The sequence below is a fragment of the Euprymna scolopes genome, chromosome 37 (assembly GCF_053919585.1).
Source record: "Euprymna scolopes isolate OS-2025 chromosome 37, ASM5391958v1, whole genome shotgun sequence".
Lineage (NCBI taxonomy): Eukaryota > Metazoa > Mollusca > Cephalopoda > Sepiida > Sepiolidae > Euprymna > Euprymna scolopes.
The window spans coordinates 16566858-16638946 of NC_136518.1; the positions used below are offsets into that span (position 1 = coordinate 16566858).

The 72089-nt window shown below is 33.8% G+C and overlaps 1 protein-coding gene across 1 annotated transcript; it reads left to right on the forward strand.

Moving 5' to 3' along the window:
• Positions 1-11940: 11940 nt before the first annotated feature.
• On the forward strand, positions 11941-50681 carry LOC145261105 (succinate dehydrogenase [ubiquinone] iron-sulfur subunit, mitochondrial-like). The gene is made up of 9 exons (XM_080119322.1): positions 11941-12092; positions 21664-21744; positions 27104-27162; positions 31408-31551; positions 34598-34676; positions 37279-37401; positions 42300-42409; positions 47708-47822; positions 50344-50681. The coding sequence occupies exons 1-9, from the start codon at positions 12027-12029 to the stop codon at positions 50431-50433; spliced, it is 867 nt and encodes a 288-aa protein (XP_079975448.1). The 5' UTR covers positions 11941-12026; the 3' UTR covers positions 50434-50681.
• The last annotated feature ends 21408 nt before the right edge of the window (positions 50682-72089 follow it).

Consider the following 72089-nt stretch of genomic DNA (forward strand, 5'->3'; position numbering starts at 1 on the left):
TGCCGCCATCTTTGTTACTAGGAATTACTTAACACTCGAGCTTGGGACTGCATTGATTCTTTGCCGCCATCTTTGTTACTAGGAATTACTTAACACTCGAGCTTGGGACTGCATTGATTCTTTGCCGCCATCTTTGTTACTAGGAATTACTTAACACTCGAGCTTGGGACTGCATTGATTCTTTGCCGCCATCTTTGTTACTAGGAATTACTTAATACTCGAGCTTGGGACTGCATTGATTCTTTGCCGCCATCTTTGTTACTAGGAATTACTTAATACTCGAGCTTGGGACTGCATTGATTCTTTGCCGCCATCTTTGTTACTAGGAATTACTTAACACTCGAGCTTGGGACTGCATTGATTCTTTGCCGCCATCTTTGTTACTAGGAATTACTTAACACTCGAGCTTGGGACTGCATTGATTCTTTGCCGCCATCTTTGTTACTAGGAATTACTTAACACTCGAGCTTGGGACTGCATTGATTCTTTGCCGCCATCTTTGTTACTAGGAATTACTTAACACTCGAGCTTGGGACTGCATTGATTCTTTGCCGCCATCTTTGTAACTAGGAATTACTTAACACTCGAGCTTGGGACTGCATTGATTCTTCGCCGCCATCTTTGTTACTAGGAATTACTTAATACTCGAGCTTGGGACTGCATTGATTCTTTGCCGCCATCTTTGTTACTAGGAATTACTTAACACTCGAGCTTGGGACTGCATTGATTCTTTGCCGCCATCTTTGTTACTAGGAATTACTTAACACTCGAGCTTGGGACTGCATTGATTCTTTGCCGCCATCTTTGTTACTAGGAATTACTTAACACTCGAGCTTGGGACTGCATTGATTCTTTGCCGCCATCTTTGTTACTAGGAATTACTTAACACTCGAGCTTGGGACTGCATTGATTCTTTGCCGCCATCTTTGTTACTAGGAATTACTTAATACTCGAGCTTGGGACTGCATTGATTCTTTGCCGCCATCTTTGTTACTAGGAATTACTTAACACTCGAGCTTGGGACTGCATTGATTCTTTGCCGCCATCTTTGTTACTAGGAATTACTTAACACTCGAGCTTGGGACTGCATTGATTCTTTGCCGCCATCTTTGTTACTAGGAATTACTTAACACTCGAGCTTGGGACTGCATTGATTCTTTGCCGCCATCTTTGTTACTAGGAATTACTTAACACTCGAGCTTGGGACTGCATTGATTCTTTGCCGCCATCTTTGTTACTAGGAATTACTTAACACTCGAGCTTGGGACTGCATTGATTCTTTGCCGCCATCTTTGTTACTAGGAATTACTTAACACTCGAGCTTGGGACTGCATTGATTCTTTGCCGCCATCTTTGTTACTAGGAATTACTTAATACTCGAGCTTGGGACTGCATTGATTCTTTGCCGCCATCTTTGTTACTAGGAATTACTTAACACTCGAGCTTGGGACTGCATTGATTCTTTGCCGCCATCTTTGTTACTAGGAATTACTTAATACTCGAGCTTGGGACTGCATTGATTCTTTGCCGCCATCTTTGTTACTAGGAATTACTTAATACTCGAGCTTGGGACTGCATTGATTCTTTGCCGCCATCTTTGTTACTAGGAATTACTTAACACTCGAGCTTGGGACTGCATTGATTCTTTGCCGCCATCTTTGTTACTAGGAATTACTTAATACTCGAGCTTGGGACTGCATTGATTCTTTGCCGCCATCTTTGTTACTAGGAATTACTTAACACTCGAGCTTGGGACTGCATTGATTCTTTGCCGCCATCTTTGTTACTAGGAATTACTTAACACTCGAGCTTGGGACTGCATTGATTCTTTGCCGCCATCTTTGTAACTAGGAATTACTTAATACTCGAGCTTGGGACTGCATTGATTCTTTGCCGCCATCTTTGTTACTAGGAATTACTTAACACTCGAGCTTGGGACTGCATTGATTCTTTGCCGCCATCTTTGTTACTAGGAATTACTTAATACTCGAGCTTGGGACTGCATTGATTCTTTGCCGCCATCTTTGTTACTAGGAATTACTTAACACTCGAGCTTGGGACTGCATTGATTCTTTGCCGCCATCTTTGTTACTAGGAATTACTTAATACTCGAGCTTGGGACTGCATTGATTCTTTGCCGCCATCTTTGTTACTAGGAATTACTTAACACTCGAGCTTGGGACTGCATTGATTCTTTGCCGCCATCTTTGTTACTAGGAATTACTTAACACTCGAGCTTGGGACTGCATTGATTCTTTGCCGCCATCTTTGTAACTAGGAATTACTTAATACTCGAGCTTGGGACTGCATTGATTCTTTGCCGCCATCTTTGTTACTAGGAATTACTTAACACTCGAGCTTGGGACTGCATTGATTCTTTGCCGCCATCTTTGTTACTAGGAATTACTTAATACTCGAGCTTGGGACTGCATTGATTCTTTGCCGCCATCTTTGTTACTAGGAATTACTTAATACTCGAGCTTGGGACTGCATTGATTCTTTGCCGCCATCTTTGTTACTAGGAATTACTTAACACTCGAGCTTGGGACTGCATTGATTCTTTGCCGCCATCTTTGTTACTAGGAATTACTTAATACTCGAGCTTGGGACTGCATTGATTCTTTGCCGCCATCTTTGTTACTAGGAATTACTTAATACTCGAGCTTGGGACTGCATTGATTCTTTGCCGCCATCTTTGTTACTAGGAATTACTTAACACTCGAGCTTGGGACTGCATTGATTCTTTGCCGCCATCTTTGTTACTAGGAATTACTTAACACTCGAGCTTGGGACTGCATTGATTCTTTGCCGCCATCTTTGTTACTAGGAATTACTTAACACTCGAGCTTGGGACTGCATTGATTCTTTGCCGCCATCTTTGTTACTAGGAATTACTTAATACTCGAGCTTGGGACTGCATTGATTCTTTGCCGCCATCTTTGTTACTAGGAATTACTTAATACTCGAGCTTGGGACTGCATTGATTCTTTGCCGCCATCTTTGTTACTAGGAATTACTTAACACTCGAGCTTGGGACTGCATTGATTCTTTGCCGCCATCTTTGTTACTAGGAATTACTTAACACTCGAGCTTGGGACTGCATTGATTCTTTGCCGCCATCTTTGTTACTAGGAATTACTTAATACTCGAGCTTGGGACTGCATTGATTCTTTGCCGCCATCTTTGTTACTAGGAATTACTTAATACTCGAGCTTGGGACTGCATTGATTCTTTGCCGCCATCTTTGTTACTAGGAATTACTTAACACTCGAGCTTGGGACTGCATTGATTCTTTGCCGCCATCTTTGTTACTAGGAATTACTTAATACTCGAGCTTGGGACTGCATTGATTCTTTGCCGCCATCTTTGTTACTAGGAATTACTTAATACTCGAGCTTGGGACTGCATTGATTCTTTGCCGCCATCTTTGTTACTAGGAATTACTTAACACTCGAGCTTGGGACTGCATTGATTCTTTGCCGCCATCTTTGTTACTAGGAATTACTTAACACTCGAGCTTGGGACTGCATTGATTCTTTGCCGCCATCTTTGTTACTAGGAATTACTTAACACTCGAGCTTGGGACTGCATTGATTCTTTGCCGCCATCTTTGTTACTAGGAATTACTTAATACTCGAGCTTGGGACTGCATTGATTCTTTGCCGCCATCTTTGTTACTAGGAATTACTTAACACTCGAGCTTGGGACTGCATTGATTCTTTGCCGCCATCTTTGTTACTAGGAATTACTTAATACTCGAGCTTGGGACTGCATTGATTCTTTGCCGCCATCTTTGTTACTAGGAATTACTTAATACTCGAGCTTGGGACTGCATTGATTCTTTGCCGCCATCTTTGTTACTAGGAATTACTTAACACTCGAGCTTGGGACTGCATTGATTCTTTGCCGCCATCTTTGTTACTAGGAATTACTTAACACTCGAGCTTGGGACTGCATTGATTCTTTGCCGCCATCTTTGTAACTAGGAATTACTTAATACTCGAGCTTGGGACTGCATTGATTCTTTGCCGCCATCTTTGTTACTAGGAATTACTTAACACTCGAGCTTGGGACTGCATTGATTCTTTGCCGCCATCTTTGTTACTAGGAATTACTTAACACTCGAGCTTGGGACTGCATTGATTCTTTGCCGCCATCTTTGTTACTAGGAATTACTTAATACTCGAGCTTGGGACTGCATTGATTCTTTGCCGCCATCTTTGTTACTAGGAATTACTTAACACTCGAGCTTGGGACTGCATTGATTCTTTGCCGCCATCTTTGTTACTAGGAATTACTTAATACTCGAGCTTGGGACTGCATTGTTTCTTTGCCGCCATCTTTGTTACTAGGAATTACTTAATACTCGAGCTTGGGACTGCATTGATTCTTTGCCGCCATCTTTGTTACTAGGAATTACTTAACACTCGAGCTTGGGACTGCATTGATTCTTTGCCGCCATCTTTGTTACTAGGAATTACTTAACACTCGAGCTTGGGACTGCATTGATTCTTTGCCGCCATCTTTGTTACTAGGAATTACTTAACACTCGAGCTTGGGACTGCATTGATTCTTTGCCGCCATCTTTGTTACTAGGAATTACTTAACACTCGAGCTTGGGACTGCATTGATTCTTTGCCGCCATCTTTGTTACTAGGAATTACTTAATACTCGAGCTTGGGACTGCATTGATTCTTTGCCGCCATCTTTGTTACTAGGAATTACTTAATACTCGAGCTTGGGACTGCATTGATTCTTTGCCGCCATCTTTGTTACTAGGAATTACTTAACACTCGAGCTTGGGACTGCATTGATTCTTCGCCGCCATCTTTGTTACTAGGAATTACTTAATACTCGAGCTTGGGACTGCATTGATTCTTTGCCGCCATCTTTGTTACTAGGAATTACTTAACACTCGAGCTTGGGACTGCATTGATTCTTTGCCGCCATCTTTGTTACTAGGAATTACTTAACACTCGAGCTTGGGACTGCATTGATTCTTTGCCGCCATCTTTGTAACTAGGAATTACTTAATACTCGAGCTTGGGACTGCATTGATTCTTTGCCGCCATCTTTGTTACTAGGAATTACTTAACACTCGAGCTTGGGACTGCATTGATTCTTTGCCGCCATCTTTGTTACTAGGAATTACTTAACACTCGAGCTTGGGACTGCATTGATTCTTTGCCGCCATCTTTGTTACTAGGAATTACTTAATACTCGAGCTTGGGACTGCATTGATTCTTTGCCGCCATCTTTGTTACTAGGAATTACTTAACACTCGAGCTTGGGACTGCATTGATTCTTTGCCGCCATCTTTGTTACTAGGAATTACTTAACACTCGAGCTTGGGACTGCATTGATTCTTTGCCGCCATCTTTGTTACTAGGAATTACTTAATACTCGAGCTTGGGACTGCATTGATTCTTTGCCGCCATCTTTGTTACTAGGAATTACTTAATACTCGAGCTTGGGACTGCATTGATTCTTTGCCGCCATCTTTGTTACTAGGAATTACTTAATACTCGAGCTTGGGACTGCATTGATTCTTTGCCGCCATCTTTGTTACTAGGAATTACTTAACACTCGAGCTTGGGACTGCATTGATTCTTTGCCGCCATCTTTGTTACTAGGAATTACTTAACACTCGAGCTTGGGACTGCATTGATTCTTTGCCGCCATCTTTGTTACTAGGAATTACTTAATACTCGAGCTTGGGACTGCATTGATTCTTTGCCGCCATCTTTGTTACTAGGAATTACTTAATACTCGAGCTTGGGACTGCATTGATTCTTTGCCGCCATCTTTGTTACTAGGAATTACTTAATACTCGAGCTTGGGACTGCATTGATTCTTTGCTGCCATCTTTGTTACTAGGAATTACTTAATACTCGAGCTTGGGACTGCATTGATTCTTTGCCGCCATCTTTGTTACTAGGAATTACTTAATACTCGAGCTTGGGACTGCATTGATTCTTTGCCGCCATCTTTGTTACTAGGAATTACTTAATACTCGAGCTTGGGACTGCATTGATTCTTTGCCGCCATCTTTGTTACTAGGAATTACTTAATACTCGAGCTTGGGACTGCATTGATTCTTTGCTGCCATCTTTGTTACTAGGAATTACTTAATACTCGAGCTTGGGACTGCATTGATTCTTTGCCGCCATCTTTGTTACTAGGAATTACTTAATACTCGAGCTTGGGACTGCATTGATTCTTTGCTGCCATCTTTGTTACTAGGAATTACTTAATACTCGAGCTTGGGACTGCATTGATTCTTTGCCGCCATCTTTGTTACTAGGAATTACTTAATACTCGAGCTTGGGACTGCATTGATTCTTTGCCGCCATCTTTGTTACTAGGAATTACTTAACACTCGAGCTTGGGACTGCATTGATTCTTCGCCGCCATCTTTGTTACTAGGAATTACTTAATACTCGAGCTTGGGACTGCATTGATTCTTTGCCGCCATCTTTGTTACTAGGAATTACTTAACACTCGAGCTTGGGACTGCATTGATTCTTTGCCGCCATCTTTGTTACTAGGAATTACTTAACACTCGAGCTTGGGACTGCATTGATTCTTTGCCGCCATCTTTGTAACTAGGAATTACTTAATACTCGAGCTTGGGACTGCATTGATTCTTTGCCGCCATCTTTGTTACTAGGAATTACTTAACACTCGAGCTTGGGACTGCATTGATTCTTTGCCGCCATCTTTGTTACTAGGAATTACTTAACACTCGAGCTTGGGACTGCATTGATTCTTTGCCGCCATCTTTGTTACTAGGAATTACTTAATACTCGAGCTTGGGACTGCATTGATTCTTTGCCGCCATCTTTGTTACTAGGAATTACTTAACACTCGAGCTTGGGACTGCATTGATTCTTTGCCGCCATCTTTGTTACTAGGAATTACTTAACACTCGAGCTTGGGACTGCATTGATTCTTTGCCGCCATCTTTGTTACTAGGAATTACTTAATACTCGAGCTTGGGACTGCATTGATTCTTTGCCGCCATCTTTGTTACTAGGAATTACTTAATACTCGAGCTTGGGACTGCATTGATTCTTTGCCGCCATCTTTGTTACTAGGAATTACTTAATACTCGAGCTTGGGACTGCATTGATTCTTTGCCGCCATCTTTGTTACTAGGAATTACTTAACACTCGAGCTTGGGACTGCATTGATTCTTTGCCGCCATCTTTGTTACTAGGAATTACTTAACACTCGAGCTTGGGACTGCATTGATTCTTTGCCGCCATCTTTGTTACTAGGAATTACTTAATACTCGAGCTTGGGACTGCATTGATTCTTTGCCGCCATCTTTGTTACTAGGAATTACTTAATACTCGAGCTTGGGACTGCATTGATTCTTTGCTGCCATCTTTGTTACTAGGAATTACTTAATACTCGAGCTTGGGACTGCATTGATTCTTTGCCGCCATCTTTGTTACTAGGAATTACTTAATACTCGAGCTTGGGACTGCATTGATTCTTTGCCGCCATCTTTGTTACTAGGAATTACTTAATACTCGAGCTTGGGACTGCATTGATTCTTTGCCGCCATCTTTGTTACTAGGAATTACTTAACACTCGAGCTTGGGACTGCATTGATTCTTTGCCGCCATCTTTGTTACTAGGAATTACTTAATACTCGAGCTTGGGACTGCATTGATTCTTTGCCGCCATCTTTGTTACTAGGAATTACTTAATACTCGAGCTTGGGACTGCATTGATTCTTTGCCGCCATCTTTGTTACTAGGAATTACTTAACACTCGAGCTTGGGACTGCATTGATTCTTTGCCGCCATCTTTGTTACTAGGAATTACTTAATACTCGAGCTTGGGACTGCATTGATTCTTTGCCGCCATCTTTGTTACTAGGAATTACTTAATACTCGAGCTTGGGACTGCATTGATTCTTTGCCGCCATCTTTGTTACTAGGAATTACTTAACACTCGAGCTTGGGACTGCATTGATTCTTTGCCGCCATCTTTGTTACTAGGAATTACTTAATACTCGAGCTTGGGACTGCATTGATTCTTTGCCGCCATCTTTGTTACTAGGAATTACTTAATACTCGAGCTTGGGACTGCATTGATTCTTTGCCGCCATCTTTGTTACTAGGAATTACTTAATACTCGAGCTTGGGACTGCATTGATTCTTTGCCGCCATCTTTGTTACTAGGAATTACTTAATACTCGAGCTTGGGACTGCATTGATTCTTTGCCGCCATCTTTGTTACTAGGAATTACTTAATACTCGAGCTTGGGACTGCATTGATTCTTTGCCGCCATCTTTGTTACTAGGAATTACTTAATACTCGAGCTTGGGACTGCATTGATTCTTTGCCGCCATCTTTGTTACTAGGAATTACTTAATACTCGAGCTTGGGACTGCATTGATTCTTTGCCGCCATCTTTGTTACTAGGAATTACTTAATACTCGAGCTTGGGACTGCATTGATTCTTTGCCGCCATCTTTGTTACTAGGAATTACTTAATACTCGAGCTTGGGACTGCATTGATTCTTTGCCGCCATCTTTGTTACTAGGAATTACTTAATACTCGAGCTTGGGACTGCATTGATTCTTTGCCGCCATCTTTGTTACTAGGAATTACTTAATACTCGAGCTTGGGACTGCATTGATTCTTTGCCGCCATCTTTGTTACTAGGAATTACTTAACACTCGAGCTTGGGACTGCATTGATTCTTTGCCGCCATCTTTGTTACTAGGAATTACTTAATACTCGAGCTTGGGACTGCATTGATTCTTTGCCGCCATCTTTGTAACTAGGAATTACTTAACACTCGAGCTTGGGACTGCATTGATTCTTTGCCGCCATCTTTGTTACTAGGAATTACTTAATATTCGAGCTTGGGACTGCATTGATTCTTTGCCGCCATCTTTGTTACTAGGAATTACTTAATATTCGAGCTTGGGACTGCATTGATTCTTTGCCGCCATCTTTGTTACTAGGAATTACTTAATACTCGAGCTTGGGACTGCATTGATTCTTTGCCGCCATCTTTGTTACTAGGAATTACTTAACACTCGAGCTTGGGACTGCATTGATTCTTTGCCGCCATATTTGTTACTAGGAATTACTTAACACTCGAGCTTGGGACTGCATTGATTCTTTGCCGCCATCTTTGTTACTAGGAATTACTTAACACTCGAGCTTGGGACTGCATTGATTCTTTGCCGCCATATTTGTTACTAGGAATTACTTAACACTCGAGCTTGGGACTGCATTGATTCTTTGCCGCCATCTTTGTTACTAGGAATTACTTAACACTCGAGCTTGGGACTGCATTGATTCTTTGCCGCCATCTTTGTTACTAGGAATTACTTAACACTCGAGCTTGGGACTGCATTGATTCTTTGCCGCCATCTTTGTTACTAGGAATTACTTAATACTCGAGCTTGGGACTGCATTGATTCTTTGCCGCCATCTTTGTTACTAGGAATTACTTAATATTCGAGCTTGGGACTGCATTGATTCTTTGCCGCCATCTTTGTTACTAGGAATTACTTAATACTCGAGCTTGGGACTGCATTGATTCTTTGCCGCCATCTTTGTTACTAGGAATTACTTAACACTCGAGCTTGGGACTGCATTGATTCTTTGCCGCCATCTTTGTTACTAGGAATTACTTAACACTCGAGCTTGGGACTGCATTGATTCTTTGCCGCCATCTTTGTTACTAGGAATTACTTAATACTCGAGCTTGGGACTGCATTGATTCTTTGCCGCCATCTTTGTTACTAGGAATTACTTAATACTCGAGCTTGGGACTGCATTGATTCTTTGCCGCCATCTTTGTAACTAGGAATTACTTAATACTCGAGCTTGGGACTGCATTGATTCTTTGCCGCCATCTTTGTTACTAGGAATTACTTAACACTCGAGCTTGGGACTGCATTGATTCTTTGCCGCCATCTTTGTTACTAGGAATTACTTAACACTCGAGCTTGGGACTGCATTGATTCTTTGCCGCCATCTTTGTTACTAGGAATTACTTAACACTCGAGCTTGGGACTGCATTGATTCTTTGCCGCCATCTTTGTTACTAGGAATTACTTAATACTCGAGCTTGGGACTGCATTGATTCTTTGCCGCCATCTTTGTAACTAGGAATTACTTAATACTCGAGCTTGGGACTGCATTGATTCTTTGCCGCCATCTTTGTAACTAGGAATTACTTAATACTCGAGCTTGGGACTGCATTGATTCTTTGCCGCCATCTTTGTTACTAGGAATTACTTAACACTCGAGCTTGGGACTGCATTGATTCTTTGCCGCCATCTTTGTTACTAGGAATTACTTAATACTCGAGCTTGGGACTGCATTGATTCTTTGCCGCCATCTTTGTTACTAGGAATTACTTAACACTCGAGCTTGGGACTGCATTGATTCTTTGCCGCCATCTTTGTTACTAGGAATTACTTAACACTCGAGCTTGGGACTGCATTGATTCTTTGCCGCCATCTTTGTTACTAGGAATTACTTAATACTCGAGCTTGGGACTGCATTGATTCTTTGCCGCCATCTTTGTTACTAGGAATTACTTAACACTCGAGCTTGGGACTGCATTGATTCTTTGCCGCCATCTTTGTTACTAGGAATTACTTAACACTCGAGCTTGGGACTGCATTGATTCTTTGCCGCCATCTTTGTTACTAGGAATTACTTAACACTCGAGCTTGGGACTGCATTGATTCTTTGCCGCCATCTTTGTTACTAGGAATTACTTAATACTCGAGCTTGGGACTGCATTGATTCTTTGCCGCCATCTTTGTTACTAGGAATTACTTAATACTCGAGCTTGGGACTGCATTGATTCTTTGCCGCCATCTTTGTTACTAGGAATTACTTAACACTCGAGCTTGGGACTGCATTGATTCTTTGCCGCCATCTTTGTTACTAGGAATTACTTAACACTCGAGCTTGGGACTGCATTGATTCTTTGCCGCCATCTTTGTTACTAGGAATTACTTAATACTCGAGCTTGGAACTGCATTGATTCTTTGCCGCCATCTTTGTTACTAGGAATTACTCAACACTCCAGATGATGACTACATTGATTCTTTGCCAATTTGATTTACTGCCGCCATCTTTGTTCAATGTAATGTCTCAACACTTAACACCTTCCTCAGCGCAGTGGCATCTGACTCGCCTGTTTGCACCTATCCATTGTCCTTACATTATTTGCATAGCTGCAGTCAAATAACGTAACTCTTTATACCATAGAACCGTTGATCTGCTAGAGATTCATCATCCTCCATGGCCATCCAACGTCCTGCTGCCAACGTCATCAGAGTTACCTTCTCCTAAATGCATTTCTTAACTAAGACTAGGGATGCATCTCTCCCAGAGAATTAATGCACCTTCAGAAATCAACCTGGAAATTTCTTATAACTCTGTGCAGAATCCCATTGCAGTAAAACTAAAATTTAAAGATCGTAATAACAAACTTAGGTAATAGCACTGAAAATAAACGACCAGGTAAAAGTAGGGTACTTATGCATTTATGTTACCGTGCTAAAATAATAACGTTATTATTAAGAAAACCATTCTAAACATGAGGAAGGGTGGGTATTTTGTAACTGCAGTAAAACCCCGGGATACGGTGCTTCTAGGATACGTATTTTTTTCAGGTTACGATGTGGAATAAAATGTTTTTCTGGCTCCTCGTTATTTGCCTCGCCTTACAATGTTATTAGGTAATTTTTAATGCAGTATCCCGGCGTTCTACTGTATTCTGTACTTAATTAAATAAAAAAAGATATTGTAAAACTTCATTTTAACTTGAAAATAAAAAATAGCACGGTAACATAAGTGCATAAGCACCAAAAACAGTTCTAATTAAACTGAGCATATTTTCCCCCATTCTCCCTTTTAGTTTGTACCGCGTTTGTTTTGTATTGTCCATTGCAACTAAATATTCGGACCATTATTTCGCGGTGTCACATTTTCACATTACACCGTTTCGATTTTTGAATTCCAGATAAACATGGCTGCAGTCGGTGCGATCGCTCGTGTCAGGCCAATTTCAAAGGCGATTTGGCCGATTTTTCAGGTAAATAATTTATTTACTTCACATAAAGGGAACGAAGGAATAATTGACTTCTTTAATTTTGTTTATTTGATTTGATTTGAAAAGGATTCATTTTTATTTAACTTTTCTGGAAGGAGATTTCAATTTGACCTTGTTTGTTGTTTTTCAATGTTTTTCTTTTTGAAGCAGTAAAAAAAAGTGGAAATATGTTTTATTATTTATAGATTTCATATTAAATATTTATTTTAAACATTTAGTTTATATTTCTAAACATATTTTTTAAAAATACGTTTATTTGCAAAGAAAAATAATAGCAAGTAAAAAAAAAACAAACAAACCTTGGGTTTTTTTTTTCAATGACTTCTTTTTTGCGAACTCAAAACTGTGCAATTTTAATATTTTCTAAGAAAATTATTGAATTTATTAAAAAATAATTTCATGAACAGTGATTTAATGACCCCTCCCAATTTTTAATTAAATATTTTGATTTACATTTAAGCAAAATTAACATGATTTTTTTCTCTCTCCTGAAGTTCTTACGTAACAACGTTGAGGTTTTACGTAACAAAGAAGGTTATCGTCTCGTAATTAAATTATTTATATTACATAATTTTTTGATTCATAATTTTGAGTTCATGTATCCTAAATCTCCCTCCCGCACCCGTATTATTTTTGGTACTCGTACAGTTTACGGAACGTGCTGAAATGATAACGTTATTTTAAAAGGCAGTGATTATTAAGATAGAGTCGAAAAAAAAGGCACTTGTCCATGTCCAGTTTGATCAAGACATTAAAAAATGAAAATATAAAAAAAAAAAAAAAAAAAAAGGTTATATTGTACGTATCCGTTTTGGACTGAAGATCTCCGAAAAAAATTCACTTAATTTAATCTAATAGTTTTTTTTTTTTTTTTTTTTTTTTTTTTTTTTTTTACAATCGAAAAACACGTTTTTATGACAGCGCGTTGAAGCACGGCCACCGAGAGTAAGAAGGCCTGTTAACTGAAAAATGTCTGCAGGCAATGTAGGTAAGATTTGTCAGACTGTCAGTACTATATGAGGGCCATTTGAAAAAGAGTAATAAAACATTTTTAAAAAGAAAAAGGAACACAGTTCGATTACTACTTAAACTGAACTTTATTCAATATAAAATATAAACATTATCTAAGTAAAATTAAGTAATTTTAAAGCAATATACATTTTAATACTGATAAAACTGAATTATGAATTTAGGGGACAAACAATTAAAGAAACATTAAATAAATATTTTTTGGCCTTCGGAACAAGATCAGTGTAGTATCTGTTTTGATGCTACACTTTACCTTTTCTGTCTTCGGTCGGTGGAAGAGAAATCTTTCATGACTGAGATTATTTTTGTTCCTATCCAGAATGCCTCTTATTGGGAAGCTGGATTTTCTCCACAAGATTATATGTTGAAATATTTAAATAACAATTACTTTAAATACAGAAATTATATTTAAAGTTTTGGTTTTCTGTTCTTCTATGTCAATTTTCCCCCATGTTTTTCATCAAAATGTGTAGCGTATTAGTGGTCTCACAAGCCATTATCAGTGATTGCTCACTGGCAGTAACCTGTGGTGTTCCCTGGAGACCAAGTGACAAGTCTCCTCAGATTTTCAGTGTTCTCCACGTTTTGACCACTTGTGCAGATGATTGCATATTATCGCAACAGCCGTTGTCACTGATTTCTTGTTGGCATCAGCCATTGGTGTTTCCTGGAGTTTGGGTGACAAAATGCCTCCTCAAGGTACCAGATTGAACTGCACACTTCCAGTGGAGATTTGGTCAGTACTCTCTCACCTCGGTCTTTCCATCCTCCCTGACCCTTCACAACTAGTTGGTGTGGCGCCAATTGATGTCATCTACACCAGTTTTTATTATTATTATTATTATTATTATTATTATAATAATAAGGGTGCTTGTGCAGTGTATGCACATGTATTTTAAATATTATTTTCAAGTTAAATTGAATTTTAGGTTTGTATTACTGTACACATAGATTCGAAAAAGTTGTCAACAAACAAATATATCACAAATAAATGTTATCAAATGCAAGATAAGTTACTCTTCTACCTATCTGGGAAGGTTTTTAGTGGTTTTACTCACTTTAAAACGTGTAATTGCTTCGACAATCATACAATGTTTATCAATATATTTTAAAAATAAAAATGGGGGCATGTTTGTAACTTATTTTGCCTTTGATAACATTTATTTGTTATATATTTGTTTTTTGACAACTTTTTCGAATCTATGTGTACAGTAAAACAAACTCGTTATGTAAATTATTTACAGTTAAAATGTTATAAAAAACAAAAAATTGAAGTTTTAAATATATTTCAAAGAAATGAATTACGCCCTGTGCTAAAATATTGATAATTCACCAATCGTAAAAAAAAAAAAAAAACACTGCCGTGAAAAATGCTTACTTTAAAATATTTGAAAATACTCAGTGAAAAGTTTTATTTATTATTAAAAGAATGGACTGAAAATATTATATAAAAATTGGGGGTTGTATTACTGTACACATAAATTCGAAAAAGTTGTCAAAAAACAAATATATAACAAATAAATGTTATCAAAGGCAAGATAAGTTACTTTTCTACCTAACTGAATATGTTTTCATTGTTTTTATTTAATGTAACATGTTTATTCATCTCGAAAAACATACTGTGTTTACCGATGTATTTGAAAATTCAAAATGGCGCCCGATTCTCTCTTTAACACGGTAAGTTTGGGAAAAGGTGCTATAAATATAAAACTAGGCAAAATACTGTTAGAAACTCGCTCAATATATATTACCGTGACATAGGTTGACATATATTCGGTGGTTTTTAATAGTATTTTGTCTAGTTTATTATTTATAACACCTTTTCCCGAACTTACCGAGTTAAAGAGAGAGTCGGGCGCCATTTTGAATTTTCCAATACATCGGTAAACAATGTATGTTTTTCGAGCTGAATAAACATGTTACATTGAATAAAAACACGAAAAATATACCCAGTAACTTACCTTGCTTTTGATTAGGCACCGCCAAAACTGGGGGGGGGGCAGGTAAGTACTTTTTGATGGACCGACTTTTTAGAAATCTACCAAAAATCGGGTAATTATCCAATCAATACGAAATTTTCAGCGATTATTAAAGAGAAAAATGAACTTTATAACAGTGTACTTATTTTTCATAAACAATATTTTATATATATATTTTTTTTTGCTTACAAAACCCCCCTCGTTTTGAGGGGGTTCCATATATGCTTAAAATAATCATCTAAGACTGAACAAAACATTATGTTGTTGTAAGGGACGGGATTATAGATTAAAAAAAAAAAAATAAAAACTTGTTTGCATACCTTATTTTGATGTCTGAATATCAAAACTTCGATTGTGTTTAATTATCCCGCTTTTGAGTTTTGAAGTGTGAAATTTGGTGAATATGTTAAGTAAAATAATTAATTTAATTTTTAATATTTATACGAAAAAGCCATTTTAAAATCTTTGATAAATAAATTAACAATTTTTTTTTTAGCGACCCGAATAATGCATGACCATTATTAAACAGGGCATGCTTTGAAGAATCGATACAAAAAAAAAAGATTTGATAAATATTGTGCCCTTTGTGTTAAAAATAGCATCATTTTTTCGATCCCGTTTGAAAACGTTTGCCGCCTTTCGACTACGGTGGAGCAAACGCGCTGAAATATTTTTTTTCATTCTGCTTTAAATTGCCCCCCACCATTTTGGGGAGCCTGGCCCACACACACATACACATTAAAAACCAAACTCATACAAATGGTCACCCATCTGGTACTGGCCAGCCTCAGCGTTAATAATACATTGAAATTTTCGTCACTGAAAAATAAGTTTTTTCTTTTTTGGCCTGTTTGGTCTTCCATAGTTTGCTTTTTACCAAGTACAAACGTAAATATTGTCTAGATCGACGCGAAGTAACTGGTTGCCTATATGAATAAGTGGAATTATTTGAAATCCAGGTACTTATATTATAATATTTTTGCATATTCTCATAGAAAATCACCCTAAATCTTAGTTAGACAACAAACAAATAAATAAATAAATTATTTCAAAAACCTTTTTTCAAAAATATTTATGTACGTTTTTTGTGCGAGACAAAAAATGTCAATTGTTAACTTTTTGGGAAAATTTAACATTTAAAATTTAATTAAAAATAGTAGAAAAAGTTTTACATTATTCTGTTTTCTATATGATAAAATTCAGGTTTTATCTTTCTGGAAAAAAAAAGTTATTCAGAAATAATGGATTTTAATAAATGTAATTTCGTTTTAAAAAACAACAACAACTTGATTTTTTGGCCATTTTTGGCGATGCCTACTTTTGATAACATTTATTTGTTATATATTTGTTTTTTGACAACTTTTTCGAATCTGTGTACAGTAATACAAACCCAGAAATTGTTTGTTTTGCGGTAAAAAAAAAAAAAATAAATAAAATGAAATATCCGACTTTCTTCGATAAAAATAAAAGTCCAAACACGAATTCACTTACGATATTTTGATTAAAATTATCCCAAATGTGCAATTATAATAATTATTTTCCGAATGGAGAATTGTTCTTTTTCTTTAGAACATACATGGACAATCGGTAACACATATTGGTAGCCATATTTTTTTTATGCCTGTTAGCATGACCACGTAGTTGAATACCGGAAGCTGTCTTTACCTACAACTTAATTAGGAAGTGACGTTACGCTGTCATATGCATCGGCCTTCCTTCTCGGTAGCCATGGTTGAAGGTAGTCATCTTTGAATTTTTTTGAAGACGCCACAGGGAGATAACTCAATTTAAAGCGCCGACACTTCCTCCCCATTATTAGCTTTTCTTCCTAAAAATCGAACTTTTTGCTCGGTATCGTAACAAATTGTTTTTTCGCTGTAAAAAAACAAAAAAAAAAAAAAAAAAAAAAAAAACACACACACACAAAAAAACTACTTGATGAAATTAAGTGAAATTTTTTTCGGAGAACTTCATTATATATAAAGGATACGTACAATTTAAACTTTTTTCAATATTTTCATTTTTTTGATGCCATGATTAAACTGTACAAGTACAAAAAAAAATATGCCGTTTTAAGCAAAAATGATATTACGTAATTGTCATGTCGAAAGTAGTAATATATCCAAAAATTACGAAAATTCATTGCGTAGAAAGTTATTTATAGTTCAAAGTAATTTTTTATGGAAAATTGGGTAAAATTGCATTTTTCTTAGATTTTATAAAGTAGACTGTGAAGAGTTCATACACACAGGACAAAACACGGAATGCAAAATTTAGATCACACCGATATTTATAGCCTATAATGATAAACTTTTTTTTTTTTACTAAAATCATATTAGTAGTTATTCCACTTGATGAATTTTCATAATTTTTGGATATATTACTATTTTCGACATAACACTTTAGTTTTATGCTTAATATTGTTTTTGCTTAAAATGACATATTTTAAAAAAATCGATCTGTCGACTCTATTTCAAAAGAAAAGAAAGCCATTCTTAATATGGTGGGGGGGGGGCTCTTTTGTTAACTGTTCTGTACTTTCACTTAACAATTCAATGAAACTGAAATTCCAGCAAAAACTCAACAGCCAGCCATGGTTCACCCTAGAATGTACCGCTGACATTGGGAAATCACTATTTTCATTGCTTCCAATGTAATAGATGTTGTGAAACTGAAGCCACTTTTAGGACTGCCAGCAACCATCGTAAAGAGTAATAAAGGATGCAAATCTGTTGCTAAGGTCGCTGGAAAAATGGTAGGATCCTTCTACTGCTCCAGTAGCTATCTCACTGCTGATGCAATTCTCTATCTGCATAAAAGCCAAGTCTGTCCAAGGATGGAGTACTGCTGCCATATCTGGGCAGGAGCTGCTAAAAACAGCCTATCCTGCCTTAACAGAGTACAAAATAGACTTTGTAGCCTAGTGGGGGATGCCCTTTTCTCTTCCCTGCAACCTCTCTCCCACAGAAGGAACATCGCGAGCCTGTCTTTGTGTTATCGTTATTTCCATGGGAAGTGCTCGTCTGAGCTCTAATCTCTGGTCCCCCCTTGCCAATCTTTTAAGAAAAACACTCGTCTAGCTAAAACCACTGTCAGTAATTTTCCCCACTCTTTATCTGTGCCTAAACCAAAACGTAGATTCCATGAACAAAGCTTCTTTTTTAGAAGTTCACGCCTGTTGAACTCTCTTCCGTTTGCCTGTTTCCTACTTGACTACAACTTGGATGTCTTCAAGTCCAACATAAACAAATTCCTGATGAATTATCCCCTTAAGTAAGACACTTTATCAGATCTCCATTACTAACGATTACTAGGATATTATCTCATTGACTACTGTACACGTAATAATCCTTATCCCCGAGTGGCGTCCGGGCCTTGATAAGTGGTGACTTCCTTGTAAAAAAGAAAAAAAGGGAGATTTGTATGCTCAGTACATCAAAAGTAGCTGAGCAGCGGTTTGGTTCCCACCTGTTTTGGCGAATAACAAACAAGGTCCTGAACAGAAGCATGTTTTTTATCCCTCTCATCATCAATGAACCTGAGGTAAATTCTGTCAGCATCTGACAAAGCAAAACTCTTTGCCAAGAACTTGGCAGAAAATTCTACCCTTTGCAATCAGACCCCTCCAGTATTTCCTCCTGTGACTGAAAACACTATGCGATATACAAATATCTGTATGTGATATTGCCAAGCTTATCGAAAACCTCGATTCCAATAAAACAAACTGACCCCAACGGCATTCCAATCATAGTATTCAAAAAGCTTCGACCAAAACTACCTTGTATACTTACAAAGCTGTTTAAAATTATCTTAAGGAAAAATGCTTCCCAACACCCTGGAAAACTTCATCAGTCTACTCCGTATTTACAAATTCCAAGAGATCGATCATAATCTACTTGGTGACATGCAATATGGTTTCTGTTCTGTGAGATCTACAGCTGATGTACTGTCATGTTACACAGTGTCAGTGAATCTCTCGATTCGTTTCTAGAACAATAGCTCTTGACTCCAATCTGAACTCTAATCTCTGGTCCCCCCTCGCCAATCTTTCACGAAAAACACCCGTCTAGCCGAATCCACTGTGAAAAATTTCCCCCACTCTTTATCTCTGGCTAGATCAAAACGTGGATTCCATGAACAAAGCTTCTTTCTTAGAACTGCACGCCTGTGGAACTCTGTTCCGTCTTCCTGCTTCCCACCGGACTACAACTTGGATGTGTTCGTCCAATGTTAACAAATTCCTAATGAACCGCCCCCTTAAGTAAACACTTCATCAAATCTCCACACTAACGTAATGTACTTGCAATAACTCTTATCCCTGAGTGGCTTCCGGGCCTTGATAAGTGGTGATCACTGTGTAAAAAAAAACAAAAAACATTAAAGGCTTTTGATAAAGTATGGCATAACAGTCTACGTCATAAGATTGCCAGTTATTGAATAGTTGGTAATGTGCTCTCATTTATTAAAGCTTTTCTCTCTGATCCATCTATACTCCTATAAATCTTTTTTTTTGTTTCTTTTTTGTGTAATGATATTCATATTAAAAACCCTTTATTTCTATTTATTTAAAAGAAAATACAACTTTATTATATATGAGTCATTGAATTGCATTTATCAGCAAAAGATCTAGCTAATTTGCATATTCTTTTAAACATCCATTTTAATTAATTCCCTATTAATTCTTTCGTTTTTTTATGGGATTATCATCTTCCGTTAACTATTACGTGTAATTATAATTCTATATGATTTATACTTACGTAATAATTGCATAAAAAGGTTATAATAAACACAAACCTCTTTATATTTATGCATGCGTATATATTTTTGTTTAAAAAATGTTGCCTACCAAACTCCTCTGTCAGTTTTTTTATCTACAAACATGAAAGTTAATATATAGGGTATTCGAACCCATGTGAAACTTTATATTTGGGTGTTAGCCAGGGAAAATCAGTGTAAAAGTATGAAAATTAAAAAAAAATGAAATTTGCCAGGCGAAGGTCAAACAGCATTATGAATATTGCTTTTTTTTTAAAGACTGAAGTATTTTTTTTGTGTGTAAGTCCAGAATTCAACCCAAGTAAAAAACAAACAAAAGTACAGAAAAATGTTTATGATGTATGTACTTGTCCTGGAATGAAAATGTCATATTCCAAAAATCATGTAAATTGATTAATTATTTTTTTAATTAAGAAAATCAAATTATATTAGGAAACAAAACATTGTCTTGACTTGCCATGTAAAATTAATCACTAGTTACTTCCCCCTGAACAACCTCTTCAGAAAGAAGAGATCCAAATCAACCCTGTAATGGTTGCCATATATTATTAATCAGTAAAAATTGTATAATTTGATATTCTTAATTAAAAAATACTACTTGATTAATTTATATGATTTTTGGAGTATGAAATTTTCCTTCTGTACCATACATCATAAAGATTTTTCTGTAGTTTTTTTTTTTTTTTTTTTTTTTTTTTTAATTGAACTGTAGACAGGCACCTTTTTAAGTAGTTTTTTTTTTTTTTTTAAAGCTTCTTTACATAAAGAGCCTTCATGTTTTGTCTGGAGCGATTTACAGAGAAAAAAATATATGGTTGTGATTAATGAAAAATCTTTTACGTTTAATCAGTTAGATACAATGTTTCTACTCTTCAAGTCTTGCTGACTTGAATCCGTACTAATTCCATACCCATTTTTAGGAGACCTCTGAAGATAGCCTCTATTAAGTGTTGAAACATAATATTGAACAAAGATAGCGGTAGTAAATCAAATCGGCAAAGAATCAGTGCAATCACGATCTCGAGTGTTGAGTAATTCTTAGTAACAAAGATGACGCGAACAATCAATGTAGTCACGATTCGGTTGTTTCAAGACAGAGGTTGACAACAAACTGAATTGAATCCAAAATTCGATATTTTTTATAATAAATTTAAGGGCTTCTTATTGGTTGATTGTCTTAACTGTAAGTTATAAGTAAGATGTCGGAATCATTGGGGTCACACCCACATTTGCAATCAAAAACATTTTACCCCCCCCCCTTTTTTGATATAATGAAAAGTCGTTTCTGACTCAATTTGGTTTGATTTGATAAAAAATAAATAAATAAAATAACATTTTTTTTGTTTTATTTATTTTTAGAATTTGTCTTTATTCTTATTGGTTCAAAAAAAAAATCAATATATTAGTATAATGTGTGCAAAAAAGAAGGCATTTTTAATCACATTGTTTAAGGTTTTTATTTTATTTTTATTTTTTTTGTTTGATACATAAAAAAATACAGTGTTACATACTTTTCAAATATATATATATATATATATATATATATATATATATATATATATATATATATATATATATCAACAAATACATACAGATATACATATTTTTCAAATATTTATATACACATACAAATACAAATATACATACTTTTCTCAAAAATATACATTTAAATACAGATAAACACCTTTATTTTTTGTTAAACAAAAACTCTGACTATACTAATAAATGAGAATTACTTGATCAGAAACTAAAATGTATTTTCTTCTTAGTTCCAGCAGGTCCGATGTGTTCAGGCAGCTGCTGCCCCCAAGGCCCAGCAGCGGTTGAAGAAATTCACCATTTACAGATGGGTAAGTTTTTATTTATTTATTTATTTATTTATTTTTTTTTTACATGGTGGTCACCACTTATCAAGGCCGGGAAGCCACTCAGGGATAAGGGTTATTGCAAGTACAGTACGTTAGTGTGGAGATTTGATGAAGTGTTTACTTAAGGGGGCGGTTCATTAGGAATTTGTTAACGTTGAACTTGAAGACATCCAAGTTGTAGTCAGGTGGGAAGCAGGCAGACGGAACAGAGTTCCACAGGCGTGCAGTTCTAAGAAAGAAGCTTTGTTCATGGAATCCACGTTTTGATTTAAGCACAGATAAGGAGTGGGGGAAATTTTTCACAGTGGATTCAGCTAGACGGGTGTTTTTCGTGAAAGATTGGCGAGGGGGGACCAGAGATTGGATCAGACGAGAACCTGCCATGGAAATAACGATAAAACAAGGATAGGCTCGCAACGTCTCTTCTGTGGGAGAGAGGTTGCAGGGTAGAGAAAAGGACATCCCCCACTAAGCCACAAAGTCTATTTTGTACTCTGTCAAGGCAGGATAGGCTGTTTTTAGCAGCTCCTGCCCAGATATGGCAGCAGTATTCCATCCTTGGACGTACTTGGCTTTTATATAGATAGAGAATTGTATCAGTAGTGAGATATCTTCTGGAACGGTAGAAGGATCCCACCATCTTTCCAGTGACCTTGGCAACAGACTTGATGTACATGTTCCATTTCAGATCAGGAGTAAAGGACAAACCCAGACGCTTGTCAAAACACGGGGCTTCTCCCAGATGAGAGCCATCCATTTCAATTGATGCCAGATGGGTATCAGAGCGTTGATGATGTAAAGATACGAGTTTGGTTTTAGATGCATTAAAGGTAACCAGCCACAACTTCCCCCACTGAACCACGCGCTTGAGATCAGAGGAGAGAATCAGAGAGAACTTTGTCATTTACAGTCTTTGATGTGTTTAAGTAAATAAATTATGGAAAAAAACTAATCAGAACAATCTCTAAATTTGGAAATCTACGAAGATGGTAGTTTTTATTTTTTGGTCTCCTGACAAAAGGAGGGCAGACTTGTAAATTCACCCTTGTCTGTTCGTCTGTCTGCACTTTTCTCAATAACTATGCATTGGATTTTTTAAAAAATTTTGCACAAACATTAAACATGATATGAGTAAAAAAAAGTAACAGAACGGATTTTCCAGGAAAACTTTGGTTGTTTTCCCTAGGAGTGTCATTTAGGTTTAAATGGCTAAAGTTGACACTTTTGTGCTTATTAAAAAAAAATTGATGCCTTGGATTTTTATAAAACTTTCTAACAAGTTGTAACTAACCGATTTCTATATAATTTTGTTTGTCTAGACTTCGTGACAACTCTTGGGCGTGCCTCAAGGGCTCTTTTCGGGCTAATAAAAACACTCCATTTTTGGGACTATTTTACCATATTTGTCCAAAATTTTCTGTTTATGTCTATTTAGCAGTTTTGCATGGTGCTGAACTCAAATTTAAATATGTTAAGGCCTTGGGGACTTTTATGGTTAAATGGGAGGGGGGGACAAATGATGGACTTAGTTATTTTTTTTTTGCATGGTGCGGAACTCAAATTTACATAAGTTAAGGCCTAAAACTGCACCGTTGTTCATTTCCACCAGGATTTGACGTCCTCTAGAGAGTTTTGAGGCTAAATGGGGAAGGGGCAAATGCTGAACTGTAATTTTTGTTATGCTCGTTCACTGTGCACTCACGGGGGACCATGCATGCTTCACTTGTTTCTTATGGAAATCGCTTCGGACAAGACATGAAGCCACTTGATGTAAAAAGCTAACAAGAATGAAAGATGATTATTTCAAAGACTAGAGATGCCTATTGTTCTTAATCTTGAAAAGACCAAGGCTATAGGTAGGAGGAAACAGTCAGCAGGAAGAGAGTTTCACAAGCTTCTTGGAAAGAAGCTACTGGAATAGGAAGCTATAGTACAAAGTAATGAATTGATGGAAATCACTAGACTGTATTATACTGTAATCAAACGAGCTGGAAGAAAGGAATTAGGGAAAAGATCAGAAAATTTGGTTGTTGGTTGGTTGTTTTACAGCATATCAACCCTTTTCAGGTTATTTAATGCTGAAGAAAATTTGGAAGAACACGTATCATAATAGTATTTATAGAAAAAACTGGGACTAGCAACATCACATCTGTGTGAGAGAGAATACAGAGAAGAAGAGGGAGTCAATCAAATTACACACACTGTTTAACCTCTTCTATTTTATTTATTCTTTGTATGGCCCGGGGCAATGTCGGGTCATCCTGCTAGTACAAACATATCTCCTATATAATAAAATGATTGCAGAAATTCCTCTCTGGATCAACAGATGCCACATACAAATTTATTATGCCTGCACTATTAGCCGCTATCTGATGTACCTTTTGAACGCCATTTTACATACATTTATTCGTTATAGTAAAATCCTACATTACATCCTAGGAGAAACATCATCACAGTCGCAACCATCTATAGTGAAAGTAATTGCTATTTTTCTATCTATATAAAAAGTACTCTTACTGCTCTCAGTCAACACCGAGAGGCATTCTGCATTTTGAACAGATATGGTATTGCACCCTTATTATCTGGATTATATACTTATAGACATACCATAATCTTTTGTTTCCTTATTCCAAAAATAATGATTTCTCCCTTCCCACATTCCGCCAAATCTCATTGGCTGAGAACTGACTATTCGTTTGTTTCAGAATGGAAATTTTCCTACAATAATGAACGCTCCAGAGATTTACAAACATGGCTTAACTCTATACAAGAGGCAATCGTTTAAAATAAAATACCCCAAATAGAAACATATTAGCACATCGAAACATGTTCATAAGCCAGGACTGCTTTTATTTTTACATTAAATATACCGTACATATTAACTTTCCTTATACAGCTATGCTACCATGCTACAGCTTCTGTGGTATATATTTGTGGATATATTGTTTTTATTTTTGAAATCGCAACTATTTATAATATAAAAATCAATATAACATTAACTCTATAATGATATGTACGAAATCTGCAATGATTAAAATATCATATGTAAGCATATTTTACGACTGGGCTTTTTTTTTTTTTTTACATAGGCATCACCACTTATCAAGGCCAAGAGGCCACTCAAGGATAAGGGTTAAAGAGTGTACAGTAGACATTGGACAATATAGTAATCATTAGTAATGAAAATTTGGTAAATTTGATAACTTATATAGAACGGCTCATCAAGAACTTATTTACGTTAGACTTGAACACAACCATATTGTAGTCAGCCGGAAAGCAGGAAAACGGAAGACAATTCCACAGGCGTGCAGTTCTAAGAAAGAAGCTTTTTTCATGGAATCTACGTTTAGGTTTAGGCACAGATAAAGAGTTGGGGGAATTATTGATAGTGTGTACAGCTAGACGAGTGTTTCTTGTGAAAGTTTGGCGAGGGGAGACCATAGATTGAAGCTCAGTTGAACACCTTCCATGAAAATAACGATACATCAGAGAAAAACTCTCAACATCTCTTCTGTGAGATAGAGGTTGCAAGGAAGAGAAAAGGACATCTCCTACGAGGCTACGAAGTCTATTTTGAACTCTATCAAGGCAGGACAAGTCCTTTCTAGCAGCTCCTGCCCAGATGTGGCAACAATATTCCATCCTTGGACATACCTGGCTCTTATATAGATAGAGAATAGCATCAGCAGTGAGATATTTACCGGATCGATAGAAAGATCCCACCATTTTTCCAGCGGCCTTGGCAACAGATTTGATGTACGTGTTCCATTTAAGATCAGGAGTAATGGTCAAGCCCAGAAGCTTGTCAAAACTTGAGGCCTCCTGAAGATGAGAGCCATTCATTTCAAATGATGCCAGATGTGGATCAGAATGTTGATGATGTAAAGAGAGAAGCTTGGTTTTAGATGCATTAAAAGTAACCAGCCACTTCATTGTACTACATGCTCAAGATCAGAGGAGAGAGAATTGGAGAGAACTTGGTCGTTTACTGTCTTAGATGTGCTACTATAAATGGTAGTGTCATCAGCATAAATGTCTACAAATGATGTAAGGATGTGATTTGGAAGATCATTAATGTAGATCAGGAAAAGAGTTGGCCCCAGTGCCGGGCGTTTGTGCTAGCTTAGATAAATGCTTTTACAGTTTTAACAAAAAAGCTACAATAATATCAGCGTCTCCATTTACACTGAACATCTACAGAATGCCAACATCAATAGATTAGATATGAATGAGTCCCCCTGTGGAATTTCCACAGGTCCCGCTAGTTTATTAATTAATGTTAAAGAGCCAATTCTCTATTGATTATTATATTGTACCCAATATATAGTAGTAGGTCCCCTGGCATGGCCCGGTTGTAAAATATGCCTAGATATGATATTTTAATTCATGCAGATTTCGTATTAATTATTATAGAGCCAGTTCTTGATTATTATATTATACCAAATATATGGCAGTGATTTTAAAAGTTAAAAAATAAATAATGTATGATTTGGGTGCCATCAGCTAGAATCGAAACCAAAACATTTAGCTCTCCAGCTTTATTTGTTACCCTCTGAGTCACCTCTACACATATAAAAAGTTAAAAAAAACATTGTTTATCTATAAATGTATATGGGATGATTTCAATATTGTTCTTGATTCCAATACAATTACTGATTCTGTTGTATATTCTCGATTCTGACACAATTACCGATTCTGATTCTAAAATCACCCTAAAATGTAGAATTTTATTGGGAGGGAAGAAGGGTTAGTAGAAAGTCCTCGTCTACTTTTAAAAGTAGGTATAATTTTCTTCTTAATTTGTCAAGCTTCTTAATGTTTCCTTTTAAGTCATCATGTACAACATTTTGACGAACCCGTGAGATTTTCAATTATATCTTTTTACACTTGAGCCAGCAACAGAAAATTAAGTTTCAAACAAAAATAAACTTTATTTTAAATAAGAAAATGAATTGGAAATTTGAAATCGGAAATTAGGCTCAAATATTTCCTATATTGATTCCAATACCACATAAAGTTCTGATTTTTCTGATTCTTATTAATCAATTTACATAAACAGAGCATCCTATCCTCAACATATTAATCGTCCCAACATTACTATGTATGCATGTTGCTGTGAGGATACTCTTGATAAATGAATATGAATGGTTTGATGTTTATTATTTATAAATTTAAAGAACAATCTGGTGCAGAGGTGGGAACAGGAAATTCTTGCCTCCTTCAATTTTCCCATACAACACCGGTGCTTCGGCTCTGCTTGTATGTCGTATAACGATACTGTGATTATATTCTCGTGTATATAAAATATCATTTAATACATTTTTTAAACTTTTTCTTTCAGGATCCAGACACGCCTGGTGATAAACCTCACATGGTAACTTACGATGTTGATTTGAATGCGTAAGTAATTTTTTTGTCCATTTTTCTTTATTCATCTGAGCTGGAAGCTTTCAGATCAACAATTAGATTTAACATTATTTTACCATATATATATATATTACAATAGAAAAATGCGAGCGTGAAAAGTAATATGGTTAAGCTTAAACATGGAAAAGTAAATGACTAGTTGTTAAAACTGGAAAAGAAAAGGACAAGATATTCGAGTTAAAAATATAGTAAATTTATAACTTCAAATATCGCAGCCTTACAAATTGATTATGTAATGTTATGAATTGAATTTAAAAAAAGATTCTTAATGCTGCAATATTTCAAGGTATAAATTTATTATATTTTTTGCTAGAATATCTTGTCTTTACTTTTCCATGTTTAAGCTGAACCATATTATTTTTCACGCTTGCATTTTTTTTATTGTAATCCATGATTTTTCCAGGCTTCCAGTAAATTCACTTGTTCTTTGTTTAATTTATTTTTTGCTCCCATAAACACATATGTAATAACAATGTATGGCACTCGTCTGCTGTCAATAAAATCCCTCTCCCTTTCATTCTTTCTGTTTCACTTGTTACTTCTCTTTTCGCGACAGCAGTGAATTAGTAGCAACAGTAGTCGCTGAAGGAATGTGGTTGCTATGGAAACCAGTCATAAAAAGCATCGATCATCTTCCTACATATTTTTATGATTTTTGAACATCAGAAAATCCATCATAACTTTTGTTTTAGCGAACGAAAATTGAACATTTTTTTCACAAGATAGCTGAAAAGGTGATCTATAAACTTTAATTTGGTCAAAAAATGAGTGAGCGATGAAGCTTTAAAGCAGTTCTTGATGACTAAAATTGCCGCTTAATCATATATTCAATCATGGTAGTGTTTGAATGATATGTATATATGTAGAGAGAGAGAGAGAGAGAGAGAGTTTGACGATTTTCAACTTTTTTCAAATAAAGAGTATACGCAAAGGTATTATAGTTTTTTTTACACATGTTTCAACTAATTTCAGGGGATTTTTATCCTCGGCCCACAAAATCAAAAGATTAGACCATTCCTGTAATGATTCGGTTCCTGTTGATTTTGTGGTGGGAGTAAAGTTCTGTGCAGTTCTAGGAGGTCCACCCTCCCAGGCTTTTGTCTTCTTTCTTTGAGAGGAGGTTAGTTCATTGCTAATCACCTGAGTCACCCTCACCAGGCACTTTTTGCAGGTCAGAGTGCCTCTTCTCGAGGGTGCTGACTTCTCAATCTCACTTTCCGACCCTAGTGTCTAAGTTGTTGCAGTGGGAGAGAACTAAATACAATGCATTATAAAATTATAAATGTTGACTCTCTTCTCTTTTTAAATCAGAATTTTATTTTCATAAGTGCATTATAGGATTTTCTATATGATTGCAATTAAGATTGTGTGTACATATATATATATATATATATATATATATATATGTGCATATATATATATATATATATATATATATATATATATATATATATATATTTGGACTTTGATGATGTTTGAAACGGAGGTATCATCTTTGCTGGATTTATTTGAAAAAAAAAAATACATATATATGTGTATGTATGTATGTATGTGTATATATATATATATATATATATATATATGACATAATTAGGTCGACATAGTGGTTCTCATTAGATCACTGAAGTTAAAAAACGTTGAGCCTGGCTAGTACCAGAAGGGTGACCATTTGAGAATTGTAGGTGCTGTATGTGCTCTCTGCTTATCTTGGCATTGTTTCCAGTCGTCCTGGACCTCCACTTGTCACTGGTATTCAACAACGCTGACTCAGGAGTAGTTGGAGATTGCGTAACTTTTGCCACAAAAATTTCACAGTGAGTATCCATAATCACACATATATATATATATATATATATATACGAACAAACAGTTAATAAAACATGTTAAAAAACACTTTGAAATGAGTTAAAAACATATTTAATCTGAAAAGGAAAAGGATATTTGTGTCTCGGAAGTAGAGTGAAAAGCATATCTTATTTTTCTTTTATTAATATTATTGGAATTTTTCCTTTTTTCCCTTGTACACATTTTTGTGAATTATTCCATGGATTTCTGCCTTTGGATTATCATGGACCATCTTCTTCCAATTACGGGATTTCTTTGGATTTTACTTGTGCAAATGGAAATTCAATTAACTTTCTTGAAGTTATATATTTGGATTTTACTGTCACTGGATTATTTATCTTCCACCAGACTATCCATTCATGTGTAATCACCTTTTTCTTAACCATATTCCCTCTGCTTCACTGTTTTTGTTTTCAAGTAAGATTTTTGACTTTATGCGGGATTGGATTTTGCATGCAAAAGTATTTACTTTTACATGCAAAATCCAATCCCGCATTTTGCTAATTCCTACCCTCTGATGAGAAGGAAAGTATTTCTTCAAAACTCCGCGGATTAAGTACTATCCACTTATCTAGTGTTTCCTTTTCAGATTAAATATGTTTTTAACTCATTTCAAAGTGTTTTTTAACATGTTTTATTAACTGTTTGCTCGTATTATAAGCTTTATCTCCTATTTGGTTTTATCGAGCTTTTATATCTGGCTGAGATAACTTTATAAATATTAATTCTTTAATATTTATAATATACTTTAATTTTACCATCTTGGATCATTTTGGTAAATTTAATTCTAATTTTTATTTTATATATATATATATATATATATATATATATATATATATATATATATATATATATATTTCTACATGTAAAATAAAATATGTCCTATCTAAAGGAGCAACTCCATGCACACATTTGCATGCAAGAGAGCAAAATCTCTAGCACTTATGTGAGGTAAGGGGAGGTTTTCCAGTGTTATGTATTATGTAAGAAAATACCGATTCGTTTCTGAGAATCTGTCTATATATATAAAAGCGAAAATGTATGTATGTATGTACGCTTTTCCTCAATGTCCGCAAAAGCCTTCTTTCAGAGAAGCGCTCGCTCGCTTCACAACTTCTTAAAACTTTTTATATCATCTATAAGTTGTAATATCTCGCACTTAACCACGGAGCTTGCCTGTCTATTTAATTTTATTGACTTTCAAACGTTAATTATTCGACATTTCCCGCATTGGCACGCGTTACATTCGGTTTTCGGTATAAACAAAAAGCAAAACTCGACTCTAATCACAGGCCGAAAGCCAGTTGTCTCAAGAGAGCTAAGTAACGTTTGTTCAATGTCGACTTTGTCATATCAGACTGTAGCTTTCATTTCGCTCCTCCTAATAAACAGGGAGCGGGTTTTTAAAAACAAACAAACCGATTTATTTACCTCATTCAAAACTGTCCCGCACAAAATGCTTACTGCTGAATACCTATCGCCGTCATGTCAATCAAAAACGTGCACCTGTTTTTTTAGCACTTTACTATTTTCCAACTGCGCGTCGTGAAGGCTTCGTTTTTTTTTCACGGGCACCTGTTTTTTTTTCACATTTTCGGGGTTTTTTTCACATACCCCGAAAAACACCTGGGCAACGCCGGTTACCCGTCGTTAGTACTTTCATAAATCAGAGTCGATTTTCTGTAGGCTGTTTTTGAACCCAGTCAACGACGGGTACTTTTGCTAGTATATATATAAAGGAGGGTTGTTATATGTGTGTGTGTATCCAGCTAAAGAAAGAGGGGGTAGAGAGAAAACGAGGAAAGGGGAAAGAAAGAAGTTTTTAATAACAACATGTGTCACTTTTGTCCTGCTAGTCATAAGTGAATTAAAAGCTAACCTAAATTCTGTTCAGCGTTCCTTTCGTAACCTCAGCACTCCCCATTTCCAAGTGCAATATCACAAGGAACATCTGATTTAAGCATTTAGGTACCACACATAAATACTTCTTGAAACTAAAGAGACTTTAATGAGTAAAATTACAAAAGAATACATTGATTTGGTGGTTGTCTTGATTAAACACATGTCAGTTTAAAATGAAATTACGGGAAAACTATTTGATATACTTACGTATCAAGCAAAACTATTTGAGCACACCACGGAAAATTATCTAGCAGAATTTTAGTAATGAATAAAATTCATTTCTTAGTTATTTTCCAATTTTTGAACCAGATTATCTCCCTTTTTTTAATGAAGACGACATGAATTCTTTCCCTTTGCAGTTTGTTCACTACTTAATAGCAGAAACAAGTTAAAAAGAGCAGACAATCTTGACTACAACCAGTTTTTCCTGAAAAAAAAAATTGTAATCTTTTTGTATTTTTTCTAATTCAGTTGTGGACCGATGGTCCTGGATGCGTTGATCAAGATCAAGAATGAGATGGATCCGACCCTCACTTTCAGACGTTCGTGTCGCGAAGGAATTTGTGGATCTTGCGCTATGAACATTGGGGGTGTCAACACTTTGGCCTGCATTTGGTAAGATTTTCTCTTAAGTTAACTCATTCACTCGACAATTATTGTTCAATAGTTTAATTGATGTAAGTACAAGATATATTGCAATGTTGTGTGGTATAAACATTCATAGTGCAGCATTAGGTGTGTCAGAAACTTTGAAAAATATTGAATAATTCGACCTCCTGTCTTTCCAAGCTTATAACTACTCGAAAAATGTAATTCAAACCCTAATTCTTTTTCAATTAAAGGGGAAAGGACCAAGGTTTTATTTAAAAAAAAAAAAAAAAAAAAAAATATAAGCAATTGGGTTTTTAAAAAAAAAATGGTTTTAAACTTCGGACTTTACAGGTAAATTAAAAAAAAAACGGTTCTTTTTTTTTTGTTTTAAATTAGAATATATTATTTATTGATCTTTTATCTTCAATTTGTGATATATAAAAATTTGGAACATAAATTAATTATTTACTTTTTAATAGACATTTCAAAATAGGGGAGGCGTGAATTAAAAAAAAAAACGTTTGTCTAAAATATTATATTCGGTTTATTGGAAAGAGCATAAAATTTCACATTGACCCTGAAAATATCATAAAAATAGAATCAATAGAAAAATTTTCATAGATTTTTAAAGTTTAAAAATTGAAAAATACTGAACTCGTAAAATTCAATTAATTTCATTACTGTCTTTTAAAAAATAAAAAATAATATTTCTATTACTTTTTATACAACGTTAATAGTTTATTTTAGAAGTATAATCCATAAAGAAAATAAACAACCCACTTTTAAAAGAGAAATTATGAGTTTTTTATATTTTATTCGCAGTATCGTGTTAGGGGTGTCAAAAATTCCGATACACCTAGTGCAGCATGTTTAGTGGGTTGCATTGATGCATGCAACAAACGGCAGGGAGAAATATTTAGCTAAGAATAGAAAACCCACGTAAAAAATCAACTGGCTCTTTAAAATAATAATGTCATTTTTTTTTTTTTTTTTTACGACTGTTCTCGTCCTGTCATTAGCACAACGCTTCCACCAATGTAATCTCTAACCTTCTTTGGGTGTATCTTATTAACTCTAGAATCTTTCTGACGCACTCCGGAATCCACCTGGAATTTTGAATGGAACTTTTAATATACAGAGGTAGCATGCTCTCGTTCTGTCAGCCATAACTAGATAAAAGTCTTAAGTAATTTGCAATTGTATTCTTAGTATTCCCTGCACTGAGGACTGAACAGTCAACCTCCGGAACAGTGTCACATCTGAATTTTACCTAATATTATATCTATTACTAGCAGGGATGCCCAGCGTTGCCCAGGTATTTGTGAAAAAACAAAAAAGTGTTAGAAGGTAGGCAGGCTTGAACCTGTGACGCGAAGGCGGAAAAGAAAGTGAAAGAAAATGTGAGAGTTTACATCTACGCAATGACACAAACGGAAGTGTAAAGCGTTCAAATTTAGCGATGAAAAAGAAATGAATGAGTTGCTAATTAAGTTAAGAATCACGCAGGCACAGAAATGAATGTCTGGCTGTAAGCCAGTTAAGCTTTCAGCTTTCTGCCGTATTTGTTTTTTAGGAAAATCAGCTCCTCCCAAAAAGGGGGAACTCTGGCAGTGTCCAAATGAATAGCAATTGTCTGATACGAAGGGTTTCCCCCGCATTGATCAAAGCTAATTGCCTTCTAGACGTCAAGGCATGGAAGGCCAGGAGGTGCTCAACTTTGCTTCGATCAGTTTTGCTTTATCTATATGAAAAAGACAAACAAACTCTGGAAAGGATGGGACGAAGGGAATTTTTCAAAGATCAACAAAATAAAGATAGAGACAACGTTCGTTTTCAAATCTGCGATATCAAAATCTAGGGAGTATAAGGATAATTCTACGTAACCGTAACCAACGCGAACTTAGAGTGTGTTAACATAGACTCTTTCTTTAAGATATCTCCACAAGAAAAAGTTGAGGCTAATCTAGTCTGAGGAATGTGGTGGCCATTTGACATTGCCATAGCGAGAGATAATATGCGAAGCTGAAAATGGGTAACATTTAAAAGACATTTTTCATAAATAAAGATTATTTAATTTTTGCATTTTTTAAAAAATTTCCCAATTCCTTAGTCAGATTGTGCTAAAATTATAGAAAGATATCATCAAAGGTAAAGAATTTAAGTTCAAAACCCCAAATGGGGCACTCTGAATAGGAACAAAAATTAAAATTGTCTCCATTAACTGAGACCAGAAAATGTGAAGTGTAGTATCAGAACAGATTCACTTGTTCCTAGCCAAAAAGCCAATGTTTCTCCAGGAAAGGGACCTCTTAGTTTTTGAGAACTGAAACTAAAATAAAATGAAACAGAAAGGAGAGATTATTCCAAAGATGGTAAAAAGTATATGTATCATCGTACATTCATTGACCCTTATCCTCGAGAGGACCTTAAGACTTGATAAATGGTGACTCACTTGTTAAAAAAAAAAAAAAAGCACAAAGGTCATTTACTTACATTTTTTTCTGTTATATAACAAGTCCTCTCTGTCGGATGGTCAACAGGGACTAAGAAAGAATTCTGGTGTTGAAAGTCGATCACGTATTGGTCGGAAAATTGCTGTGTGACCTTGTTTTAATGAGATTTAATTCACCGCTTGTTAAGGCTCAAGGGGAATAACTCTTCTAAAATATTTTCAGCTTCACTTGAGATAACTTTGATCGTTTCAAATATAGATCAGGTAAAAAGTATTTTTGAAGGCTTACAATGTAGAAATGTACAGTCGTTATTGGCAGATAAATAAATAATCTATTTATTTATTTATTTATCTGCCCATAATAACTGTACATGCCTGCATTGTAAGCCTTCAAAAATACCTTTTATTTGTTAAACAATGATTCAAGCAAACCATGCCATTCTTTTTATAGATTGGGTAAGTTTTTTTTGTTAAATTGTTTAAATGTTATTTTCTTGAAACTCTGGCTGTATATTGTGAAGTTTAATGTTTATCGTTAGTGTGAACCATATTATATTCATTAATTTAACAAATTTATTTCAATAAATTTTATTTCTTAAATTTCTTTTTTCTTTCTAGCAAAATTGATGATAATCTCTCCAAACAAACCAAAATCTATCCACTGCCTCACATGTATGTTATCAAAGATTTGGTGCCGGTAAGTAACGTTAGTTTTAATTAATAGTGAACAACTGTTCACAAAAATTTAATTCATATTCAGAAAAGTTTTAATAAAATGAAAATATTTTTCTTTTAATGATGTACGTTTTATTAGTTCTTATGTACAAACTAGTTGAAATACCTGTCTATGTTGGGTAAGTAGTCATATTTTCAATAATTTTAAAACTTCATTGGTTGTGGAGTCTGGAATGGGATAAATTTGTTGCACGAACATTCTGATGCATGGTAAATTTATTGCCTGAGGAATCTAGGTTGCAGTAAATTTGTTATCTGAGTCAGATCTGAGATTTAGAATACCTGCTATTAAGTACTATAATTGAACAGGTAGGAAGGATCGTCTGCCCTTACCATAACAGTAAGGGTGGGTGACATCAGACTCATATGAGAATAAAGCTGATTTGTTTTTCATCTTACTCTCTCACTCTTTCTTTCTTTCTATATTTCAGTAAATTTGAATGTTTTTACCAACAGCTAGTGTCTCAATCGCTCAGTGAACATTCCACCCTGGAATACTTAAAATAACCACAGTTCACTACTTTCATTTTCTGAAGGATAAAAAACAAGTGAACGATAACAAATTTTATTGATCATATGAGAATTATTTACAGATCAAGTGGCTTCGAATCGAAGATTGTGGACTGCAGATTACTATTAGTTCAGTGATGAACTGGTCACTGAACAAAGCAAAGGAGAGTAGTATGGTAGCCCTAGATATATCTAAAGCTTTTGACAAGGTATGGCACGATGGTCTTCTAAGTAAAATCAGATTATATGGTATCTCTGGAAGAATACATAATGTAATCAAATCCTTCTTAAGTAGGAGAAAAATCCAGGTTGTCCATCTAAACAATATGATATAAATGCGGGAGTACCTCGGGGTTCTATTCTTGGACCTTTATTATTCCTGATATTAATAAATGACCTCTCTGATAAAATTGTTTATGAGATGGGTATATTTGCTGATGACACCACTCTCTATAGCAGGCACAAGGAGAAAACAAATGAGCACATATCTAAGAAAACACTAGATGAAGACCTCCAATCTTTAGTGAATAGGGGCATAAATGGATGGAATGGATGGTCACATTCAATGCTGCCAAGACTAAGCTTGTTTTTTTTTCAATAATTACAAGAAACTTTCTCTACCACCAATAGCAATGGCCAAATACACATTACCTGAAAGTACTTCCTTTAAACTCCTTGGCCTAACATTCACAGGGAACATGAACTGGAATAGATATATAGAGAGCATTGCCAAGGCTACTGCGAAAAAAGTGGGCTCTCTTTACCGTGCTAGAAAGCTACTCACACCTGAAAGTATCCTGTACCTCTATAAGGCCACCATTCGCCCTTGTATGGAGTACTATTGTCATATTTGGGCTAGTACATCTGCTACTTGTCTCTCACTTCTTGACAGGGTTCAAAAGAGAGTCGCCAACCTGATAGGTCTTGAACTGTTAACTAGGCTTCGGCCTTTGTCCCATCGATGAAAAAAGTAAGAACAAAAAAAAGTTTTAAAAAGTAAAATGCTTGCAGTATAAATCAAAAAGTAATTTAATAAACACATTTGAAACTATTTTTTTTTTGTATCAGTTGTAAAATTATTTTATAGTATCAGCACAAATAATCTTCAATTTTAAAAAAAAATTTATTTGTTTGTTATTTTATTATTTTATTTGTTAGTTTATTTTTTTATTTTATTTGTTTATTTATTAATTTATTTTTTATTTTATTTTGTTTGTTTATTATTATTATTTGTTTGTTATTTTGTTGGTTAATTTATGAGTTTATTTTATTTAATTTATTTACATAGCAGTCATCATTTATTAAGGCCCAGAGGCCACTTAAGGATAAAGGTTAAAGAGTGTGCAGTAGTCAATGGGACAATATCATAGGAATCATTAGAAGTGTAAATTTGGTAAATTTGTTAACTTAAGGGGAACGGCTCGTCAAGAACTTGTTTACTTTGAACTTGAAGACAACCATATTGTAGTCAGCTGGAAAACAGAAAAACGGAAGACAGTTCCACATGTGTGCAATTCTAAGAAAGAAGCTTTGTTTATGGAATCTATGTTTATGCTTAGGCACGGATAAAGAGTGGGCGAAATTATGGATAGTGTTTTCAGCTAAACGAGTGTTTCTCATGAAAGTTTGGTGAGGGGGGGCGTAGATTAGAGCTCAGACGAACACTTACCATGAAAATAACGATAAAGCAGAGACAGGCTTGCAACGTCTCTTTTGTGAGAAAGACGTTGCAGGGAAGAGAAAACCAATTCCCTCCCAGTTTCTTGCCTACTTAATTGTCCTGACATGCAGAAATTTAAATGTAAGTGAACGGATATCTTGCTGCTCAACTCCCTATATAGAGTTCCATTTAGATATTGTTTCAAATAGTGGCCCCTTACATCCAAGTGACAATATGTCTTGTTTTGGGTGAATAAGAGTATAAAAAAACCCAAAAAAACCGTTCACCTATATAACACCTACTCTACAGAAAAATAACCCTAATCCAACACACGGTGGATGTGAAACTGAATATGATGATAAATGTGTTTCTTTTGTTTTCCGAATCTTTGTAGGATATGAATAATTTTTACGCGCAGTATGCTTCCATTGAACCTTATCTGAAAAAGAAGGACGCAAATGAGGAAGACATCGGCAAAGAACAGTACCTGCAGTCGATGGAGGATCGTGCGAAATTGGTGAGTCAAATTTTTTTTTTTTTTTTTTTTACATAGGCATCACCACTTATCAAGGTCCGGAGACCACTCGAGGATAAGGGTTAAGAGTGTACAGAAAGAAATGTTAGAAATGTTTATATACGCCCTAGATTATAATGTCTACGATTTGCAAAGGGACGTCATGTCTAGATTTATTTTGATCGACTTTTATAAAATTTCTGCTATTTCACTGTGTCGCGTGTTTGTTCGGCTTTTTTGTATAAATAAACTGAAACTGATGGAGTAAAAAAAACTCCTCGGCTTACCTGCCAGGGACGTCCAGAAAGCAAATCAGCTTTGATCAATGTGGTAAAAACCGTCATATCAGACAATTGCTATTCATTTGGACACTCCCCTATTTTATGGGGAGGTGGTCCCCCCCCCCAACATCTTGGGAAAACAAAACACTGTCTCGCAGCCAGAGTTAAGTGTGGGATTTCATTTCCCCTATGGCGTGACGTTTGACCTCATTAAATTCACGCACACCTGTCACATAACTTTTTAATCGTTTAATTTCACCCACTCTCATTCCACTGCCTTCGTAGTGTCGAGGTAAGTGATCATGCTTTTTTTCCGCCTTTGCCTCAAGGATTCAGGTTCTAGCCTACCTCCCTTCCAAAACTTTTTTCTTTTACACCGACAAACACCCGGGCAATGCTGGGCACCCCCGCTAGTCTATATATATAATGGGCAAAATGGGTGCGTACGCTTATGTATGTCCACGAAAGGCTTTTTAAGTTTTAAAAAATTCCCTCCGTACGGTCCTTTTGAGTGTTTGTTTGTCTCTTTTGTATAAATATAGTGAAACTAATCGAACACTGGCACCAACTCCCGACCTTCCTCCGGGTAGTATCTCTTCTGTAATTGGTCCTTGGTCAGTGTAGAGGAAACCCTTAATTCTGAGACAATTACTATTTATTTGGATACTGCTAAAGTGCCCCCTTTTTGGGGGAGCTGCTTTTCCCCAACATTAAAAAAGTCCTTGTGTCTAATTTGCTTTTGTGGGGAAACAAATAAATAAAATGGCAGAAAGCGGGAAGCTTAACTGGCCTCAGCAACATTCATTTACTGCGCGTGTGTGACAACCATGAACTTTAATTAATTACCAACTCATTGATTTCACTATCCGCTATGGCATAATGGTTAGCGAGGAAGACTAATTACACATTTTCGAGTTTGATCTCATATCTCTCTCTCTCTCATCTTTTTATTTTGTCTTTGTGCCAATATTCTCCACCTACCAACTCATTTAATTCACTATCCTTTTTTTTTTCACGTTCTTTTCCACCTTCGCGGTATGGATTCAAGCCTACCTGCCTACAACCATTTTTTTTTTTTTTTTTTTTTTTTTTTGCTCAACAAACACCTCCAAACACCCGGGCAATGCCGGGCAACCCCGCTAGTTGCATAAAAATAAAGCAGTACTTGATTTTGTGATTTAAAATATGAACGAAGATTATCATAACAATCAAGACGAAAATGAAGGAGTATCAGCTTTGAAGTGTGTTTTGCACTCAATTTTCAGTGAAAAATAATTTGTGCTCATAGATATATTTTTTATATAGATGTCATATATTACAGCAGATGAGAACTGCTTTAATTAGAAGGAGTTCTCTTATGTTCCTTATGGAATTACAAATTTATAAAAATTCTAACGCGTTTCTACACATAGCGAACACATGGACACAAAACCTGTGACATTACGGTAAACATAATTATTGCTCCTTAATTCCAATAATACTGTTTTTAACCACAAGCGGGCATAGCACATTACTTCCGTTTCCGTTCTCTTGCTCTCTTCTTCCTTCGATATCACATGCAAAAGACTCACGCAAATACTGTTTTTTTTTTGTACGTCTTACGGTATTGAACTGTGTCTCACTATTTATGTAACATTTACTGCAAATAAATGTATATCAGTTGTATAATATAATTTCGGTGAATTTGTGTATTCATTCTTGGCTAAGAGGACCAAGCGACTTTTTTCCATTATCCTCTACGCTATCCTCATTTAAAAACGTTGCAATATAAAACCTTTTACCAAAATGATTTGATTCAAATTAAATAATCTAAAGATGATTTTTATATTTAAATTAAAAAATACTAATCATTTTATCACATTTTAGTTTTATATCCCCTGATCCCCATTTTATAATTGTTTTTAATACTTTGGGCCCCATTTCATGATTGTTTTTGACCCCTTGGGGCCAATTTCATGATTGTTTTTTTGACCCATTGGGCCCAATTTCATAATTGTTTTTGACCACACTTGGCTCATTTCATGATAGTTTTTGATCCCTGGGAGCCCATTTCATGATCCCTTTTGAACCCTTAGGTCCCATTTCATGATTGTTTTTGTAATCCTTGGGCCCAATTTCATAATTCTTTTTGACTACACTTGGCTCATTTCATGATAGTTTTTGACCTCTCAACCCTTTTCTACAAGGGTTTTTGACTCATTTCATTATTGCTCGACCAATTATTATTTTATTACTCGTTTTGATGCCATGACCCATTTTATGACTTCTTTTGGTTTTGATTTCTTTTTTCTTTCTGACAAATTCCTGAGTCTTAAGCTTTCTTAACGTTTCTTGAGCCACTAGTGTTTTTTCTCAACCTTCAAATTGAATGCGTGCATAAATTCATACACTTTTTTGTATTTTATTAGTTTGTTCATCTTTTTATCCTCAAACATAATGTAACAGCTAATAATGAAAGGAGAGTGAGGGAGAGATGTATGAAGCAAGTTTTTAACCCGGATGCTTTTAGTTAAAATTCCGGTACTTGTACAGTTTCGTCAAGACGTTAAAAAATGAAAATATCGAAAAAAGTTTAAATTGTATGTATCCATTATGGGACGAAGTTCTCTGAAAAAAAAATTCACTTAATTTCATCAAGTATTTTTTTTTTTTTATGATACCGAGCAATATGTTTGATTTTTAGGAAAAAAAGCTAGTATTAGATATGGGGAGGGGTGTCAGCGCTTTAACTGGAGTTATCTCCCTTTGTCATTTCTAAAATTCAAACAAATTTTTTTTTTTAAATCCAAGATGGCCGCCTTCAACGCACTCTCATAAAAACATGTTTTTCCGCTCTAAAAAAAATAACTACTTGATGAAATTAAGTGAAATTTTTTTTCAGAGAACTTCGTTCTATAACGGATACATACAATTTTAACTTTTTTTTTTCGATATTTTCATTTTTTAATGTCTTCACAAAACTGTACAAGTACCAAAATTCCTGTACACGGTTAGGGTTAGTACATTCTCATTTTCTGTTCAATCACACTCTTAAGTAAATTTCATTAAACAATATCTGATGGTTTTCTTTGTTATTGTTGCAAAATTCAAAAATTGAATTTCTAGTGAAACCAATGGTATCTACCAAATTGTACTGAATTGAGTTTTGCAAAAAAAGAAATTTGAGAGTTCTAATTCAAACAAAAGAGAGGTAAATATGTTCTGAAAACTGAAAATCTTTTGCTAATTTAACAAAACTTAATTTTCGCTAATTGTCTTTGAAAACTGTTTATAACTAGCAGTTTAGTCCGGCTTTGCTCGGGCCCTATATACTGTTTATAACTTGCACGTGTGAATGCACTATATGTAAGATTTCAAATGTTTAGACCAAAAATTGTCTGAGTAATTTCATAGAGACTGCAGAGTGAAATTTTTATAACTTGGACCCCAATTTTGACCCTGTAACATTTATTATTTAGGTCTCAAATCAAAATAAAGTTTTACCTATGTCCAAGTTACTTACATTTTAAATTTCAAGTGTTTGGATCCAAAATTGGTGGAGGAATTTGGTAGAATCTGCAAAGGTCAACTCTTTCAACTTTGACCTTTTGGCAGCCAAATTTTCGCCCCGAAACTGATTAAAATGCTTGCCACATGTCTGAATACCTGTTATGTATAAATTTTAAATGTTTAGACCCAAAATTGGCTGAGTAATTTGCTAGACACCGCAATGGTAAAATCTTTTGAACTTTGACCCTTTGGGAGCTCAAATTTTTTACCCAAACCGATTACAAAGCTTGTCCTATCTCTGAATACCCTTTATGTAAAATTTCAAATATTTAGACGAGAAATAATTTGATAGACCACAGAGGTCAAATTGTTTTTAACTTTGACCCCAATTTTTACACCTTAACATGTATTTTTTTGGGTTTAAATCAAATTAAAAAGTTTGATCCATGTCCAAGTAACCTACATTTAAAATTTCACGTGTTTAGACCCAAAATTTGTAGAGGTGTTTGGTAGAGTTTTCAAAGGTCAAATCATTAAACTTTGACTCCAAATAAGATATGATTACCTCCCTTGATTTCAGAAGAAACTGGTCATAGTAAGATTTGAATAATAAGAATCACAAAGATGATCATAACGTCCATTTTTATGATGACGTATTGGATGACTTTTAGAAATTGACTTCCAAACTAACCTATTTCTGACCCAGTCCTTATTTATCTCTCTTTTTCTCAAGTACCTCTTTATTACTTTCTCTTATGTTTTTCTTGGCCTTCACCTGTTGACCCTGCTGTTCTTCAGCTACTAACCTAAACATTTTCAACCATTCAGTCATCATGTTCGGTTTAAATCCATTTTACATGCTGGCATTGGACAACTTTTAGAACTTAAATTCCAAGCTAACCTATCTCTGACCATGTCTTTATTTATCCCTCTTTCTTTTAAACACATTTTGATCACTTTCTTTTATGTTTACTTTGGCCTTCTCCTGTGAACTGAACTTGCTACTTCAACTGTTCTACATCTACTTGCCCAGAAACTCTCATCCATTCTTTCAATATGCAATTATCTACCCCTCTTTCCTCAATGAAAGTTTTCTAAGAAAAATAATTTTGTTTTTTTTTTCTTTTCCAGGACGGCTTGTATGAATGCATATTATGCGCTTGTTGTAGTACGGCTTGTCCTAGCTACTGGTGGAACTCTGACAAATATCTTGGTCCTGCGGTTTTGATGCAAGCCTACAGGTAAATACAGCTCATATTTCTATTCGTGTCCTCCTCCAAAGGAGGGGGGGGGGTCCAAAATTGACATTCTTCTTAAAAGTAACAGTTCTGTATATGGAAAATGCGGCACTTGTACAGTTTAATCAAAAAAAAAAAATTCATTTAATTTGATCGAGTAGTTTTTTTTGTTTTTTTTACAGTGAAAAAACATGTTTTTATGAGAGCGCGTTGAAGTCAGCCATTATGGAAATTTTTAACATGCCACGGGGAGATAACTCCATGTAAAGCGCCGACACTCCCTCCCCATCTTTATCACTAGCTTTTCTTCCGAAAAATCGAATCTTTTGTTGGTATCATAACAAATTGATTTTTCGCTGTAACAAAAAAAAGTACTTCATGAAATTAAGTGAAAATTTTTTCAGAAAACTTTGTTCCATAACGGACATGTACAATATAACCTTTTTTCGATATTTTCATTTTTTAATGTGTTGATTAAATGTACAAGTACCGTAAATGTTTTAAAACACTTCAATAGAAAGGCCTTATCCTGCCTCGATAGAATTCAAAATAAACTTCGTAGCCTCATAGATGTCCTTTTTTCTTCCCTGCAACCTCTTTCTCACAGAAGAGATGTAGCGAGTTTGGCTTTGCTTTATCGTTATTTTCATGACAAGTGCTCGACTGAGCTTCAATCTATGGTCCCCCCTCGACAAACTTTCACAAGAAACACTCGTCTAGCTGAAAACACTATCAATAATTCCCCCCACTCTTTATCCGTGCCTAAACCTTAACGTAGATTCCATGAACAAAGCTTCTTTCTTAGAACTGTACGCCTGTGGAACTGTCTTCCGTTTTCCTGCTTTCCAGCTGTCTTCAAGTCCAATGTAAACAAGTTCTTGATAAGCCGTTCCCCTTAAGTTAACAAATTCACTGAATTTCCATTACTGACAATTACTATATTGTCCAATTGACTACTGTACACTCTTTAACCCTTATCCTCGAGTTGTCCCTGGGCCTTGATAAGTGGTGATGCCTATGTAAAAAAAAAAAAATGAAAAATGTACAAACATTATCGTCAAATTATATGAATACAACATTTAGGGAACTTTGACCCCCTTCCTCAATATATATATATATATATATATATATATATATATATATATATATATATATATATGTGTGTGTGTGTGCTATGTATTGATTTAAAGGTTATGAGGGTTTTTTGAAACATGAAAAACGATGTTACGTTTCGTATTTAATATTTTTATTGTTACTTTTTATATTTCAAGCGGGCCTCCGCTCTTGGTCACAGAAAAGTATCGAAATGAAAAAAAAAAAAAATTCATTTCGATACTTTTTTGTGACCAAGAGCGGAAGCCCGTTTGAAATATCAAAATAACAATAAAAATATTAAATACAAAAAGTAACATCGTTTTTCATGCTTCAAGAAACCCTCATAACCTTTAAATAACTATCCTAGAAGCATATATGGACTTTTAACATTATATATATTATTCAATAAAATAAAAAGCTATAGCAAACATCTAAATGACTACTTTAAATACAGTTCCTGATTTCAAAAAAAGAAAAACCAAAAGATTCATCTGCCTTACTTTTAATGCTAGGTTTATTTTTGGTGTCTTTTCAATTCAATAGAAATCCTCCTAAATTTGCTGATGAGGAGACCGTGCTTACCAAAAAAACTATGTATAATTATTCTACGTGACTTCATGTATACCACAAATAAAAAGCACGGATTTCCGAAACGATCGTACAGATAATTGACTTTGTTGTTGTTCCTTCTTATGAAACTGATTTTTAATTTAATTAAATTTTGATTGTTAAATTTAAAAAATTTTAAAACTTTTAAATTATAAATCACATTACTTAATATTGAATTAGCTCTAGGACATTTAACTATCGAGCTTATTATATATCTAAATTACAACGAGCATTTCCTGTATTTTAATTAAACTAGTAATTTCACTATTACATTAAAATACACTTAGCTCTTTAGACTATTATTCTAATCTCCTTTAAATTATATATATATATATATATATATAAATTTGTGTGTTTTTTCATGTACACTTATATATATGTTATATGCTTGTCTGTACATATCTAGGCTTATAGTATTTGTACTCGTATTTATGTGTGTATGTATATATATATATGTGCATAAGGAAACAAAATAAAAGACAAAATAACTACTATTTAATAAGCTTAAACATTCCCACCTATTAAAATATAAATTAAATGAATTAAACATCCAATCTAATACAAATAGGAAAAAGTTCAACATTAATTTCCAAACAATAATGAGAAGAAGAAATAAAAAATAAATAAAAAATTGAACAAAAAGACATCAAATTTTTATTGACGGACTAGTTGACCCAATTTAGTTGAAACACCTCTAAATGACCTGAATTGGATCTTCACTATCGATCCATCCATCGGTAACCATGACAACCATGCTCACTCAGCTTCCATTTCTCTCTCCCCTACTGTTTTCACACGCCCCTTCTATATTATTATATTACACCCTCCTCCTTACTATTTCCTCTAACCTTAAACCACCCTTTCAACCCCCCTTTTTAACCCCTCCCCCTTCTTTTAACAGAAACTAGATCTTCGGAATCAACTTAAACCCTTAAGAACTTTAATTTTTGCCCATCGCCAGCCATTTTCACTCCTCCAAATTTGAAAAGGTGTTGAACCGTTTTAATTTTTGTACCTTAATTCTTCCTGCCTGATGATATCTAATATGATTGAAATGCTCTGCACATCGTAGCAAGATATGACTGTATTTACATTAAAAAAAAGAAGAATATATGACCTGCTCTCTTATGATTGAGTACTATCAACGACCCCCTGTTGAAATTCAATTATTTTCTATTTTTGGATATCTTCCCACCGGAAATATATATAATATATATATATATATATATAGTCATCCACATACAGTACTGTTTCGCTGTTTCACAGCTCATCAGTGCGGCTAGACAGGCAACTACCTCAAGCCAGGATTGAAACCCGACCGTTTATACGGCAGTCAAGGCTTCTAACCATTACGCTATTGGCGGCTGCTTGAACGAGTAGTGAGTTTAACGATGTTTTGATATCGTCCGAAATACCTCCGCTCGATTTGTTTACACAAAGAGCGTCGCTTATATGCTAATGGTAATTCGTTTTTCACTTCTCAATATGCTCAACTCAAGGTGAGGAGCACTATAGTCATCCACATACAGTACTGTTTCGCTGTTTCACAGCTCATCAGTGCGGCTAGACAGGCAACTACCTCAAGCCAGGATTGAAACCCAACCGTTTATACGGCAGTCAAGGCTTCTAACCATTACGCTATTGGCGGCTGCTTGAACGAGTAGTGAGTTTAACGATGTTTTGATATCGTCCGAAATACCTACGCTCGATTTGTTTGCAAGGGGGTTAAAAAAGTATTGAAGGATTCTTTAATTGTGGACCTATCAAGATGTGTGAATCTCAACAGGTAGAATGCCCCTTAAATATAATAGTAGGATTATAGACGACAAAGCTATATATAGGTTTACTTGCCGATACAAAATTTTAGTCATCAAAATTAATTTGTTTCTTCATAAATATATCGCTATTTATTTGCCTCCCTTGTAGATCTGTTTTTAATGTGAGGAAAATCCAACTCCTCAAAAAGGTGCACTTTTTATTGAGATAAAGATAAATCGCTTCAGTCTAAAAAGATACCATCTTCACTGACCAAGAAAAGAACATATAGAATGTAATATCAGAACAGATACTAGACTTTGATCTTAGTCAAACTTTTACTCCTGGATGATGCCGGATAGATACAGCTAGTATAAGAAAATTTGGTGCTTGTCCAGAATTCCCCCATTAAAAAAAAAAAACAAACAAAAATAAAGCAAAAAAGATAATTTTTAAATGAACAGTGACAATATCGCAACACCATCTTGAAAACAAGGGAAATAACTCAAAATAATAAAACCTTGCAAGATTTTAGAAAACCACTTTTGACATCAGAAAAACTCTAATTTGCTTAAATGATTTCCTTTTTAAAAATAAAACTACTTGATCAATTTATGTGATTTTTGGAATGATTTTTTTTCCTTTCATCACAAGTACGTATATCATACAAATTTTTTTCCTTCCACCACAAGTACGTATATCATACAGATTTTTTGGGTTTGTATTACTGTACACATAGATTCGAAAAAGTTGTCAAAAAAACAAATATATAACAAATAAATGTTATCAAAGGCAAGATAAGTTACTTTTCTACCTAACTGGATATATTTTTCGTGTTTTTATTCAATGTAACATGTTTATTCAGCTCGAAAACCATACAGTGTTTACCGATGTATTGGAACATTCAAGATGGCGTCTGATTCTCTCTTTAACACGGTAAGTTTGGGAAAAGATGTTATAAATAAAAAACCGGAAAAATACTGTTAAAAACTCGCTCAATATATGTTACCGTGACATAGGTTGACATATATTCGACGGGTTTTAATAGTATTTTGGATAGTTTTTTTTATTTATAACACCTTTTTCCAAACTTACGGTGTTAAAGAGGGTGTGAGACGCCATCTTGAATTTTCGAATACATCGGTAAACACTGTATGTTTTTCGAGCTGAATAAATATGTTACATTGAATAAAAACACGAAAAATATATTCAGTTTGGCAGAAAAGTAACTTATCTTGCCTTTGATAACATTTATTTGTTATATATTTGTTTTTTTGACAACCTTTTCGAATCTATGTGTACAGTAATACAAACCCGATTTTTTTTTGTAATTTTTGAGATGAGGATTCATTATTCATATTTGCATTCTTCGGACTACTATTTTCATCTTATTTTTACAACGTGTTGGTCGAGGTAACCTCTGACCTTTTTCAGGTGTATCTTGTTGAACCCTGGAGTCTTTCTGTCAAACTCTGGAATCTACAAAGAATTTCAAATGGAACCCTTTCTTTAATCCATGGGAGCAGCATGCTCTTGTTCCATCAGCCATAACTGGGTAAAAATCCTAAGTAATTTGCAGTTGTGTTTTAAGTGTCACCCATACTGAGGATTGAACCTTTAACCTCAAGAAGAGTGTAACTTACAACTAAATCTGACCAAGTACTTTATCCACGATGCTATGAGTTTGAAAAATCCAAATAATAGTTTTTTTTTTAAATTTAATTTTTTTGTTTAATAACGGGGCAAGTTTGGAAAAGCACTGAAAATTTTTTGTTGTCATCAAACCCTAACCTTTTTTGACATTTTTGATGAAACCTGACTTTTTTTTTTTTTTTTTTTCAGATGGATGATTGATTCGCGAGACGATTTCACCACAGAACGATTGAGTATGATGGAAGATAAATTTTCAGTTTACAGATGCCACACGATTATGAACTGCACAAAAACATGCCCAAAGGTAAATGCACTCGTCAAACATTGGCCTTGTGTATATTTTTATATTTTTAGCGATCATGTTTGAATTTCTCCTCGCTCCTATAATATAATAAAAAAAAATATTGAATTTTAAGTGAAACAAATGGTACCTACATAATTATCAGGTATCAAGTAGTAACATATCCAAAAATTATGAAAAACGATAAAGTAAAGAAATAATTATTAAGAAAAAAAGAAATTTATAAAAGTAAGCGAAGTCACTATGTTACGCTTACTAAAAAAAAAGATAAGTTGACGGGGGAGATAATTAAGTTCTGTTGCTTACATCACGTAATAAATGTAATTCAAAATGTCGGACAAATTTTGTTCCTCACCTTTTATCAAAAACTGTTTTTCATTATTTCAATTATTTTTCTACCTTATCATTTTTCATCATTTTTGGATATGCTGCTATTTGCAACATGACAATTACGTAGGTATCATTTGTTTTACTTGAAATTCAATATTTTTTTTTTTGTTATTATAACATCGGAGCTCAAATTTCTCACCATCACACGTTAATGTGCTTGCATATAAGCACAGACACAAAGATCGAAACCTGAAAAATAATTTATTAAAACAATTGTTGAAAATTCAGAAAAAAGCGGCCAACTAATGAATACACATCATTCTCATTTCCTATTGTTGAATACTTTCATAACTGCTGATTATGACAGCCCACCAACATGACTTCATAAGTATTTAATTTCCTTCAATTTAAATGTTAATTGCTAGTGGTTTAGAGGAAAAGCACTAAACTACAAAGCCATAGTTGGCTTTGTTCACGGAGTTTCAATCTCCAGACCTACAGTAATGATCAGTTCCTACACTGATGATTGCATAAGCGTGAAACACTAGGGTGCATATGTATAAAAATTGTTAATGTTTATTTAAAAAGCTTATAATCTAATATATAAAAGGCTATATGTCTGTCTGTCTGTTTCCATATTTTCAAACTCTATCTCCTCTGAAACTAAAAATCGCAGAACGGCGTTAGGGGCCTCAAATGACTGAATTTTTTACAAACCATTCTTTTATGGGTCTTTAGCTGTTTAAGTTAAAATAGTTTTTAAGGGGTCAAAAATGAGTCAAAATTGGAAAAAAAATCGTTATACATTTTGTCCATTCACCTTAGTTTATTTTTAATTTTTAATCAGTTCATATGCGTGTCACGTTGGTACAGTGGTAACGTCACCAGCTTTGAATGCTATAGTTTCAGTTTCAATTCTAGCTGATGGCATCCAAATACTTTTTTTTTTACTTTTGAAATAAATCACGATTGTATAATATTATATATGAAATCTGGGCAAATTAAAATATATTTAAGCGTATTTTAGGCCCAGGCAAAGTGCTAATTTCGCACAGGAACAACAGATCAAGTTTGGTCTCCTATTATTGGATTTCAAACTCTGAAAGGTTGGAACATAGACCACTGCTGTTGGAAAGGGAGACCTGGTAGTGGGAGAGGGCTGTGTTTGAGGTTGGAGTTCTGGGTTTAATCTTGTAGTGAGGAATATGTTGGCGAGGTTGACTGAGTTGGTTAGAGCAGGCCAGAGACAGTGAGAGAGAGAGAAAGAGTGAGTGAAAGAAAGAAAGATGTAAGAGTTTTAGAGACCATAAAAAGAAAAAGCCGTATCAGTTCCTACTAATATTGCATTGTATGGTCCAGACTCCACTGAAACGGTAATATGACAGCTCTAGTATTTTACACCTGCTGATAGGGCAACCTCCAAGGTCTAGGTCCTTAACTATCAGACGGATAATGTCAGCTCAGATAAAACGTTTACCTCCAGTATTCTTATTAGTGACATTAGTGTACTAAGTCATCTCAAGCTATTGCTCAGAAAAAAACAAAAAACTGCTAACCGAGTATACAGTTTTTTCTTCTCCCTTTTTTAGAAACATCACTCGGTGTTGATTCGGACTGAGGGACAAAATAGAGGAAAGAGAGAGTTACGGGGCTACCAAGAATGCCTTTTCTATTCTCCATTAAAAGAAAAGAGAAAACTAAGTATTGTGCCTAGTATAAGTAAAATTAACATTTTTTTTTTTTTTTGAGGAGGAAATGGCGTTAGGTTCCCATATCACTCACAATCTATTAAGAAAAAAGAGGAAGGATTGAGTGTCGTTTTCACAGCGTTCAAAATTCCATCCAGATTCCTAAACTTGGCAGAAACATTCTTGAGTTTGACAAGCTACACCTCAAGAAGGTTGGAGATTACATCGATCGAAACATTGTGAAAATGACACTCAAGATGGGAAGAGTTAGCCAATAAATCAAAATAATACAAATAACCGATCCTCATCCCAAAATTCAGAAATGTAATTTGCCGCCATTCAATTTTGAACGGATATTTTAGCATTTGTGAATTGACTTCAATTTTGAACTGATAATTTAGCATTTGTTGACAAACTTTCAAATTTTGAATGGATAATATTTTAGCATTTGTGAATTGTCTTTTGAAAATATTTTATTACTTATTTATTTTTGAATATTTTTTCAGCATCTTAATCCAGGTCTGGCAATCGGAGAAATAAAGAAGATGTTGGCTTTATACAAGAAGAACACATCAGCTCAAGCGGCGCATGCCTAATGGATGCAATAACACCCAACAGAAATCGACACAACATACTTGGCTTTATTAAGAAATAATTTTTTTTGTAAACAGAGAAATGTATACTTAGAAATTTAAGGGTGACATGTGTAACACACACCGTTTATTTGCCTTTTTAAGTGTGACCCATGGAAACTCAGGTTCAGAAATGTTAATGAGTGTTAGATTGTTTTAAAATAGATTTTAATCATAATTAATCATAATAAAAAATTTTATGTTTCAACTTTTGGGATGAGCTTATATTTTCTTTTTCTATTTTATTTTGAATTATTTTCCTCCTGAAGCAAAACTATCCACCAAAATGTCTGATACATTAAAGAATGCATGATGACGTAGAAAAAATATAGTTTTGTAATTTGGATTATTCGCACTACTGTTTCTCATTTCGGATGGTATTTTCCCAACGTTTCCGTTAATGTAACCTCCGACCTTCTTCAAGTGCGTCTTGTCAAACTCCGGAATCTTTAATAGAATTCTGACTTGAATCCTTTATTTAATCCAGGAGGTGGCCATGGCCATGTAGAAGTCTTAAGCAATTTGTAATTGCATTCTTGATATCACTTGAACGGAGGATTGAACCATTAATTTCCCCGAAAGACGGTCGCTTCAAACTGATTATTAGTCATCAACACTACTACAAGGCCACAAACTTAAAAGAACTCTTTGATAAAGAAAATCCTAAAACCGTTCTAAATTTCTTAAAAAGAGCAAATCTTCACCATAAAATATAAAAACCATCAAATAACAAACTATACCAAAACATTGGCCGAATATACCCAGCGAAAATCGACTCTAAAATTATCAAAACTTTAAATCTTGTATATAGCATTAAATGACCCAAAGAAAGTTGATATGCTGGTTAAACAAACAAACAAACAAACTGATTCTTAGATTATAGTCAGCTAATGTACTTCCTAACTTCTGGAAGTGGTAACAAGTCAAATCAGTTCCTTCACTTTTATTTTTCTTCAGTATTTCTATTGTGAAGCGATTTATTGAAATAAAATATAAGAAAAGGACATTATTGAAAATCATGCAATAAAAATTAACAAAATTATAAAAAGATAAAAAATTAACAAAAATTAGTCTTTATTTGCACTTTTGATGACAAAATTAAAAAAAATAAAAGTTTTTAGTGTATTTGAAATTTTATAAGAAGTATGTTTATGAAATTATCAAAGTAAAGTTTTTTTTTTCTTTTGAATTTTAAAAATAAGTTTTTATTTCAATAGAATAGATATATACATAAATATATGTTTATGAAATAAAATTATTGAAATAAAATAAACAAAATTTTAAAAATCATAAAAAATTGTGTCCAATACATAATATTCTATTCCCAAAATAGTTTAAAAAGTGTTTTCAATAATTCTTTAAAAAAATGGAACTAATTTCAATCATTCTTAATTAAAATAAGACAGAAAACACTTTTAAAGGATTATTAAATAAAAAAAAAATAAACGGTCAGAAAAACATAAAAAAAAGTGCAAAAAAAAGTACAGCAAAGATATAAGTGTAAGAAAAAATACCAAAGGAACTGATTTGTCTTGTCACCACTTCCGGTAGCAGTTATGTCTAAATTTAGGAAGTACGTTAGCTGACTATAACAAATTATTACTTAGCGCTTATATCCAATATACCATAAATAATACTAAGAATACAATTACGAATTAAAACTTCTACCCGATCATGGCCAGTTGAGTGAGAGCAAATCAGGGTTCTGTTTGAAATTCTGTACGGATTCCAGAGTTTAACAAGATGCATCTAAAGTTACATAGGTTGTAAAAATAACATCCGGGAAGCTGAATTTCTAAAACCATCAAATATATGTCAACATGTAAAACGGGCGTTAAACCGAATCAAATGAGAACAATATTTTGGATAATCCAAATTATCCATCCTCAGCTAAAAAATTCTAAAACTTCTGTTTATAATCCCTAATACATTGTTGTCAGTGTATCTGATAAAAATATGATTTAACCGCAGAAATGCATTTGTGAAAAATGATGCTGAACACTTATTTATACAAAAATGGGATTTTATGGGAGGTGGTGGGGTAGATTATATGCTAAAGGATGCTAAGAGAATATTCTTGAGCAGGCAGTAGTGGAGTTACAAGAAGAAAGGAAAAGGATGAAGAAGCTGATATATATATATATATATATATATATATATATATATCCTTTTCAGATTAAATATGTTTTTAACTCTTTTTCAAAATGTTTTTTAACATGTTTTATTAACTGTTTTGCTCCTATATATATATATATAGCATGTCAGGAGGCGACGAAAAAGAATCCAATAAAGTGCTCGATCGTGAATGTGAGAGCTAAAGATACAATATTTATTTCAAGATCAAACCAATGGTACGCCTTTGAAATATGTATATATAGTGTTGAAATAAATATTGTGTGTATATATATATATATATATATATAATGGATTTCAATATAAATTTTGTTAATTAGAAATTACAACAATTTATTATTCGACAAAGAATATAAAAACTATGAGTATATATATATATATAGTCATCGACATACATTACTCTTTCGCTGTATCACAGCTAATGAGTGCAGCTAAACCAGCAACTACCTCAAGCTAGGTTTGAAACAGACCGCCTAGGCAACAGTTAGAGCTCCTAATCATTATGCTATTCGGCTGCTGCTAAGATGGGTAAGTGGATTAACAATGTTCAAAAATATATGGAATTCAATATAAACTCTTTAAATTAGAAATTACAACAATTCATTATTCAACAAGGAATACAAAACTTTGAGTCTATATATATATATATATATATATTTATATATAATATGTATATATATATATGATGAAAATAATGGAAATAGTATTCCGACAAAATAGAGAAAATAAAAGGAACAAACCGTATTATGTGTTCATCAACGTTTCGTCTTTATTTCGAGACTTCCTCTGGATGAATGAGATTAAGAAACAAAAAATACCAGTACAAAATATTTGAAAATGTTTCACGTGCACAGTGTGACGTAGTTCTATTTCAGAAAAACGGAAAAAGACGTTGGAAAATCAAAATTTATTTCAAATAAAGCGCGCTGGAGACTTCTTGAATCTGTGCTTATCGCAATTTCAAGCACAATTAAACAACGTGCAGGTTTCTATAACATAGCGCCATTAATAAGTAAACTTTTATTAAAAGAAAATTATTTAACTGTAGACACAGGTTAACTTTCTCACACCATTCAAACACCCTCTGTAATAATTAACACATAATCTCAATCAATAAATTACATAAAAAACACTCATTTCATTTCTGTCACAAACCTATATTTGAACTTCAACAGATATATCTTTTTTCCAATAAGAATATTAACTGCGTTCATAGTTTTAAAATTACATTAACGACTATATGACGTCACTAAAATTTCCTTCTCTTTAACAGCGCCAGCCCTACCCCCTCTTTTTTGATTTTTCAACGTTTTTTTCCGTTTCTCTGAAATAGAACTGCATCACACTGTGCACGTGAAACATTTTCAAATATTTTGTACTGGTATTTTTTGTTTCTTAATCTCATTCATCCAGAGGAAGTCTCGAAATAAAGACGAAACGTTGATGAACACATAATACGGTTTGTTCCTTTTTATTTTCTCTCTCTCTCTCTCTCTAATTCATGACGCTAAAGAAGGTAATCTATAATATAAAGGGCAGATGTCTGTGTATGTTTTTATGTCCAACTAAAAGTCAAAAACTATAAAACAAATATTGATAGAGTTAATATTTTCTTGATTGATTGATAAGTGCTAATATAGAGAAAAGAGAAACAGGGTGAGAGAGAGAGAGAGAAGATAAAGAGTGTTAGAGAGAGGCAGAAGAGAAAGTTGTTCCATCCTCTTTCCCAAATTTGAATACTGTGCACGTTTGAACTCTCATCGTCGAGTTTATCCTCGAGTTGCCTATTGGCCTTGATAAGTGCTAATATAGAGAGAAGAGAAACAGGGGTAGAGAGAGAGCGAGAGAGAGAGAGAAGATAAAGAGTGTGAGAGAGAGGCAGAAGAGAAAGTTGTTCCATCCTCTTTCCCAAATTTGAATACTGTGCACGTTTGAACTCTCATCGTCGAGTTTATCCTCGAGTTGCCTATTGGCCTTGATAAGTGCTAATATAGAGAGAAGAGAAACAGGGGTAGAGAGAGAGAGAGAGCGAGAGAGAGAGAGAAGATAAAGAGTGTGAGAGAGAGGCAGAAGAGAAAGTTGTTCCATCCTCTTTCCCAAATTTGAATACTGTGCACGTTTGAACTCTCATCGTCGAGTTTATCCTCGAGTTGCCTATTGGCCTTGATAAGTGCTAATATAGAGAGAAGAGAAACAGGGGTAGAGAGAGAGAGAGAGAGAGAGAGAGAAGATAAAGAGTGTGAGAGAGAGGCATAGGTGAATAATATCGAAATAATTTTGGAATAAAATGCTGACTAATTCAGAAAAAAATCTATTTATATAAATCAGTTTTTTTTTTTTGTGCGTGTGTGTCCGTCCAGCTAGAGAGGAGTGGGCAAAGGAGTAAGTGGAATTTGAAAAAAAATATGCGACACTTTTACCCCCCCGAGCAATGTTGGGTAGCCCTGCTAGTTCAGTATATAACAGGAGAAATTGATTCAATATATTACAAAAAGCAAGACTTTTCACTTCATGTAAAAATGTGATAAAGTTAATTTTGCTGATTATTATTCGATGTTCTTTCTGAAAAATGAAACATTTCTCTTCACCATCTTTTAAAGAACAAGTACAACAGTCATTATACAATGAAATTTGAAAATATTCACTGTGTAATGCTTTATGTTAAATAATTTCTGGTTAATTCTGTTGATCCTGTTATTAAATATTAACTGCACATGACCGGTGTTGCCTGGGAGTGAGTTATTTGCAATTTATTTGGCTTTTCTTTAAAAAAAGACAATGCCATCTTCTCTTTTTTTCAAGTGATTTTTTTTTATCAAACATTTATTTTTGAAAAAAAAAAAATATTTATTAAAATATTTTTTTTTTGCTAAGGAAATGGAAATAACTCTGTATTGATGAATACAAAGTTGTCTCTGCTTTTAAAGATGGCACACTTTTTTTTATATACTTTTAAAATATTTATTTAGAAATAAATTTTTTTATTTTCATATTTTTCTGTTTCAATAAAGTGGAAATAACTCTGTATTCAGCCATACAGAGTTATTTCAACTGTTTTTAAGATGGCATTCATTTGAAAATAATTCCAGCCTGACAAAGTTCTGGAAGGAATTGAATTGACTTACATTTCATTCTTCTTATACAAAAATGAAATGTTGTCATATACAATGAAACAATAAACCCGAAGGAAGCCAGGGAGCAAATCGGCACGATGATAGTGTTGATTTCTGGATTTTGTTGATTGAGATTTTCTTTTTTTCCTTAGGTGAGGATTTCATTTTGTTTGGAGATTTAGAGTGGTTAGAAAAGCTATAGATATAAAGAAGTGAGAGGGAAGCTCAGGTTATAAGAGCCTGTCTTTAGCTTAAGAGTTGCAACTTGTGGTTTTTGATTTTGTTAATTGTTAGGTAAACACCAAAAATTCTAGCATATATCTTCAGTTAACTAATTTTCATTAACATGGTCGAGCTTTAGATGTAAATAATCCGTACGATGTAAATAAATCCCTGCAAATCCTTGTCTTTCAAATTCTATATTAGCTTATCAAGTATGGCCAGATCTGTAATCTGGGTCGAATCAGGAAAAGTTAGAACTACGGCTAATTCATTGCCGCTGTTTTTTTCTAACATAAAAGCTGCTATTGAAATATGAAAGAATGAAATCATATCCTAAATCAGTAAATCCGAGTTATTTAAAACAAGAATATGTGTTTGTGTAATAAAAGTAGGGATATAAACTGGTAGTATTTGTCGATGTCGAAGATTGGAACACATTGACTTCACACAAAACCGAATTTTCTGTACATGCTTATCATTATTTTATCAGAACTACTGTTTTTTGTTTTTTTAGCTTTTTGTTGTGTTTTAGTGTCCCTACCTACTCTGTATTGTTCCACAGTCTATATACCTATAGAATGTTGTGCCTTTTTCTTAAAATTTTTTGTTAGCTAGGCAATTTTTTCTGTTCCGAACAAAGGGAAATAAGTCTGTTGGACAAATGCAGTTAGATTTTTTTCTCCAAAATATTTTTTCCTGTATTAAATATGGAGTATTAATGCTACACCAACCACTAAATTTATTTTTTAACTTGATAGATCCCACACTGTCTGTCAAGTTCAGCTCCAGTTACATCACTGCAGGATTACATCTTTATGCACGTTTTTGCATGTACTCCACCGAACTCACTATATTCCTCCACCCAACAACCTAAATACTCTAACCTATCAGCAAAATCTCATCTCTTCACTCTAGAGGTTCCTAGATTCTGGGAGTTTTTTTTTACTCTGATAGCATCTTCATTGTTGTCTCCTTATGCTTTAATAGCAATATGTCTTATGATGTGAATAAAAATTACAAAAAAAAAAAAGTGACATGAAAATTATTCTGAGCTGAATTAATTGCTGGAAGGAATTAACTTGAATTACATTTTATTATCCTTAACAACATGCTACAATGATCTCCTAAAAAGCTTGGCTAGTCAGAGTCAAATATTTATTTGTGAGAATCAAAGATATCGATGACAAAAATCAAACTGACTGATTTTACTTTATTATTATAGCAGAAGTGATGAACCGTGTTCAGGTAGAGTTGCATTATTTCAGTCATAAAAAACATTTGTGTTTGGCTGTTGTGTAGTTTAAAAGTTAAGGGATCGAAATCATATGTTGCTAATGAGGATTGTAAGAAACATAAAAACTGTAATAAGCAAATTTGACTTGAAAAAGTGAACCCATGAATTATCTGTACTTTCATTGGTCATTTTATCAATTTAAATTATTTAATGTTTGAAACTTGCAGACTTAGCAAAGAAAGGTATGTTCTTACACTTAGTGTACCAGTTGTAGATTCGTCCTCGATAATTAGTCTAACAGAACCTGGGCTTTTTGCAGTGACCTTTTATCTGTCTGGTTGTGGTATTTGTTCAGGGTAGACCTTTGCCTTTCCGCCTTGAGAAGGAGCTAGTTTATGGTTAACTGTCACTGACGGGGCTGCTTAGGCAATTTTTAAGAAGTCAGAGTGTAGAACCCCTTTTGTTCTGGCTTACTCTCTCCACCTTGTGACCTCATGATAAATTTTTCTGCAGACCCACTTCCACGGCTTGATCTAGGCTCACACTCATCATGTTTGCAACATGAAGAATGGAATATTAAGAGTAGAAGATTTGAGCACTTTTAAAAAAAGCACTTCTAAATTTAACGGTCTTTAAACTGTAAATCTATTAAAGCTTTATTTGAATTTTTTAATTCCTATTGAACAAAACTCTAATGTAAACGAAACCACATACCAGATATTTAGCAATGAATATTATTTTGTGCGTTAAAATAAAGAAAATTTCAACTTTTATCATATTGTTGCTTTCTTTTGTAATTTTTTTTTTCTATGGATCTGAAACTTGGACTCTTTCAGCAAAACAACAGCATCGTTTGGATGGATGTTACATACGTCTTTTAGAAAGAGTGCTCAATCTCTCATGACGAAACCACACAATTCTAGAAATGACATAGATGAAGTTGTTTCATCATTTGTACTGTGGAGGCATCCATCATCTTACATCCATCATCATTTGTACTGTAAAGTAACCATCATCTCACAATCGATCACGAAAGTTAACTTTTCCAGATAGGATACAACGAGATACATTTTTCTCCAAGGAAGATCTTTTGGGTGCTATGACAGATAGGAAATACTGGAAGGGTGTAGTGAGTTCAATCTCGGCTGAGGCCGCAAGATGATGATGATTGGCATCATCTCTGAACGTGAGGAAAGCATGGTGGCGATGGTTATTAACTTACCTCATTTCGCGAGTACGGATATGGAACACAACACGTTGAAGATTCAGCCAGGAAGAAGAAATTACGGTGTAAATGCATAGAAGTATCAAATTTGCAGCATCACACTATCACGTGTGATGATACGATCAGTAGGAGTTGTGATCATAAATGCTTGCACATATGCTATGACAGGGAACACTGGAACGGTGTAGCGAGTTCTATCTCAGCTGAGGCCACAAAGTGATGATGATGATGATTTGTAATGTTATCTGAAAGATGTTTAATAATTAAAACAGCCGACATACATACGAGGTGCCTTCAATAAGTTTCCAGACTTTTTTTGTACAGGAATTTAAAATTATCATAGACACTTGAAAATTCAGTATATTATTGCTATACATCTTATGACATGACTGATCAATTTTTATGATTTCAGTTTCAAATGAACAGCTACAACAGGAATTGTAATACATCTTACTAAAGCCTGATTGTCACAGCTGGTGAATTTCAAAAATGCAATCTGGACGTGAGGACAGTTTAGAAGAATAATATGCAATAAAATTCTGTTTTAAACTTGGAAAAAAAAATGCCACAGAAGCGTATGGAATGCTTCAGACTGCTTTTGGACCATCTTGTAGGAATCGAGCATCAGTTTTGGAGTGGCATAAGAGATTCAAGGAAGGCAAATGAAGAGATTAGGCTATAGAGACAATAAGTGCATAGTTTGATGCTAGTGTTGGAACTGTGCACACAATCATTTGCAAGGGACTGTAGATGCGGAAAATTGCGAAAAATTTGTCTCAAGGGTGCTCAGAGAAGATCAAAGTATTTGACCCAGATGGGTACCAAGACAGTTCCTCACCCTCCCTATAATCCAGACCTTGCTCCCTGTAACTTTTGGTTTTTCTTTAAGCTCAAGGAAGACATTAGAGGCTTTTGTTATGAGACAATTGGGGAGATGAAAGAGACTGTGACGAGGGTCATTGACACGCTCACACAGGAGAACTTCCATGGGGTCTTCCAGAAGTTGTTGGAACAGTACAAGTGCATTGCAGCCGGAGGAGATTACTTGGAAGGGGACTAGAGTTTCATGTGTGTACTATTAATAAAAGTACCCATGTGAAAAAAAGTCAGCACTTCCTTAAACCAGTTCACTGCTTCCGTCTGGTTACTGCACGGGTCTCTAAATCTGGACAAGACACCAAAGGACATCATCCAAAAATTCACTAGAGTTTGTATACCATACGTGAAGGGCTTGTTATAATATAAGAATATATAATCCACATGACATCAGGACAGTATTCAAGAGCGATTTGACTCTACAGAAACAGCCTGTGTGAGTCAAGCCCTAGGTGTATCAGAATTTTTGTAGGAATTTTTGACACCCCTAACACGAAACTGCAAATAAAATATGAAAAACTCGTAATTTCTCTTTTAAAAGTGGTTTATTTATTTTCTTTATAGATTATACTTCCAAAATAAACTATTAAAGTTGTATAAAATGTAATAGAAATATTTTTTTAAAAATAGTAATGAAATTAATTGAATGTTACAAGTTCAGTATTTTTCAATTTTTAAACTTTAAAAATCTATCAAAATTTTTCTATTGATTCTATTTTTACGATATTTTCAGGGTCAACGTGAAATTTTATGCTCTTTCCAATCAATCGAATATAATATTTTAGACAAACGTTTTTATTTTAATCCACGCCCCCCCCATTTTCAAATGTCTATTAAAAAGTAAATAATTAATTTATGTACCAAAGTTTTATATATCACAAATTGAAGATAAAAGATCAATAAATAATATATTCAAATTTAAAACAAAAAAAGTAGTGTTTTTTAGAAATTTACCCGTAAAGTCTGAAGTTTAAAACCTTTTTAAAAAAAAAAAACCCGTTGTTTTTTTTTGTTTTTTTTTAATGAAACCTTGGTCCTTGCTCCTTTAATTGAAAAAAAAAATTAGGGCTTGAATTACATTTTTCGAGGAGTTATAAGCTTCGAAAGATAGCGGGTGGAATTATTCAATAGTTTTCACGAAATTTCTGACACTGCTAGTCAAGCCCCATTCAGAGAAAATAAGATTAAGAACTGTGTGCATGAGACAGTATGTAAATGTGAAAAACCATACAAATGTTAGACATGTCGTCCATTAAGGTTAGGAGAACATCGAAACTCGTAATACATGGAAAGATTGAGAAGTCGGATATGACTGGAGGGGAAAGGGGAAACCATCTGCCTTCATGGGACGAAACAAAAATTATAGACAAGAGAAGAACAGTGGAGAGTAGGACGACTTAGAGAAGCAGCACATATGATGGACGACAATCAATTAATAAGTAGACCTAGTATAGAATTTAACTTGATATGGGAACCATTAATTATAAATATATAATATACTACCTGGGTTGACATGAAGTTCCGTTTGGAACACACCTGCTATACTAATCATTTCCATCATGGGCAACGTGGATACCCTCACAACAATTCCAAAAATAAAAGGACGGATGAAAACATGTAAATGTAATCGTCCTCAAAAAGAAGAAGTATGTGATAACCCTCTCCACCAGATATTTTGGCAGAAGAGATACAAAGAGAAGAAACTCCGGATAGTGAACACTGGAAAGAACCCCCCCCCCCCAAAAAAAAAGAATTAAAAATAAATCATTACAACTTTTGTTTCAATAAAAATAGCAGCAGATGCCCGCTCGATCGCAAAAAAAAAAATAAATAAATAAATAAAAAATTAAAAAATTAGCCAAGTAGGCAGAACCCTAAAAAGTGAAGATCTACCGAAAATTAATTCCAAAAACAATTAAATGAAAATTTTCGTCATTTTATGTTTCTAATGTAATCCTCCCTCTTCCTCCAAAAAAACTGAATTTATCATATTTTGGGGTTCGTTTTGTTTATAAAATTATTAGGTGAAAGTACAGAATGGCCCATAAAATTAATCAAATTTATCGTGATTTTGTTTCAAATATAATTCCCGCCCCCACTACAAAAAAAAAACAAAACAAAAAAACAAAATAACAAAACAAATTGTATTTGTCCTGTTTTGCCCCCCCCCTCGATCGCCAAACTTGAAAAAATGCTAGAGACGATATATCTTGTTGAATGCTTTGTGGCCGAAAAAGTGGGTGCTCATTTTACGTTAAATTTATATAAAAAAGTGATGCCCCACTCTAAAATGTTAAATTTCTTTTTTTTTTTTTTTAAATTTCTTCTTTCATATTATTTATAAAGGCTGTTTAAACGTATTAGACCCCCAACAAGTAGGTCTTAATTTTTTTAGGGGTTAAACGACGCTAGGTCACGTCATAAAAATTTACCTTTTTTTAAATTAGAAATTAAGTTTGTAATCGATGAGATTAATGTGAAAAAAGAAAGAAAAGTTTAAATTGTGGAATTTAGAGGGGAGCAGCAGATTTTTAGTTTTTTAGGTGTTAAACAACGTTGGGTCACATCGTAAAAATTTACCAATTTCTGTATAGCCGTTTAAAGAATCTTAAAAACAAACAAATGAAATGTTCGGAATTGTCTAAAGGGCAAATAACTATAAAAAATTTTTTAAAATCGATGTTGGATTAATAATTCCAACTAAATTAAATTTAATATGTTATCAATATAATTATTGTTTAAAATTTTAGATAGAATACTTAAAACAATTCTCTTGCTAGAAACATAATTAAACGCTATTTAATAAAATCGATTTTTCCTAATGTAATATGCAAATGATATGATCTATTAATTGTATATTTTTGCAAGAATCATACTATATATAGAAATAAATGAAAGAGGAAACTTTTGTATATATTAATCTAATTGTGAACAGACAAACAAACAAACAAACAAACAAACAAACAGACAGGAATAGGAAGTTATATACACTTGTGCCCGATATTATTCATACCCCCTCTTGAAAATTGAGTTTATTAGGTGTAACTTTGTAAGAATTTATTGTTTACGTCCATATTGATACATATTCTTAATAAACCTCTTCTGATCATTTTCGTCATTTTAAAATCTCGGGATACTTGTAATAAAAGAAATATACAGCTATTTATAAAATCTGCAATGTTCAAAAATAATCATACCCCCTTATTTTTTCAGTATTAATCGAGTTTCTGACTGTTTGTTTCCTGTTTGATTCTTATTTTCAATGCTTTTATACAACCTTTGATTAATTTCATTTCGTTTTTTGCATTTTTCAGAAATTAAAATGATATCAACTGAAAACCAAAAAAAGAATAAAAATTATTAGAATGGGGAAGAAAAAAGAGCTTAGTAATGATCTTAGGACTAAAATTGTGAATTCACATAAGGATGGTTTAGGTTACAAGTCAATTTCCAAGAAATTTGAGGTCCCTACAGCAACAGTACAGAGCATCATCAAAAAATTCCAGAGCCACCACACAACAAACAACTTGATTGGTAGAGGAAGGAAAAGGAAACTGTCTGCTAGAGCCACCAGGAATATTGTAAGAAGTGTTAATGCAAATCCAACCACCACTACTAAGGACATTTTAGAAAATCTGGAGTCTTCTGGCATAAAAATATCAAGGCAAACATTGCAAAGGACTCTGCATGAAAATGGTCTGAAAGGAAGTAGACCAAGAAGGACTCCATTGCACACCGGAAAACGCCTTGCAGCACGTCTAAAGTTTGCTAGGACCCATGTGAATTCTCCAGAGTCCGTTTACTCAAGTATTTTGTGGACTGACGAAACAAAAATTGAATTGTTTGACCATATGGATGCTTCTTACGTTTGGAGGAAGAAAGGAGAAGCTTACAACCCAAAGAACACCATACCCACGGTGAAACATGGTGGTGGTAGCCTAATGTTTTGGGGCTCCTTTTCGGCTAGTGGTCCAGGTAGTTTGGTCAAGATAGATGGAACCATGAAGAAGGAGCAATATTTGGAGATACTCCAGAAAAACATTAGACAGGATGCGGAGAAGCTCCATTTAGGACCAAACTGGGCCCTTCAACAGGATAATGATCCAAAACATACTGCCAAAATAGTCAAGAAATGGTTTGAGGAGAATCACATTAATGTTTTGGAATGGCCTAGCCAGAGTCCTTACCTGAACCCTATCGAAAACCTCTGGCACATATTGAAAACTGAGGTTAAAAAGCGGAAACCTGGAAATTTGAGGGATTAAGAGAACTACTGCATTGAAGAATGGTCAAAAATCAGTGTTGATGCTTGTAAAAACCTTGTTGATTAATATCCCAAACGGTTACAGGCAGTTATTAAGAATAAAGGGCATGCTATTGACTATTAGTAAGAGAGGTATGAATAATTTTGAACTAGTGCCATTATTGTTTTTCTTAGTATAATGCTTCAAACTTGCATAATTTATTTATTTGTTGAGTTTAAATTAAATGCTTATGCTTGATTTATTGTTTGAAATCCCTTTAATATTGTCTATCTTCTGGTTTGAGCAATATTCTTATAGAAATCTCAAAGATCCGAGGGGTATGAATAATATCGGGCACAAGTGTATATAGATATATACAGTAATGAGTAAAGTTATGGGAACCATTAATTATAAATAATCTTTACAATTATATAAATGCAACTTTGTCTGTGTGCGTGTGAGTGAGTTCCTTCCTTATAGACTCCGAAACGGCTGAACAGATTTCCTTTAAAATTTACAGAACTTTAGTGTATAAGTCTGTGAGTGATCTTAGTTAAGATTTGTCTCAGAATAGCACTGATAATTACCGATAATCGATAATCGAAACTGTTATTTAATTTATCTATCACCGGTAAAGTCATTTTTCCATGTCGTCGCTTAGCAACGATGATAGAACAATGAGTCATGTAAATTCTACTGTAGATAAGTTGATAGAGTGTGTGTGTGTTTTTTTATTTGAATGATGTGGTCTCTAGGTTCAAACTCCGCATGTAAATTTCTTAATTTTTTTTCATTAACTGCAAAGAATTTTATAAGACTTGAAAATTTAGGTGTTTTTTTTTTTTTTTTTGCATGATGTGGTCTGTAGGTTCAAACCTTGCACGTAAATTTCTTGATTTTTGTTCGTTAACTGGAAAGAAGTTTATATAAAATAATTTTATGAAAGAAACAGTAGATTCTCTAAAGTGTAATGTAGAATAACATATATTTTGGACTAAATTACTGCATGGAAGGATGTGAAGCTTCCTTCTTCCGGGCGATTTTATGGATTTTAATGACAATAAAAATATAGGAGTGTGAAATATTCGTTGATCATCATTTAATACCGGGAAACGCCAGGTCTCCCTGCTAGTAGATAATATATACAGTAGTAAGTAAATATATTTCTCCCTTTTCTACCTTTTTCCTGTTTCTATTTTGCAAACCTCTTCCTTCTAATGAGAAGATTTTTATGTTATATATATATATATATATATATATACTAGCAGAAGTACCTGTCGTTGACTGGGTTCAAAAACAGCCTACAGAAAATGGACTGTGATTGATGAAAGTATGATAGGTTATGAAAAGGAGGGTGTTGTAAAGAGATAGGTTTTGATACTCAAAAATTTTACCATTAGCAAAATATGATGAAAGTAAAGATAATTTTCGCGAAAATATATTTTTTATATCAACTTTGTTTCTATTCGTAGCTAGAGTGACCAACAAGATGATGTTTCCTGACAAAGAGAAAATGTTATATATATATATATATATATATATATATATATATATATATATATATATATAAGAAATAAATGTTACCATAGTCAATAAAAGTTACTTTTGTGGTAGAAAAGTTCATTGGTTTGCATTTTTAAGAAGTTTGCAAAAAAAAATTTTTTTTAATTCACGAACCGGTTTAAAAAAATTCTAAATGGCAGAGACTTTGAAATGGAGAGCCCCGTTTTCAATTTGAAGGAGGGGTACCTGAGCATTCTCGGTTAACAATTTAAGAGAGTTCCGTCAACTTAAGGAATATTTATAAACATATTTTAATGTTTTCCGTTATTTTGTGCTTGAGGAATATTCGATTATGGCATGTGTAGTTTATATAAAAATTCATTTAAGTAGTTATCGCCTCAAATTTCGTTTTAATTTCGGTTCGCTGAAATTATTTCAAGTAAAGAGCATTAAAAACTATTTCAAAACAACAAAAAACATGGACTGAACTTTTATTGACTATGGTAACATTTATTTCTTGTATATTTATTTTTTCGGGTAGTCGTTTGTTGGCTTTTCTGTTAAACACTCTTACTAAATAATATCGACGAAATATCGAAAAACAAATAAACAAAAAGTTTTGAAAAATAATGAAGCTTTACTTAATTTAGTAAAATAATCCGAAACAGCAAAATGGGATATCAAAAAAGTAAATACGTAATTACTTTAGTTTTTTAAAGCAAAGAATCAATATAAATATGAATAAGAAGAAAATTGCGCCCTTTTCAAGCAGAACAGATTCGTTTCAGTTTTACAGTATTGAATGGTGTAGTATTGCGCAGTCGGATTCAGGGTTGTACTATTGTAATGTGAAGAAGACGCAGAAAGGGTTGTAATCAACTGAATTCCTTCTAGTACATAGACAAAAAAAGCTTAAACAGATATATAAATAAAAATAAAAAGGTTATGTAAATATTTTTAAAAAGACACGTAATCACGTGAGCAGGATTTTTTCCTTCTTTTGACACGATAACAAGTAACCTTCTTATTTTTTTTATTATTTATCTATTTATCTATTTTCGAAAGAGTGCCACGTGCAAGTGGAGAAGGAAAAAACAGAGTTATGCAAAATTTGTGTCGAGAATTGTCTAAAGTTCCGACTTTTTGTTTTGGCTGTGAATTTATGAGGTGAATTTATTCGACACAATATGATTGAATTAAAAAAATAAATTAAAGCTAACGTGAATTAAAATTAAAGTTAAGGTGTTATTGTAGACCCTCATCCCGTTTAAAAAACCTTGTTAAACTTTGTGACATATTTCCATTCTATTGAGGTCAGGCGCGAACAAACACCCATTTATCATACCATATTTCTTCAAACTAAAACATAATTATCAAAGTATACTGACGCAAATAGATATCAAAAGTCTTTATTAAAGTTTGTGCCATATTTCCATGGAGTACAGGCGCGAACGCAGACCCCACAATTTTATCATACCATCCCTATTTAAGTTGAAACATACTTATCAAAGTATTCTTATGTACATCTATATCAAAAACCATCGTAAACGTTTTTTTTTTCATTTTTTATTTCCATACTTTGTGGACCAGGCGCGAACGCAGACCCCACAATTTTTATGAACCACCGTTCTGCCAGATCAAACGTACCCATTCCTAATCCTCGATACATCTTCTATCATTATATGTAATCAGTTTTTTAAAATAGTCAACCATATAGGGACCTATTTGTGACCAGACCCCCCCACACAGACGTTCAGCTTTATATATATATATATATATATATATATATATATATATATATATATATATATATATATATATATATATATATATATATTACAAGAGAAAAATGCGAGCGTAATATGGTTAAGATTTAAACATGGAAAAGTAAATGACTAGTTGTTAAAACTGGAAAAGAAAAGGACAATATATTCTAGTAAAAAATATAGTAAATTTATAACATAAAATATTGCAGCATTAAGAATTTAAAAAAAAAATTCAATTTAACATATTTAACATTATATAATCAATTCTTAATGCTGCAATATTTAAAGTTATAAATTTATTACATTTTTTACTAGAATATCTTGTCCGTTTCTTTGCCAGTTTTTACAATTAGTCCTTTACTTTTCCATGTTTAAGCTTAACCATATTACTTTTCATGCCCGCATTTTTCTATTGTAATCCATGATTTTTGCAGACTTCCAGTAAATTCACTTTTTCTTTGTTTAAATTCAGTCTTATTTTCCCCCATAAACATAACATACACACATATATATACATACATAATACATAATATATACACATATATAAACATGTATAGCATTCGGCTGCTTTCATTTTCTATGTTTCAGTTGTTACTTCTCTTTTCGCGACAGCAGTGAATTAGTAGCAATAGTAGTTGCTGAAGCGACATGGTTGCTATGGAAACCAGTCATAAAAACCGTCGCTCAGCTTCTTACGAATTTTTACGATTTTGAACACCACTAAATTCATCATTTTTGTTTTACTAAATAAAAACTGAAAATTTTTTTTCACAATGTAGGTAAGGTGATCTATAAACTATAATAATTGTTTTAAATTTGCTCGAAAAATGAGTGAGCGGTGAAGCTTTAAAGCAGTTCTAAATGATTAAAACTGCTACTTAACCATATATTCAAACACAGTAGTGTTTGAATGATATATATATATATTTTTTTGGCTGTCTTCAATTTTTTAAAACTAATTTCTCACGCTTTGTTTTTCATTTTTCGACTACTGAGGCAACTGCTGTTTCATTTATTTGCAAATATTAACCTCCGTTACACTGGACTTCTTTTTTTTAATACAGTTGGTTATTTTTATTTTAATGCCGAATCTGTATGAACTGTCCGCATAAACTGTTTTCCACATTTATATTCTTATCTTCTTTAAAATTTGTGATTACAAATCATAAAACTTTAAGTTTCAACCTATGCAGTCATCAGCAAATACATAAAAATGTTAAAATTTTTAACGTGACTATCTGATTATTTTGCTAACAATTTCTCCTCTGTTGAGAAGAATTAGCATTCTTTGAAACTCAACGGATTCGGATTTCCAGCACACCAGATTTGGAGTATTCTGCCGAATAATAAAAACATCTTGTAAATTTCTAATTTACAGCTCTGTTATTATTATTATTAATCGTAAGCTCTACTATCCCCAGTGAATATATTGAGCTTTTTTATTTGGTTGGGATTAAGATATAAATAACTATATTTATATTTGGTTTTAGAATTTGATTTTTCTTGATTAGTAAATTCATTCTCAAAGCTTTTCTGCATATATATATATATATATATATATATATATATATATATATATAAAAATAATTTTTATATATATATATATATATATATATATATATATATATATATAAATAAATGTTTAGAGGTACAGAATTAATATAGAGCTTTAAATATAATGGGCGGAAGTCTCTCGAGAGCTCTTTCAGCTATCATCTCACCAGGAGAAAATCGATAGCGTAAAATAATAATACTATGTCGAAAGTAAAGAGTTCTGATGGGGAACTATTGAATGTACCAAACATACGGGGACACTAAAATAAAGTTTATTAACGTTTAAAAAAAAAAACGATTAAAATATTGGCACAACGAGGGGGGAAAACGGGAGAAAAGATTCAAAGTTCCTCAAAGAGAAACAATGCGTTAGATGTTTCTTCCGGCACAAAGGTTTCCGCACCGCAATAGAGACAGACTCCAAAATCTTTAAATGGTTTCTGGAGTCCGCTCTATGTAGCACCTCGAACCATTCTATTTTATATCTATCGGCACAGCACGGGTTGTCAACCAAATGCTGCCCAATAGCAGCAGAGTCCAAGGCTGCAGAAAGAAGGAGACTACCAGACCCCATACTCCCTTGTCTGATTTTCGATGTAACATGCTGGTTCATACGAGTCAAAAGATGCAAGATGTTCACCCAACATAACCAGCATCGCACTGGCATATATATATATATATATATATATATATATATATATATATATATATATATATATATATATATATAGCATCGCATTGGCATTTATATATATATGTTGTGATAAATAGTGATATTTACAATTAGAAAGTTGAGGTTCCCATAGTGCGTACCATTTTCCCCTGCATTCCAACCCCTTTTCCTTTAAATATCCCAATGAATTTTTCCCACAATATTGTCATGACGCCTCTTGTACTCCTTTTGAGCTAATTTATTACAACTACTAACAGGGTGTTATATATTCTCACCTTTCTGTCCACACAGTCGATGGTAAGAACTTTCAGTCGTTTTATCAATGTGATCACATAATTTGTCCTGAGTTCTTGCACCTGTGTGACATACACTCATGAGCAAAAAAAAAAAAAAAAAAAATGGACAAAGAGTGAAAGAAGCATGAAATCGATTTTTCAATATTTTCCCATGATTTTTGTTAATTGTAACTGAGAATTTCTATTTTGCATATCATTATTATTATAGCATATAATAATAAGTGGAAAAATTAATCCTTGGCGAAGATATAAAAAACCGAATTGCAGGATTAAGGCAGTCCAAAATGATTTACAAGCAGACTTTTGATATTTCTCTACCGATTTGATGTTGTTAGAAATCGATGGGTTTTGTTGTTGTACAGCTGTTGTGTCTTATTTTAGATTGATTAGTCGTTAAAATTCTGTGGTCAGAATTTGTACAGTTATTTCTCTGTCTGTTTCACCCATAGGCAGTAGACGTGTGTGAATGTCTGCCCCTTTTGCATTTACAGGCATTTGAATTGATCCTCTGTCAGCGATTTCAGCCGAAAAACTTTGCATTGTAGATTAACAATTTCAGCATATTTGACATATTTGACAAAATCGTCCGTAGCATTTTTCTTTAATTTCAAACAATTGTATCGGATATTAAATAAAGATGCTGACTCACCAAAAATGTCCGATAACTGTGTTATCGTTTCATCAAATCTAAAATCTCGTGTTTCTTTTCGGAATTTGAATATCTTTCATGTTCTGCTGTGCTAAACTTACGAAGTCATGTTGAAACATATACTTCCACCGTCCATACCAAGCAGTAAAGGTCTGCTTTAAATCCGAATTGAATGAAGCATCCGTTATTGTGCTTGTTAGAAACCGATAGGTTTTGTTGTTGTACAGCTGTTTTGTCTTATTTTAGATTGCTTATTCGTTAACATTATGTGGTCAGAATATTGTGCTTGCTATGGTGTCCAAAGTAATTGATTTTATTGTGTCCATCAATTGTTTGTGAAATTGAGCCGTCAAATTTTAAATTAAATTGTTAAAAATACTTCTTGCTGGTTTCGCAATATTTTTTCAAATAATTTTGGATCCATGACGCAAATAATTCAGAGTTTTTCTTTTTGTTTGTGCACAAAATTTTCTTTTTTTCTTTTCTGTTTGTTTACAAAAAAAAAAATGTTTTTTTTGTGTTTGCTATTTTTTTCATGTGTTCACAAAAATTATTGTGGAAAAGTAATTATTGAGCAAAATTTTTTTTTCGTTTGCGCAGAAAAGAAATTCTCCGACGCATTTTTTTTTCTTAAATTATCACCATGGGAGATTTTTGTTTTTGAGTTTTGAGATCTCACCAATTTTTGTTGTGTTCGGGAAAATGATCTGTCGGAATTATGGAATATTCGAGTAATAAGTAGACAATAATACAGTTTATTTACAGTAGAAACAAATTATTTACAGAATGATATTCATGTTTCAAGCGAATCAGCCATATTGTCCCCGATTTCTATTAGAAAGTCTCCAGTCTTTTTTTGTTCGGATCAATAAGGGGCGATAACTCTTACTTTCTTTACTAGAGTTATTTCCCTCCTTTGACTGATATAACAAATATCATACAGATTTCTACCAGGTGCTTGAAGATAGAGAGCCCATATCTCTTCTATTATATTTGCAACAACTAAAATTTCTTGTCACTTATCTCACGTGTCACATTTTTAATTTAATTGCTTATCTATTTTATTTATTTATTTTTATTTTATTCATTTTCATTTTATTTTATATATTTTTTTCTTGCTGAAAGCTATTATATATTGATTACTATTTACCTTTTATTTGAATTTTATTTCTATGCAAACATTATTGTACGAGTTCTTGCTGTTTATTTAATAAATTTTCCTAAGATGCTACGAGATGATAAGCTTTGTGGATGCAGAGGTTGCAGAGCCCAGATTTGTTGGGTGTATATTTTCTAACGCTTCCTAATATTGACCGCTTTAGTTTGTATTATATTTCATTTCTTCGTATTTCTCTTACCCATTTAGCTAAATGTGTTGATTTCTTATTAACTTTCTACTTTTTCTTTTTATGCAAAGAATTTCTGATTTTTCTGATGAGTATATGCACGAAAAGAAACGGTATTGACGTAATAATAACGATTGTTTCTGCATAACAAAACCGATCTGTAAAAAAATGTCTCGAAATTTTAACATGCTGGAAAAGCTTTTTTGCACGAAAAATAAATATTTGGATCTTGGAATGTAACTATACTGTTATTCTGATATATATATATATATATATATATATATATATATATATATATATATATATATATATATATATATATACACTATAATAATTATTAAATGCCTACAGACACTAGTGTTTCATCCTTTCGGAAATCATCAGTGCAAAGTGTCACGATTAAAACCAGTCGATAGATTCGAACCCGGCGACAGAAGCTATCGCTGGCTCTATTAGCAAGAACCTAATACATTAATACTGTTGAATTTAAACATTTATTATTTTTAAATGCTTTTGAACGTCTGTCAGAGTGATGTAATTATTATATGATGATCTGCGCATAAGAGATAAAGTGATCGACTTTGATTCAATCGAAAGCGCCCAACGACAAGAAACAAGTTTTTTAAAGGGGCTGAAAATTATTTACTATGATAATTATTAAATACCTAAAGACACTAGTGTTTCATCCTTTTGGGAATCATCAGTGCAGAGTGTCACGATTAACACCAGTCAATAGGTTCAAACCCGGCGACAGAAGCCATATATATATATATATATATATGTGTG

What these genes read in the sequence shown, in the direction of transcription:
- LOC145261105 (XM_080119322.1), top strand. Translation starts at nt 12,027, where the DNA reads ATGGCTGCAGTCGGTGCGATCGCTCGTGTCAGGCCAATTTCAAAGGCG. An exon ending in TACGATGTTGATTTGAATGC is followed by an intron (nt 27,163 to 31,407) that starts GTAAGTAATTTT and finishes TTTCTAATTCAG; the next exon opens with TTGTGGACCGATGGTCCTGG. An exon ending in GTTTTGATGCAAGCCTACAG is followed by an intron (nt 42,410 to 47,707) that starts GTAAATACAGCT and finishes TTTTTTTTTCAG; the next exon opens with ATGGATGATTGATTCGCGAG.